The sequence below is a fragment of the Prionailurus bengalensis genome, chromosome D3, assembly GCF_016509475.1.
Source record: "Prionailurus bengalensis isolate Pbe53 chromosome D3, Fcat_Pben_1.1_paternal_pri, whole genome shotgun sequence".
NCBI lineage: Eukaryota > Metazoa > Chordata > Mammalia > Carnivora > Felidae > Prionailurus > Prionailurus bengalensis.
The window spans coordinates 1783961-1853425 of NC_057356.1; the positions used below are offsets into that span (position 1 = coordinate 1783961).

Genomic DNA, 69465 nt, shown 5'->3' on the forward strand with positions numbered 1-69465 from the left:
CTTTCTGGGGGACACAATTCAACCATAACACAGGGTTTATCAAAAATTGTATAAAATCAGAGTGACCTTTGGCAGAACGGCTCAGAACCGGGGCACCAGCTTCGGGTGGTGTGATGAGTGTTTCCTTCCTTGGATCCTGACCGCGTGTCTCAGAACTGCCCGCATGGAACATCCGCTCGCCTGCCTGGAGGCTGGGGAACCGGCAGCGCTGTGTGTCGTTTGATGTTACCGTCTGACTTACGTGATAAGTCAGATGTTAATCAAGCTTTCCACCATCAGCAGATATTGGGGTGTGTTTTAGCCTTTTTCCCAGTAAAACAATGCGCCAGTTAATGTCCTTAAACATACAGATGTGTAACCTGGGGCTTTTATAGCTACGACACTTTAGATTTCTCAACAGGAATTGGTAGGCCAAAGGGATGTGTGTCTCTATTTCTGTTTTTCCCTAGAAATTGGGAAAATAGTGCCACACTGTAGTTTTACTGTGTTGTTGCTTTTTAAGATTTTACTTGTAAGCGATCTCTACACCCCATGTGGGGCTCGAACTCACAACCCTGAGATCAAGAGTCGCACACTCCTCCAACCGAGCCCGCGTAGCCTCGTCCCTCTGCAGTTTTACTCAGCATTTCCTGATTATCGGGGATATGTGTATCTTTTCATCCCCTTGGGCTCCCACGTCAGCCCACAGGCCAGAGGGTGGCTCCTCGGGAATGATCGATCATAGCACTTCATGTATCTTTATTGGTCTCAAACAAAAGCCACGAGTCATGGTCTATGATGTTTTTAATCCTGTGTCCTTCCCGTTTACATCCAGGGATACGTAAGATAATTCTCTGAAAAATAAGCCACGCGTATGTATAGTGGGCAGAATAATGCCCTCCGGGGATGTCTGTGCTCCGGTCCCAGGAGCCCCTGACTGTGTAGCCTTCCCCAACAGGGACCATCATAAAGTTCTTTCCAGAGTAAATAAATATATTTACAGCCCCATCTTTAAAAAGGTAGTCTGTTCTAAGCTTAGCATTACGGTAAGTTAAACAAGGCAACTGCATTTCCAAATTCCTTGGAAAGCTTATCCTCATTCACATTTAGGATCAGGGCCCGGGGAATTCTTCCAGTTATGATCAGAACAAACACTACGGTCAACTGACAATCCTTCTTCAGGATTCTGACTTTGAATGGATTTTTTTTTTATGTTTTTATTTATTATTGAGAGAGAGAGAGAGACAGAGCATGAGCAGGGGAGGGGCAGAGAGAGGCAGGAGACACAGAATCCGAAGCAGGCTCCAGGCCTGCCTCCAGTCACTCAACCAACCGAGCCACCCAGGCGCCCCTTGAATGGATTTTTAATGGGCGCCTGGGTGGCTCAGTTAGCTAAGCATCCAACTTTGGCTCAGGTCATGATCTTGCAGTTCACGGGTTCAAGCCCTGTGTCAGGCTCTGTGCTGACAGCTGAGCCTGGAGACTGCTTTGGATTCTGTATCTTTCTCTCTCTCTGCCCCTCCCCCACTCACACTCTGTCTCTCTCTTTCCAAGAAATAAACATTAAAAAAGTAAAAAACAGGGGCGCCTGGGTGGCGCAGTCGGTTAAGTGTCCAACTTCAGCCAGGTCACGATCTCACGGTCCGTGAGTTCGAGCCCCGCGTCGGGCTCTGGGCTGATGGCTCAGAGCCTGGAGCCTGTTTCCGATTCTGTGTCTCCCTCACTCTCTGCCCCTTCCCCGTTCATGCTCTGTCTCTCTCTGTCCCAAAAATAAATAAACGTTGAAAAAAAAATTTAAAAAAGTAAAAAACAAAATAAAATTTCCCTTACTGTTTCTTTAAGTCCAATAAAAATAAGTTAATTTAGATTCACTGAATTTTAAAATAGGCAGGGACCTTGCTGGGTTCAAATCCAGACTCTGGCCCCAAGTTCAGTATCCTGTACCTTGCCGTAACTCGCCCACCACAGTAATGAAATCTACTTCGGAATGGGTACACGTACAAAAGCAAGTTTTATGGCATAACTTTTTCATTTACTTAACAAATATTTATTTAACACTTCATATGTGCTAGGCCCCCTTCTCAGTGTTGAGGATAATTAGGGAGTAGTGGACACAAATCCCTGCCTTCAATGGAATGAGTATTCCAGAGGAAAAGGACAAATAATAAACAGCAAACAAAATACATGTGTATATGATGTGGGTCATCAGAGGGCTGTAGGCACTATGAGGGGAAAAGGGCAGAATAAGGGGTTTGGAGTATGAAGGAGGGAGTGCAATTTTTTTTTTAATTTTAAATATTTATTTATTTTTGAGAGAGAGAGAGAGAGAGAGAGAGAGAGAGAGAGAGAGAGAGAGAGAGAATCCGAAGCAGGCTCCAGACTCTGAGCCGTCAGCACAGATCCGGATGCGGGGCTTAAACCCATGAGGCATGAGATCTTGACCAGAGCCAAAGTCAGATGCCTAACCAATAAGCCACCCGGGTGTCCAGGGAGTGCAATTTTTAACAGGGTGGGGCAGGACAGGCCTCACAGAAAAGGCGTCATTGGATCAAAATCTTTTTATTTTGGGGCGCCTGGGTGGTGCAGTCGGTTGAGCGTCTGACCTCAGCCAGGTCACGATCTCGCGGTCCGGGAGTTCGAGCCCCGCGTCGGGCTCTGGGCTGATGGCTCAGAGCCTGGAGCCTGTTTCTGATTCTGTGTCTCCCTCTCTCTCTGCCCCTCCCCCGTTCATGCTCTGTCTCTCTCTGTCTCAAAAATAAATAAAAACATTAAAAAAATTTTTTTAATAAAAAAATACAATAAGATAAAAAGATTAAAAAAAAATTTTTTTTTAACGTTTATTTATTTTTGAGACAGAGAGACACAGAGCATGAGCAGGGGAGGGGCAGAGAGAAAGGGAGACACAGAATCTGAAGCAGGCTCCAGGCTCTGAGCTGTCAGCACAGACCCTGATGCGGGGCTCAAACCCACAAACCGTGAGATCATGACTTGAGCCGAAGTCGGACGCTCAACCGACTGAGCCACCCAGGTGCCCCTCCCTGGATCAAAATCCTGAGGGAAGTAAGAGACCAAGCTACCTAGTTGTCTGGGGATAGAGTGTTGAGACAGGCACAGCCAGTGCAAAGGCCCTGAGGTAGAATGAGGCTGGGAGTGAGTGCAGGAAAGGGTCCTGGAAAATGAGACTCTGGAGGTACGAGGAATGGTTAGCCGGTGTGGGACCTTCCACCAAGGCGGTGCAGGTGGTGCGGTTTCGGGAGAAAGCCTGTCCAAGGTGTCAGTACCTAAAGCTCCACCCAGTTCCTCTCTGCAGCCGGGCTGAACTACTCACCAAAATGTTCACGATTTTTAAAAATACATAAAAGGAGGAGCGCCTGGGTGGCTCAACTGGGCCTCCGACTTCGGCTCAGGTCATGATCTCAGGGTTCATGGGTTCGAGCCCCGCGTCGGGCTCTGTGCTGACGGCTCCGAGCCTGGAGCCCGCTTCGGATTCTGTGTGTCTCTCTTTCCGTCTCTGCCCCTCCCCCGCTGGAGCTCTGTCAGCCTCTCAAAAATAAAGATTAAAAAAAATTAAAAAAACATAAATGAGTATGAAAGCACAAAAGCAGAAAAACATTAGCAAGAAGGGACGAATGGCACATCTGCTTGAACAGGCAAGACGAAGCCAGAGCACAACTCGGCCAACCCCGACCCCTGGCCCACCTCCACCCCAGATCCCTCGGCTTCCTCACTCAGGCCCCGCCCCCACCGTCCCTCCCCCACCCCTTCTAGCTCCCGCCCCACAGGCCCCGCCCCTCCACAGGGCCCGCCCCCTTCCCTTCCGGCTAGGTCTGTTCCCGCCCCACCAGGCCCCGCCCCCACAGGCCCCGCCCCCTCCCTCTTCCGGCGCGGTGTGTCCCCCGCCCCGCAGGCCCCGCCCTTCCCCCCAGGCCCCGCCTTCTCTCCGCCCGGCCTCGTCGGTTCCCCGCCCCACCAGGCCCCGCCCGGCCCCGCCCCTCCCCTCCGACCGCGGCATTCCCGCAGGAAGGCTCCCGCAGGCTGCGTGGGCCCGGGCGCGGCGCGGCCGGGCATGCGCAGAGCGCACGGGCGCGGTTGCCGTGGCAGCGCCGGCCCGAGGGGAGGGCGGCGGGAGGGCGCGGTGCGGAGCCGGCGACCGGCAGGCTGAGGCGGCGGCGCGTCCACCGAGAGCCCGCGGCGGCCGGAGGCGGCGCCGGGCAGGCCTGAGCGGCGGGGCGCGGCGCCCGGGCCCGTGGGGATGCGGGACCGGCTGCCGGACCTGGCGGCGGTGAGCGGCGGGCGGGCGGCAGATAGCGGTTCGGGCTGGGCGCGGCGGGGCGGGGCGGGGCGGGGCGGGGCGCGGGGGGCTCGGGGCGGCCCGAGGTGGGGGCGGAGGGGAGAGTAGCGGGCGGGGGGCGCCGGGGTGGGCAGGACTCGCGGGGAAGGATGGGGCTGTTCGGGATGGGCGGAGGTGAGGGGGAAGAGCAGGGCAGGGGGGCGCCCGGGGTCGCGGCGCTGGCCCACCCCGCCGCCGCCTCGTGGGTCGCTGTCTCCGCCGTGTCCACGACGCCCCCACGGCCGAGAGACACGAACGCTTGTTGCCGTCGCTGACAGGCAGGGAAGCGGAGCTTTTGAGAGTACAGTTTGCCCGGGGGTGGGGTGGGGGGGGCACGGGGCAGTGGCCGGGCCTTGAACCCCCTTTTCTGAGCCCCTCTCTGCTGCTTCCCCGGGCTGAAGTCGCCCCGTCACATCGCCCTGTCTGATCCTGATCCTTTGCACAGCACTTAGGACAACCAGAAACTACTCGGCTCTGGTCGGTCCGGCCCTAGGGTGTGGATGTCAGCTCCCGGAGAGCAGGGGCCTGTCGCCTTGCCCGCTGTCCGATCGCTGGGGTCTTGCTCGGGACCCCGCACGTGGTGGGGGAGATGCACACGGTGCCCCCTGCCTGTGGGCGCCTCACAGCCCCGGGTGCTTGCGCTGAGCCGTGCCTGTGTTTGCCTTCCTTTCCACCCAGCACACCTGGCCGGTGGAGTGTGTGGTGCCCGGGGAGGAACCCAGCAAATGACCCTTCACTTGAGGGAGGGAGGGGCGTCCCCTTAGGCATGGGACGGATCTTTGATGCGCGGTGCCGAGTGCGGGAGAGGACAGCACCATGAATGACATGGCTGCGGTGACAGTCGAGTGGATGTTTATAGAATGTGGCGGAGTTGAGACATTTTAGGCCAACAGGTAATTACTACTTTTTTTTCCTTTAAAAACAGGACTGTTAATTAGTGCCGAGTGTCCATGTTTTGTTCTCCAGGACACAGATAAAGCCTCTGCCCTCTGCAGCGGGGCAGCCTCAGAACAAGGTGCTGGGTCCTCTGTCCTAGGGCCTTCATTGCATGTAGTGAATTAGCTTCTTTGCTCCTAGAATGCAGCTGGTTCTATGGCATGCTTAGGAAAATGGAAGGAATCGTCACGGAAATGGTTATCTGTGTTCCGTGGATCACATGGCGAAGCCGGGTTCAAAAAGGCAATGAATTACCCTCCCTTGGAACCATCACCTTATGTTTTACTCTCCTTGCAAGAATGGTTCTTCGTAGTGATTTTTTTCTTCTTAACGGTCAAATGTCTTGACCTCCGCAGTTTGCAGATGAACATCTGTTAAACGTAGCAAGTTCCCGCTCTCTCGCCCTGCAGAATGCCTTTCTGTGCCAGGAGGAGCTCACGTATTTGCAAAGAATTGTTGAGTGTATCCGAACAGGAGAACTGTAACTGTTGGCGGAAGGTCTCCAAGTGTATGTAATACTGGGGCGTAGCTAAGAAAGGTCTGTCCGTAGAATATATATGTAGCTTTTCTGGGCCTGATTAGCAAAAAATAAATCAGGCGGTTATTTACCACTCTAGCCTTATGTATCCTGCAGGGCCTCCTCCTGCAGCACGTGACCTGTTGGGATCTAGAATTTCAGAGCTAGAAGTGGCCTTCTCTAGTCCAACACCGTCCCGCTCTAGATAAAGACACTGAGCAATTGTAGAACACATTACTGGAAGTTTCTACTTCTGGAGTTGTCTGATCTTGGGCAAATTATTTTTGAAACTCTCAAAACCTCAATTTTCTCATTCTTAAGATGGGGATGATAATCTCTCTCTTGCTTACTCAGAGACATGGTTGTGAAACATAAAATTCTCTCCCGTGTGTGACCCTGGCAGAAGGTGGGACAACTGCCATGTCATTGTGAGTGCTGTTCATATTTATTAGTTTTTTTTTTTAATGTTTTCAGATAGTTATAAAAAACAAACTACTATGTGGAGTAAAAAATATTAATTTGAAACTGAATTTGACACGCGTGTAACTTTTAATATTTAAAAAACTCCTCTGGAAATTGTCAGAAATAAAAGTTAAACTTTTTCTTTCCTTAAGGAAATGTGTTCTTTCCAAGTGGTTCTTGGAGTAGTTGAATGTTCATAACCATGTTTCTAACCAGCTGGTGTTCTTTTCCTAGGTGAGCTTTAATTGGGTAGTTAAAATATCTCGTCAACAGTGTCCAACCTGGCAAAATAGTTGTTATACCTCCAAAAAGTTTCCCTTCTTAGCTGTTGGTGCTTCTTCCCAAGAAGAAGATTACCACTGATAACCATTTGGAAAAGACCTAAAAAGGAGTGTGTCCAGTACAATTTGCCAAATACAGATGTAGCTCCTTCTAACTAGTGATTCTCTTTTTGAGCAGCCAGTTCATTTGGGTGCAGGAAGTTTAAGTGACTTACCCAAGATCTCCTAGACTCTAAATCCGGAAAGAGTTGCTGATTTACCAAAAGCAGAACCACCAATCCAACAGACACGCCCCTGCGAGGTCCTGAGGAGGAGGTGTGCTAGATGCATTAGAGGCACAAAAATGACTTGGGTGCCTGTGTGGAGCAAATAGCCAGGGGGAGGGGAGGGGAGGGGAGGGAGCAGGGTGAAACACATTTTAGGATGTAAGTAAATGAAAATGGAATTTCTGTTCTAGGGGACGGTAACTCCAAATGCGTTTTGATTGCCTTTTTAAAAAAAGTTTGTGTGTGGGGCGCCTGGGTGGCGCAGTCAGTTAAGCGTCCGACTTCAGCCAGGTCACGATCTCGCGGTCCGTGAGTTCGAGCCCCGCGTCAGGCTCTGGGCTGATGGCTCAGAGCCTGGATCCTGCTTCAGATTCTGTGTCTCCCTCTCTCTCTGCCCCTCCCCCGTTCATGCTCTGTCTCTCTCTGTCTCAAAAATAAATAAATGTTAAAAAAAAAATTAAAAAAAAAAAAAGTTTGTGTGTATGCAAATGGGTGTATTATAGTTAAGAATAGAGAAACTACGATTTCAACTGTGGGCATTGTTTAAAGGAAAATAAACACATGGCAGTTGTGTGCATTCATTAGTAGACCTGAGAGATGAGAAAATTAGTATTTTTAATCCCTGGATTCAGAGAGATGAATTGCAGGTGCAATTTTTACTTTATTTTTACTTTGAGAGCAAGTGCACATGTGAGTGGGAGAGGGGCAGAGAGAGAGAGAGAGAGAGAGAGAGGGTCTTAAGTAGGCTCCAGTGTGGAGCCCACTATGGGGCTTGATCCTGTGACCCTGGGATCATGACCTGAGCTGAGATCAGGAGTCAGGTGCCCAACCAACTGAGCCACCCAGGTGCTCCTTTCTTGTATTGTATTGTATTGTATTGTATTGTATTGTATTGTATTTTATTTTATTTTATTTTATTTTATTTTATTTTATTTTATTTTATTTTTTGGAGACAGAGGGAGAGAGAGGCAAATACAGGTTTTTAAAAGGCAGGAAAAACAACCTAGATATTTTAAAAGTCCTTTGTTTATTTATTTTTAATGTTTGTTTATTTTTGAGAGAGAGAGATTGACAAAGCATGAGCAGGAGAGGGGAGAGACAGGAGACACAGAATCCCAAGCAGGCCCCAGGCTCTGAGCTGTCAGCACGGAGCCCGACACGAGGCTCAAACTCACAAACTGCGAGATCATGACCTGAGCTGAAGTCAGATGCTCAACTGACGGAGCCCCCTGGGCGCCCCTAAAAGTTATTTTGTGACAGCTCAGACTGCACATGTCCAAAGCATTGTATAGTAAAGGTTCAAATTCCCATTTATAATATAAGGCATTTTTTCCCTAAATACTTCACTTAAAATGATAAGAATTTTATGGCATAATTTCCTAGATGCGTATGTTTATAGTTTAAACTTTTATGTTTTTTTCAGTCTCGCTGCCTTTTTTTCAAATGTTTATTTTGAGAGAGAGCAAGAGAGCACGCATGAGAGTGGGGGAGGGACAGAGTGAGGGGGAGAGAGTTCCAAGCAGGCTCCATGCCACCGGCATAGGGTCCCACGGGGGCTCGATTTCACGGTTCACGAGATCGTGACTTGAGCCAAGATCAAGAGTTGGATGCTCAACCGAGCCACCCAGCGTTCCCAATCCTGTCAGTTTTTTTTAAAAAAAAAGTTTATTTTTGAGAAAGAGAGAGGTCACGTGAACTGGGAGGGGCAGAGAGAGAGAGACAGAGAACCCCAAGCAGGCTCTGAGCTGTCAGCACAGAGCCTGACATGGGTTGGAACCCAGGAACCAGGAGATCATGACCTGAGCCAAAGTTGAACACTTAACCCACTGAGCCACACAGGTGCCCCCCAGATTAATACTTCTTGTTTGTAACTTCCAGTCTGTTGTGAATTTAGGGAAGAGAAAACCTAAGAGAGCCAGTTCCTGAAAAACTAGTACATAAAAATGGGTTTCCTCTTCAGTGTGCACATCCCACAGGCCGCCTTAGTCCCGTCATCAGGGGCCGCCTGTGGTTCCCATGGTGGCCTTTGCACCTGCTGCCCGCCCGGATCCCCCTTCTTGGCCTGCCTCACACCTTCATTTGGTCTCAGTGCAGGCATCACCCCTGGGAAGTCTTCCTGTCCTCTCCCCTCTTGTGTCCCCAGAGGTGGCCGTCTTCCGTCTCTGAGCACCGGTGGGTCCTGTTTCCTCACAGGCGTCACCCTTTCCGGGGCAGGGCTTGTGCACTCTGGTGCCTCAGTAGTTCCCTCCGGGCACCTGCCGGGTGTTGGGAAGATCCCAGGGTGAGGGATATGTAGGTGACCATGGAACCTGTGGTCCTGAGGCTCTTTCTGTTGCCGGGGACACAAATCCAGTAGCTACAGCAGAGAAGAGAAGGACAGCTATCTATTTTTTTAAATGTTTATTTTGAGAGAGAGACTGAGTGAGCAGGGGAGGGGCAGAGAGAGAGGGAGACTCAGACTCTGAAGCAGGCTCTGGGCTCCGAGCTGTCAGCACAGAGCCCGACGCGGGGCTCGAACCCACGACCCGTGAGATCATGACCTGAGCCGAAGTCGGACACGTAACAGACTGAGCCACTCGGGCGCCCGGAGAGAGGGACGGTTATTATAAAGAAGGGCGGTGCCTCAGAACCAGAGGGCAGAATGTGCCTCGGGACCCCCTGAGGAGCGGAGCCAGGGATCGGCAGGCAGCTCACGCCTGCACCCGGGTCACGCCTGCTTTGTCATGTGCCCCTGTGCTTCTGGTGTCCTCTCTGTCCTTCCCGTGTGTGCTCCCTCCGCCCTCCCCCTCGGGCTCCTGCCCCTTCTCTTCAGTTGCTCAGCTGACCCCACTGTCACAGCCTGGCGTGCGAGCCCTGAGCGGACAGACAGTGTCCTCGTGCCCCAGAAACTCAGGTGGAGGGTGGACAGGGGTCAGCCGAGGACACCCCTGCTCTGAAGGAAATCAAGCAGGGTGAGAGGCCCGTGGGTGGGCTCCTGAGGATGGGCGACCAGGGGAGGGTGTGTGAGCTGAGACTGGAATGAGCCGGAGCCACCAGCAGGGTCGCACGGGCGGGCGACCTCCCGGGTGGGGAAGGGGTGGTGCGAAGGGCGGATGGGGGGCTGGTTTGGTTGGCGGTGAGGCAGCGTCCCAGATAAGGGGAGACCCTTGAACATGGCACGCGAGGAAAAGGGTCAGATAGCAGAAGCATCTGCACGGTACAGTTCTGTCTATGTAAAGTCTAAGTACCTGTCAGAGGTATATGTATGATGTTAATAGTGGAGACAAGTATGTAGCAAAAAGGGAAAACCACGAAGCAATGTGATGTTCTACCACAGGGCATTGAAGTCTGACAGTATGAGTGTGAGAAAGGCCTGTTACGCTCAGCTCCAGAATAACAAACCGGCCAACAGACGGCTTTTACCCGTAATCACAGGTTCTTTTCTTTGACTCAAGGGATTTAAGTTTGAGAAAGAAGTTAATGTATTCTAGCAGCCAAGGGACAAGTGCTGTAGATATTTCAAGGAAATGTAATTTGTCTGCCCTCACTTTCGATCTGTGTGTGTGTGGAGAAAGAAGCCAGCGTTTCATCAGAGTTTGGATTCTCCCGATTTGTGATAACCCAGCTTCCGTCGAAGTCTCAACAGTGAGCGTTCCCGTGACAAGTTATTCACGGCTGTTAAACGGTCCCCAGACGTGGAAGCTCCTTGCTCTCTGCTCCTGACGATAGTTGTCACAGAGGGAGAATTTTATTTTTAATGTAACCCTGCATTTAAGGAGACTTCTTTTGAAATGTAACGGGAGCAGAAATGTTGGTATTTGAATGTTTGTCTTGCAATTTGACACTTTGGAAGTCGAGCCCGTCATATCGGAGAAGACTCCTACTGCCTCCGGTAGAGGCTTTGCCACAAATTGTAGCGACCGTCACACGGCGGCTCGTACGCGGTCCGTTCACCGCCCAACTGGAGGGATGAACATGGGCGCGTGCAGACGGGGCCGTGATGCCGCTTAAATGAAACAGCAGTGTTTCGGTTGTCACTTTCTTTGTTCTTTTTTACGAACGGAAACGCTAAGACGGCATAAGGGGGCCTGTTTCCTCTTACCGCGTGTTTTGAGAACTCCAGTTAGAAGTTAGAAATAGAAGTAAAGGGTTAAAAACGAGGCTAAAGGAAGAGGACGGAGAACGCGTTCCTGGTCCTCTGGCTCCCTCGAGGGCTGCAGGTGGAGACAGGGGTCCCCCGCCCACAGGGGTGGCCGGGAATGAAGAGCACGCAGGTGCGCGGGGTGCCTCGCGGTGGCCCGCGCACTGCCGCTTGGGGTGTGCTCAGCGCTCAGCGTGGACAGGCGGCAGTGAGATGCGCGTTCCTCGGGCGTCAGGCTGGAAGCCTCTCCCTGAGCGCCGAGGTGCATAGCGGTGTCTCTCCCCCGTGGGAGGTGAAAGTTCCCTCGAGTTTTCTGCAGAATGGAACACACGGCGGCATCTTCTGCGAGGGATTCGCCTGGGGATGACCAAGTACCTCGGGTGGGGAGGGGGGAGGCGCACAGGTGAAGCAAGACGGGCTGCGGGTGGATGGCCGCCAAACCGTGTGATGGGTACATCGAGGGCTCACGGTAAGTTTCCTTCTGCTTTTGTGTGTGTTTGCGGTTTTCCATAAGAAAAAGCAAAGCAGAATCCGGGCATCTGTGAGTCTAGAATTACTCTCAGAGCAGTGAGATGTGAGCAGCCCTGTGAGAGTGATGTGGGGGCAGGTAGAGGTGTTTCGCATCCCCCTGTACTCAGCGCCACGGGTGGAACAGCCAGCTGCAACTCCTAAATCAAGTTCATGACGGTCCTCGCAGGCCAGCTACTTAGGTGATGCTATTTCGCGCTGATGTTCCTGGCCTCGAGCCGGACAAGACAGCCGGTCCCTTTTGAGACCCCACAGCTGAGAAGGCAAGACAATGAGACAAATAGTCACCAGGGAGTAGAGAGACACAGGGCCAAGTCCAGAGGAGTGGGGGTATGGAATACACTTTCTCAAAGGCAAGGGGTGAGGCTGTCGCAGGGTGTCGGGAAGAGAGCCTGGTGGCCGGGCTTTGTCTGGCGTGGCGGCCGGGAGGGAAGCCCCCCTCCTCTGAGGGGTGGATGGTGAGATTTGTTTTTAACTTATTCATTTTCTTTTGAGAGCGGGGGAGGGGCAGAGGGAGAGAGAGAGAACCCCAAGCAGGCTCCACACTCAGTGCAGAGCCCGACATGGGCTGCATCCCACGAACCGTGAGATCGTGACCTGAGCTGAGACCCAGAGTCAGACGCTGAACCGAACGAGCCCCCCAGGCCCCCTGGATGGTGAATTTTTAAGAGCAAGGGTGTCTGGAATCAAATCGACGGGGCAGCCCCTCTGCCCTCAGTGCCTTGACCCCTTCCTGGTGGGACGGGCCCGTTGCCCGGGTGCCGCAAGCTGGAGGTAAAGGGTCAGCACGGTGGGATTGTCGGTGGCCAGCTCTGTGGAGCCAGACAGACCCGGATCCGCAGAGTGGCCCTGTGGCTTCTGAGGACTCGGGCCCGAGTCCCCGAGCCACGCGGTCTGTGCTCCGGTGTGTGACGTGACGTGCTGACGCGGGCCGTGGGTGCCTCCCGCAGCCCCCGGTGCACCTGCCCTCCATCCCGCTGGCAGCCTGCCTCTTCCTCGGGAGGGGAGGGGCCCGGAGGAGTGAGAGCTATCTGTGGCTCCCCGAACGTTCTTTGGGCGGCTTGCCGGCTGATGGCCGCTGGAAGTGCAGCTTTGCTCACAACCGAGACCGGCTGGGATTCTGAAGCCTTTGTGGGTTTACGCGCCCCTATGACACCGAGGCCCTCGGGTCACACGGGTCACAGGCTCAGGGCCTGCCGGTGAGCAGGCCGGAATAGTCCTGCTGACAGTAACGGGGAGTCGAGTTGCTCGCTGAGCGCGGTTGGTTAGAGCTGGCTGCTCCCAGCTCTGGGGGCCACAGAGGTAGGTGGAGGCGTGGCGGCCGTGCTCCCTGGGCACCCGGGGGCTCCCCCTTGCCCTCGCAGCTGCTGGTGGGGCTGCTCGTCCTCGGGCACACCCTCGTCACACGGCCGTCTCCCCCGGGTGGCTGTCGTTTTTCCTCACACGGACACGAGTCACGTGGGGTGAAGGGCCCACCCTGTTGCAGCATGACCTCGTGGCAACCAGTTACCCCACGCGGACCCCTGTTCCCAATATGGTTCACGTGCTGAGGCCCTGGGGCCGGGCCTTCAACGTCTGTGTTTCTGGGGACACAGTTCAGTCCGTAGTTCTTGTCCTGTTAACGCGGCACAAACACAACACTCTCAGCGTGGTCACCCCGGGCGTCTTTCTCAACAACTGGTGTCGTGTGAGAGCAGGGTGGTGGCTGTGTCCCACTCGGGACATGGCTGGGGGCCCCAGCTGGGAGTCAGGGTTGAGTGAGCCCACGCCTGTCTGCAGGGCGCCGCCCGCTGAGCGCCCCCCCCCCCCACCCCGTGCTGCTTCCCACAGCCCTGCTGTGGCTCGGGCTCCCACTGGCACCACGTGTCTTGCCTCCCTCCCTGGAAAATGGTTCTTCACGCACTGGAGTGTGTCAGAATGTAACAGCGTTCAGCGTTCTGGAGTGTTCTAGCATGTTCTAGAATGCCCCACTCTGACCTGAGTCAGAGACCCAGGCTTCTGGAGATTCTGATGCAACTCGAGTTTGAGAAGTGCCCTGGAATGTTCTTTGATGGGATTTAAACGTCCAGAACCTGACTGCTGGTACAGCACCGCTGTGGCTCCTCCCGGCAGTCCAGTCGGGACAGCCGCCTCTCTCCTCCGTGTCACTTCCCGGGTCTTCTGTGCTAAGGGTTTCCTCATTAAAAGTGATTATTATTCGTGGGCGCCACTGGGAGTGGCTCAGAGGAGCACGGGGGATGCCAGCGAAGACGAGTGCAAGGTGCTTGAAAGGTACGTGCTTTAGAAAAGTTAACCGGCAGTGTCCGTGTTCTTAATCTTCGTAGAAAATACGCAGTGTAAGGGCTTTGCTGCTCGGAGATAAAACTTGCTGTGTCATGTTGGCTTACGTGGGCCAACGAACGGGTCCGCGTTGCTGACTTCTGAGAAGTCCGGCCACTGTTTCCAGGAAGCAGCCGCGCCACCTCCGGGGCCCCCGCCCCTCCCCCTGCCGTGGTCTCTTCCGTGGACAAGCGACGTCGTCGTGGACGGTTGTCGCGGACAGTGCCGGCCTGTTACGGTTCATGCTCCTCTCTCTCAGTTCACCGTTTGTGCCCACGTGGACGTTTCTGAGATCTGAATTCTCCTTTTTATATCTTCCGTTTTAGTGCAGAAAGAATGATGATGGGGACACAAGTGTTGTCGTTGAAAAGGACCATTTCATGGATGATTTCTTCCATCAGGTAAGAGCCACTGAAGGAAGCCCAGCCAGACTGTCTCCAAACACAGTTAACATACCCGAGTGTTTGTCTTATTTGAAATGATACTAAAAGTAATATAACGAAGAGTTGCCGTGTGAATTACATTCAAGTTCTCTAGAATTTTTGGTGCCGTTAAAATACTTGGTGGCGTGGAGCCATTGTTCCGGGAAGTGCACTTGGGGAGGGGACGGGGCAGTGCTGGTTTGACCCCGGTCCCCTCCCAGGAGGAGCTTGGCGACCCAGGGCTGGGTGGCGCCTGGCCGGGGCTTCCTCTCCTGACGTGACGCTGATGTGATGGGTAGAGAGCGCCCCTCCCGGGACAGGCTCCTCCCAGACCCTGCCACCCTCAGGTTCTCACTCTGGGAGCAGTGGTCTCCATGCGAAGGGCCACCCGATCCTTTCCAGAGGGAGTCGTGGTGGCGGTGGTGCCCTCTGCCGATGGCGCCGGGTCAGGAGTGCCCAGCACGCACGCGACGACACTCCTCGTCCTTGTCCTCCACAGGGTCCCCACACGGTGACCTCAGGCATCAAAGAGCTCATACTGTGTCTTTTCTAAAACCACCGAACGAATCTTAAATTCCTCTGCTGGAAAGTCTTAGACACAAGCAGGTATATCACTGTGGGAAAGCCACTCTGTCACCCATCAGCCTGGCGTTTCCCTGAGGTGCCCACCCTGGAGCCGCGTCCCTTGGATCTGACCTTGTACCGCGTCCCCTGTCCCGGGCTGGCCGCAAGGCCTTCCCCCTCCCTCTTAGCACCCCAGGGCTGCTGTTGGGGTATCCCGTGCGTAAAGGCTTAAACCTAAGTGATAGTTGACCGAATTTTGCGTGAATTCAAATTTTTGAAACTGAGTCACAGAACAAATAATTTGACTTCGTTAAACATGAAGAAACGTGTGCGTTATCTTTTTTGAATGATGAAAACTTCATTTGCAGGGTTTATTTTGGTTACACTGAATCTAGTCTAATAGTTTCAGTGGACTCTTAAAATTGCTTATGTTTATTTTTGAGAGACAGAGACAGGGCGTGAGCAGGGGAGGGGCAGAGAGACAGGGAGACACAGAATCCGAAGCAGGCTCCAGGCTCTGAGCTGTCAGTACAGAGCCCGACGCGGGGCTCGAACTCACGGACCGCGAGATCATGACCTGAGCCGAAGTCGGATGGTCAACCGACTGAGCCACCCGGGCGCCCCAAGTTTCAATGGACTCTTAAATCCAGGGACAGTCTAAACTGGCCTATCAGTGTGCAGATTTGAAAAAAAAGGAATATGTTAATAAAAACATATTAAAAGTTATCAGTTTTCAGAATTCACTGAATATCTAGTATAAGCCTAGTCACTGGGTTTACGTATTTATTATGTTAGTTCCTAATTTTATCTAGTGGAAAAACATGAAATTAAGTTATTTGATACAGGGACTGACTTTAAGGCCCAAAGAAGTTAAGATACTGAATTTCCTTGTTTCACTTTGGAAATGAGACTGTTTTTAGTTGTCTGGAGCTTACCTACCCACTTTGTGAAATTATTTTTCTATTTTTACCCCCTTTATCTGGATGCTTAACTCTTCCAGAATTCCATTCTTTGTAAAAATGTATTTATTGTAAAGACCCACCTGGCATTAAATGATGTTGTCACCTCCGGTGGAAGAATTGTGTACAGCAGGTCATTGAATGCCACTCCCCATGTTTCTGGTCACTTCACGGGTCCGTGTCGGCTGTAGGTGCCCCAGAGGCGTGGGAACGGGACTCCCGCTGGGAGGCTTGGCAGCATTGGGGTTCAACCGAAGTTCAAGTTTTCACTGGTTAGAGAGTCGTCGTATTTACAGTTAAGTCTCGTGGAAGGATTTCTTAGACAACAGGTGATGTTGTTAATACAAACTGGTTTTTTGAAAATGGCCTTTGTATCTTAAATATCACATAGAATGCTGTAAAAGATAGACTTTTGCACGTGGCCAGTGTTTAGTAAAGGACTTTGGAGAGTGCTCTTCGGGTGGCCAGGAAAGGCCCCCCTGGCAAAGATGACTTGTAAGGGACAGAAAGAGACCCCGTGTGGTGTCAGTGGCAGCTGTCAGCACCACCCTGCCGGCCGGCACCTGCACCGTGTGGGAGTGACAGTCCCCGTCGCGTCGGGCCCGAGGCCACGCGGCACCAGGGGTGTGAACGCAGACTCTGCAGGTCTGCAGGCGGTGCCTTGGTCTTGGGTGATGGTTGTGCCCTGGTGCGTTGGCTTCGGCTGAGACGGAAGCCCGTGCACTGAGGCCAGAGTGTCCCTGCTGGTATTGAAATGGCAAACGTGTAAAGGAATCGGTTTTTTGTTGGTGTGTCATTTTCACACGGTCAGTGAACTTAAGCTGTGAGCGTGAGAAGTATGCATGGTCCTACAGGACTTACGTCAGTGCGGGTGGCCCCCGGCCCGACGGAGTAGCACTTCGCCCTTCGGGGAAGGCGGGATTCTGTGTTCTACGCCCCTCCGGCACGTGCATTTTCAAAGTGTGCTTCGGAGTTCGGACCGGGGTCCCGGGGGCCAAGACCCTTTCAAGGAGTCCAGGCGGTCAAGACCATGTTCATGGTGATCCTAAGATATTTGTCTTTTCCCCTCCTCCCCTCGCGAGTACGTGCGTGGAGTTAGTCTCCGACCGCCGCTCTCACAAATCGCCACCGCCCCAGCGGCTTGACCGACACGCTTGCGCTCTCTCCCGGTCCAGACGTCAGGAGTCTGAAGTGAGTGTGCAGCGCTCACACCCGTGTGCCGGCACGGCTGGCTCCTTGTGGACGTGCCACGGAAGCAGCCATTCCCTGGCCTTTCCGGCGACTGGCGCTGAAGGCACATGGCTCCGGCCTCCGCTTCTGTTTTCTCACCCCCGGCTTCTAAATCTAACCCTCTCGTCCCCTTTTTTTTTTTTTTTTTTTTTTTTTTTTAATTTTTTTTTTTTCAACGTTTATTTATTTTTGGGACAGAGAGAGACAGAGCATGAACGGGGGAGGGGCAGAGAGAGAGGGAGACACAGAATCGGAAACAGGCTCCAGGCTCTGAGCCATCAGCCCAGAGCCCGACGCGGGGCTCGAACTCACGGACGGCGAGATCATGACCTGGCTGAAGTCGGACGCTCAACCGACTGCGCCACCCAGGCGCCCCTCTCGTCCCCTTTTTGTAAGGACACTTGTGATTACTTCAGAGCAACTCAGGTAACCAGGGTAGTTTTCCCGTGTCAGGACTCAGCCCCATCTGCGAAGTCCTCTTGCCCTATACGGGAGCACTCACTGGACTAGGATGTGGACATCTACCACGACGTGGAAGGATTTTGTAATGACTGTTTTAGGAAGGATCAGTCAGCACTTAAGCTGTGTGCCCAGTCTGGTAATTCAGATACAGGGATCTGTTTGGATGAACCTTGCTGACGAGTACATTACAGTTTGAAACAAGTGTTCAATAGTGTAGATCATTGGGTAAAAACAATGACTATGAAGGCTTGGCCTCGTCTACAGTAAACACCTCCCCACGTGGGTATGACTGCTGGCATGCCCTTTTTTTTTTTGAAGATTTTTAATGTTTATTTTTGAGAGAGAGAGCGTGAGCAGGGGAGGGGCAGAGACAGAGGGAGAAACAGAATCCGAAGCAGGCTCCAGGCTCCAAGCCGTCAGCACAGAGCCCGATGCGGGGCTGAAACTCATGAACCGTGAGACCGTGACCTGAGCTGAAGTCGGTCTCTGAACTGCCTGAGCCCCCAGGCGCCCTGCCCTGTTCCCGGCTGACTGCACAGAGAGCTGCAGGCGGCCGTGTGCTTCCCGGTGACGTCATCTGCGGCAACACGTGGGTCTTGATGGCAAAGGTTTGTACAACCTGATGGGTTTTGTTACTGAGGGTTGATTGACACCGCCTTAGCCACGGCGGTATGGACCTTCACACGGTACGTGTTTCTTTGTCTTCAAAGTAAGTAATTCCCGGTGTGAGAATGGTAAAAGGCTGTTATTTCTTTATGTGGTGATTACTCATTCACTTCCCTCCTTTGTCCTTCCCTTTTCGGGAACGGCAGGTGGCAGCAGATTGGGATGTGCGCAATAATGATGACTTTCTGTCTGTCCTAGGTTGAGGAGATCAGGACCAGTATCGCTAAAATAGCTCAATATGTTGAAGAAGTAAAGAAAAACCACAGCATCATTCTTTCTGCACCAAACCCAGAAGGAAGTAAGTTACTGGCTTTGAAAAGAAGTGCGTCTGTCTGTGTGTCTGTCTCTGTGCCTCTTTCTTGCTGCCTTCGAAACGGGCCTGGGCCCTGGCGGCATCTGCCGGAGGTCAGGCCGGGAGCTCGTAAACACCCTGGAACCGAGCAGGCCACACCCTGTCCTGAGGCAGTGGTGGCTTCCTACGACCACCGCCATGTCGTCCAGAAGAATACGCGGGAGGGGCTTTGCCGAGCTGCGGGGCCGTATCAGTGATGGGACCTCAGATGCGGACTTTCTGCATCCCTAGTTAAACAAGAGTGACGGGATTTTGTGTTGAGATGAAAGTTAACAAGAGATTGATTAGGGGGCTCCTGGGTGGCTCAGTAGGTTGAGCGTCCGACTTCGGCTCAGGTCATGATCTCACGGTTTGTGGGTTCAAGCTCCACGTCGGGCTCTGTGCTGACAGCTTGGAGCCTGGAGCCTGCTTCGGATTCTGTTTCTCCCTCTCTCTCTGCCCCTCCCCTGCTCATGCTCTGTCTCTCTCTGTCTCAAAACTAAGTAAAACATTAAAAAAAAAAAAAAGAGATTGATTAGGAAAACAGCATTTGTTAGGGCAGGTTTACAGGTGGCTTGAAGAGGAAAGGCTTTTGCACGCCATATGCTGTCCTGGGTGTCTGCTGAGGACAGCATGTGAGAAGCGGTTTTCGATTAGCCCAAAGTCGGGGCCTTGGTAGTTGTAAGGGAATGTTGCCTCGACCTGGAGAGATGAGTTTTGGAAACTTCAGGGGTGAGATGGCTCTGGACAAGCCAGAGACTGCAGGTTGGAGTCCACCCGCCACGCAGGGATTTCAGAAATGGTGTCTTTACAGTAGGAACCCTTCAAGCCATGAAAACGGTCAGTCCCTCCACCATTTAGATCTTCCTCAGTTTCTCTGGGTCGTGGTCTGCAGGGCTTGCTGCAGACGCCTCGCGCATCCTGCACTGTATTTATTACCAGGTGCTTTGGGTATCGGTGTTCACGTAAGCAGCGTCTGCTGCAAATTTTATTTTCTGTTCGTTTCCACGTGTTGACCTGGTACCCATTGTCCTGCCTGATTACTTACTAATGCTGTTAATTTCCGTGTAGATTGCGTTGGACTGTCTCCGCACCCAGTCGTGTCCTCTGTGAATAATGACATGTTTTCCCCCCACCTTGTGCTTCCTATTGTTGACTTCTTTCAGTGACGTCCGGTGTGGGCTTGAGTGTAAGTGGCAAGGGGGCGCTCTTACTGTCAAGTAAAGAGGAGAGTTGAGAGCAACTTTTTGTTAGATTACTTGATGTAGCCTTACGTTGAAAAAATAAAAATCTTAAATTGAAAAAAAAAACCCATGTTTTTAAGATTTTGCATGTCTTATAAAACGATGCTCTGACCCTCTGTAGATGCCTTATCTTACGATTTAGAAGAATGTTTCCCAAAGTGTGTTGTGGGGCACGAATCTCATCGGCTGGCCTATGTCACTAAGTGCTTTGGGAGCCTCATTGTGCCATAATCCCTCTAGAGAAGTTACAGTGTACTCCGAGCAATAAAGGCCCTGAGCAGTCCTGCAATAAGGAAACCTGTGTCAACTTTGCTTAGTCTGTTTGCCCACAGCAATTTTTTGTGTAATTACTGTATTTTATTCTTTTGTTGAATGAATATAATTTATTGTAAAATTGACTTACATACAACACCCAGTGCTCATCCCAACAGGTGCTCTCCTCAGTGCCCATCACCCGCTTTCCCCTGTCCCCCATCCCCCCATCCACTCTCAGTTTGTTCTCAGCATCTAAGAGTCTCTTATGGTTTGCCTCCTTTCCTCTCTGTGTCTGTTTTTTTTCCCCTTCCCCTCCCCCATGGTCTTCTGTTCAGTTTCTCAAGATCCACATATGCGTGAAAACATATGGCATCTGTCTTTCTCTGGCTGACTTATTTCACTAAGCATAATACCCTCCAGTTCCATCCACGTCGCTACAAAAGGCCATGTTTCATTCTTACTGCCGTGTAGTATTCCGTTGTGTATATAAACCACAACTTCTTTATCCATTCATCAGTTGATGGACATTTAGGCTCTTTCTATAGTTTGGCTATTGCTGAAAGTGCTGCTATAAACATTGGGGTACAAGTGCCCCTCTGCATCAGTACTCCCGTATCCCTTGGGTAAATTCCTGGCAGTGCTATCGTGGGTCATAGGGTAGGTCTATTTTTAATTTTCTGAGGAACCTCCACACTGCTTTCCAGAGCGGCTGCACCAGTTTGCATTCCCACCAGCAGTGCAAGAGGTTTCCCGTTTCTCCACATCCTCACCAGCATCCGTTGTTTCCGGAGTTGTTCATTTTAGCCACTCTGACCGGCGTGAGGCCCACAGAAATTTTTATGTGACGCCTGTTAACCTCTTACTTAATTTTTGGGAGAACTGAATTTGGATAAATGTTTGCGTATTTTTTTCCTCTTGAGTGATTTACCTCTGAAAAACTTTTGCTGCCAAGAAGTAGCAGTTGAAGCTGCCGTTGCAGTAAACGCGGAACTCTCAGTGGTCCCAGTAGTCCCTTTTGGGCCCTAAGTAAAACGATTCCTTCTTTCTTTTCTACGTTTCGTGACAACGTGTGAACCGAGACGTGGGAAACCACGTGCAAGTGCTTTCGTGGTCGAACTTTGAACAGAGGAACGTAGTCAGCCTTCTCCTGCGCGACGGGGCCCTGCGGTGAGGAGCCCAGGGTGGGGCAGGTGGCAGGGGGCTGCCGGCCTCCCGGCCCTTTGTCCTGGGCGGGGTACCACGCCGTGGACGGGGGTGGGGGTCCCCGAGCCGCTGCGGCCCAGCCCCCCAGCCTCTGGGCCGAGCGGTGCCTGGGCACGGTGGCCACCAGGTGGCGCCAGACTGCAGACGGGCGCCCGGTTCCTGGGCCTGCAGCTGCTGGATGGAGGACGGGTGCCGTTCAACACGCTTTTCGGGTTTTTTAGCGAGAAAATCTTCAAGTCCGTGGGAAAGTTGCCAGGACAGTACAGAGAACACCCCCGATCCCTTCCCCTAGATTCGCCCGTCGTCCGCATCTCCTGGCGTGTGGCCATGCGTGTGCTTTCCGTGCCTGGATGAGCACACGCGGTGTTTGCTGACACGTGTGACACGTGTGGTGTGTGTGTTGTCGTCAGTTCTGCCGACTCGTGTCAGAGCCGTGCTCCTGTGTGTGTCTCCGCGGGATATGCTCTGTGCGCCGACACCGTAACCATCTAAGGCAGAAAAGTCGACGTTGATAACGCACCGGGATCCGACGTGCAGCCCCTGCTTCCCATCTCAGGGACTGTCCGGGGACACCCTTTATAGCCCCCTGTCCCCTCCTTCCAGGGCCCAGTCCAGACTCATGCACGGAGGACACGGGCACGGATGCCGTCGGAACTGCGAAGCGTCGAGGCGCGTTGGGCCTTCGTCCCCGCGGACAGGCTCTGCGCTCCCGTCCGCCCTGCCTGAGCTCACAGCCCCCCTCCCTGGTGTCCCTGATCGGTGTGCGTGGTGGACCTATCACACCGCTTTCCCGTCGGTCTCCTACGCCCTAGTAGCTAACAGCTCTCTCTGGGCTCTTATCCGTAAAATAAAACGTGGCCGGGCTTTGCCTTCTTTCCAGTTTGATCGCTTTTTGTCTCTAAGTGCTTTTAGTCTGTTTGCCAGAATTCTTTTTTTTTTTTTTTTTTTAAATTTTTTTTTCAACGTTTTTTATTTATTTTTGGGACAGAGAGAGACAGAGCGTGAACGGGGGAGGGGCAGAGAGAGAGGGAGACACAGAATCGGAAACAGGCTCCAGGCTCTGAGCCATCAGCCCAGAGCCCGATGCGGGGCTCGAACTCATGGACCGTGAGATCATGACCTGGCTGAAGTCGGACGCTTAACCGACTGCGCCACCCAGGCGCCCCATATTTGCCAGAATTCTTGATGTGACATTGGGGCGGACGTTCTTGCTTCTTTGGTACCTTTTCTCTCTTTTCGTGCTTTCTCTTGGGTTGGTTTTTAAGAATTTTATCCCCTCCACCGTGAGCCTGTTTATATGAACTATGTCCTGTCGCTTTGTGGTCGTCCCCTAGATGACAGTGTGTATTCTTTTTTTTTTTTTTTTTTTTTTTTTTACCGTTTATTTATTTTGAGAGTCAGAGAGCATGTCTGAGTGGGGTAGGGGCAGAGAGAGAGACAGAGAGAGTCAGAGACTCCAATCAGGCTCCAAACTGTCAGCACAGAGCCCGATGCGGGGCTCAGTCTCAGGGACCCTGAGATCACGACCTGAGCCGAAATTAGGTCGGACGCTTAACCGACTGAGCCACCCGGGTGCCCCCATAGTGTATATTCTTGATTTAAGATCTAATGTAAATCTGTACTTTTGTTTTTTCCGGTAACACACGGGCTTTAGGAAACTTTAACCCCATCTTTCCTTAGATGCACATATTGACGTGTGTATATAATAGATACAAGCAATGTAACTGTTTGTATCTGACCTTGTTTTGTACAACTAACCTACGGTTTGGATCCAGCCACACCGCTGCTCCTTCTTTTTTTTAAAAAAAAATTTTTTTTTTCAATGTTTGTTTATTTTTGGGACAGAGAGAGACAGAGCATGAACGGGGGAGGGGCAGAGAGAGAGGGAGACACAGAATCGGAAACAGGCTCCAGGCTCCGAGCCGTCAGCCCAGAGCCTGACGCGGGGCTCGAACTCACGGACCGCGAGATCGTGACCTGGCTGAAGTTGGACGCTTAACCGACTGCGCCACCCAGGCGCCCCAACGCTGCTCCTTCTTTATCCCTGGGCCTCACACCTTCCATCTGACACTGTTTCTTTCTAACAAACACTGTTGGGGCGCCTGGGTGGCTCAGTGTGTTACGCATCTGACTTTTGATTTTGGCTCAGGTCGTGATCCCAGGGTTTTGGGACCAAGTCCCGCTTCGGGCTCTGCACTGAGTGTGCAGCCTGCTTGAGATTCCCTCTCCCCTCTCCCAACTCCCACCCACCCCCGCTCCTCTTCCCTGCTTGTGCACTCCCTCTCTCCCTCTCTCCCTCTCTCCCTCTCTCCCTCTCTCTCTCTCAAATTAAAAAAACAAAAATCAAAACACTATCCCTGCTTTTAGTCGGGAATATGCATTTGTCTGAAATTTTCCGTCTGTAATCTTGTTCTTGGAGGATGTTTTCACTGAGTGTAGGAGTCTGTTGGGAAGTAATTTTCTTTGACCATCTTGAAGATCTTGAAGTTATCTTTGCAGTGCCTTTTTGTTTGTTTTTTGTTTTTGTGTTGTTTAAAGTCACCTGTCGACTTGTAGCTTTTAAGATACTTGGGTTTCGGTCTTTGCTTTAGCAATTTTGTGCTGACGTTTCTGGATGTGGTTTCCTTTCTGTCTGCCTGCTTTCCCCAAGGCCTCTTGGATCTTTCAGCCCACGCCTCTGGCCACTTCAGCCACTTTCTCTCCACGAACCGTCTCTGCCCGATTTGCTGTCCTCTCTCTTTGGGAGACTTGAAGTCTGTGTAGTTAAACCTTTGCACTGTACTCGCAGCGTCTCCTGCCCTCCGTGCTCTATTCCCCAGAGACACCGTCTCCGCCTTTTGCTTGGAAGTTGTGTTTCTGAGTCATCTGCGGACCTCTCTTCGCCCGTCGAGTTGTTTCTGGGTGACAGAAGTTTTGGTCCCGCAACGTCGCCTGCTTCCTTTGTGCGCCGTCCGGTTTTCTGACAAAGTTCTTTAATTTTTTTTTTCAACGTTTATTTATTTTTGGGACAGAGAGAGACAGAGCATGAGCGGGGGAGGGGCAGAGAGAGAGGGAGACACAGAATCCCAAGCAGGTGCCAGGCTCCGAGCCATCCGCCCAGAGCCCGACGCGGGGCTCGAACTCACGGACCGCGAGATCGTGACCTGGCTGAAGTCGGACGCTTAACCGACTGTGCCACCCAGGCGCCCCTCTTCTTATTTTTTAAAGTTCATTTAGTGGGGCACCTGGGTGGCTCAGTCAGTTAGATGTCTGACTTGGGCTTGGGTCATGATCTCGCGGTTCATCGGTTCGAGTCCCGCGTTGGGCTCTGCTGACAGCTAGGAGCCTGGAGACTGCTTTGGATTCTGTGTCTCCTTCTCTCTCTTCCCCTCCCCTGCTGGTGCTCTGTCTCTCTCTCTCTCTCTCTTTCAAAATTAAACATTAAAAAAATTACCACCCTTCATCTTTAAAAACAAAACAAAAACAAGTCTATTTACTTATCGCAAGAGAGACAGGGACAAAGCAAGTGGGGGAGGGGCAAAGAGAGAGGGAGAGACAGAATCCCAAGCAGGCTCCATGCTGTCAGCACAGAGCCCAAGGCGGGGCTCGAACCCACAAGGAAGCCGTGAGATCATGACCTGAGCTGAAACCAAGATCGGACGCTCAACTGACTGAGCCACCCAGGCGCCTCAGTATTTTCTTTTTTAAAAGATGATTTGTAAACGTTGCTGACAGATGGCAGGGGCTGGGGGAGCAGCTGGCTCCCTCCCTGGGTGTCCTTCTCCTGGGTCTTCTTCCCTGCCCGTGTGTAGCTTTATGGTGTCTTTAAGCAGATTAAATGCACGTTTCGTCCAGCTTTCCGGACAGTTCCCAGCAGGAGTGTTGAGAGCACCACGTCATTTCTCAGTGGTTTGAAATGGCACCTTTGCCAAGGACAGCCTCGCGGCCCACTGCTGTGGCTGGCAATGCCCCTTTCTCGTCTCTCACTTACGCCTGGGCCCCCGCCTGCCTGTGAGGAGAGAGCCCGGGGTCTCCCCCTCCAGGAACAGCCCAGGGGCTTTCTTATCCAGCGAGGGGAGTGCTCCCGGGGAGTGCCAGCAGGGCTCTGCCTGCACTGATCCACCGCAGCTCCGTCCTCCCCCCCCCCCACCCCCCCAGCTCATAGCTGTGCCCCGTCCTCAGCGGGGCCACACCCCTGCATACATCCGGCCCCGTGTGCATTTTCCTGTAGACTTGGGCCCTCGCTCTGCCAGCCTGGACACAGTGTGGCCACCAGCACTCCCCTGAGGGGCTCGCCTTGCTTGGGTAGAGGAGAGCACAAGAGAAATCAGACGCACGGGAGGATTTTTTTTTCCGGGATTTGGTTAATTTCTGCTTTTCTTTCTTAGGTCTAGGTGTTATCGACGGATCCAGTGACCTATTCCACCAAATTAATGGCTGCAAACCAGCCAAGTATAGGTGCACATCACAGTCACCTGGGGGCTTGTCAGGTCCCATTGCTGGTGGCAGAGTGGCACCCAGAGGTCTGGGGCGGGGCCCAGGAATGCGCATTTCTACCAAGCTCCCCCTGCCACTGAGGTCCCTTGGTCTTGGTGAACCACTGGCAAGATCGATACTTTTCCTTAAGAAATAAAAACACTTGAGTATTTGCCAAGGATGTTGTTCCATTTGTAAGTTTATTGGGCATTATTGCTGTTGGATATTATAGCTCAGATACCTTTTTTTTTTTTTTTTTAAGAAACAAAGGAAGACCTTGAGGATCTGAACAAAGAAATCAAGAAAACTGCCAGTAAAATCCGAGCCAAGTTGAAGTGTGAGTTTAAGGCTTTGGCTGCGTTTGATCCTTCATGGCAGCACGTGGCTCGTCTTTATTTCCTTTATCACTTTCTGTTCTTCCACATTTCTAAACGTCTACACGATGGGCACTTTAAATTATTTGTGTGTATTTGGAACAGCAAGTCTGTAAATTATTCATGAGTCGAGAATTTTTTTTTTATTTTTATTTATTTTTATTTTTTTTTCAACGTTTATTTATTTTTGGGACAGAGAGAGACAGAGCATGAACGGGGGAGGGGCAGAGAGAGAGGGAGACACAGAATCGGAAACAGGCTCCAGGCTCTGAGCCGTCAGCCCAGAGCCCGACGCGGGGCTCGAACTCACGGACCGCGAGATCGTGACCTGGCTGAAGTCGGACACTTAACCGACTGCGCCACCCAGGTGCCCCGAGTCGAGAATTCTTTAACTGCCGGCTGGGAGGACCGAGGACCAGGGGCTCAAGCTAATGGTTGTTAATTGGCATATTGAGGACCGAAGCACGAATATTCAACAAGGTCAAGCATTTGCTGATAAAGGGTTGACCTCTTACAGAGGCGTGTCTGTAGGACACGCTTGTGGCCAAATTGCAGACACGTGAGAAGGCAAACAGTCCTTCCCACGAATCACGGGTTCTTCTTCAATCCTTTACGTTTAGGTTCTGTTGAACGCTAAGTGCGCGGGGGTTTAGCCTCTGTGGAGCTGGAGGTTCAGCTCTAACAGGTGGTTTTTGGGAGGGGTCTGCTGGAAAGACACATTGTATTTAATTGTTACAAAAGAGCGTTCACATCCAGGAAATCTCTGCAGATGGGAAAGAACTGTTTTGGGGACATTTCAGACAGGTGGGAGCCGGGGGGTGACCGCCAGCTGCCACCATTCACACCCTTCATCTGTGCGCCATGCAGGGGCTCAGGGGCTCCTACCTGCCAGGTGGCTCAAAGCCCGTCCAGACGGTGGTTTCATCAGTGTGGATTCCAGGGTACTCGAAAACAGAAGGATTTTGGCCCAAAAGTACAACCACAGTGACGTGATTATATCTAGGTCAGATCATTGTGGTTATTGGTCACGAAATACCCCATGGGAATGCACGCGTCCCCAGTGATCTTTGAATTTCTTTTCACAGTGTGTTTGAATTGGGTTCCCAATAAGGACCCTACCCTGTGATTGGTGACGTGTCACTTCAAGTTTTTAAATTTTTTTTTTACATTTATTCATTTTTGAGAGACAGAGAGAGAGACAGAGACAAACAAGGGAGGGACAGAGAGAGAGGGAGACACAGAATCCGAAGCAGGCTCCAGGCTCTGAGCTGTCAGCACACAGCCCGACATGGGACCCAAACCCACGAGCCACGAGATCATGACCTGAGCTGAAGTCGGACGCTCAACCGACTGAGCCACCCAGGCGCCCCAAGTTTTTAAAACTCAAATTCTCTTTGCATCTTCCCCTGGAAGTTTTCTTTTGGTTGGAGAAACCAGGGCATTCGTGCATCAGAATTTGCTACGCTTCAGGGCTTTAAAGCCGATGTCACCCAAGTTCCTCTCTCTTTCCTGTCGGTTGATAGTTGACTTCTCCAAACCCAGTGAGAGTCGGGCGTTTTGTTTTGTCTTTTGTTTTTCTTTGAAATGTTAAGATATAACACCCGGTTTTGTTTTGTGAAATTATCAACAATGGATGATTGTTGCCAAGATGCATACATTTATGAGGAATCGAAAAGATAAGAAAGAAAAGTAGTTTGAGGTTTGGCTTGAGAAACATCCATTGTTTAGTTTAAAAGGTGACTCTTTTCCTGTTCATTCCCAGCTATCGAGCAGAGTTTTGATCAGGATGAGAGTGGGGACCGCACCTCAGTGGATCTCCGGATACGACGAACTCAGGTTTGGTCGTCGGCCTAGTGAGCACAGGCCTCTTGTCTGTCTCCCTTTCAGATTCAGAATAGTTTGTCTTTACGTCACATGAATCCGTACAGCATCTCTGTGTAAAAGGTCGTGGTATCTTTGGGTGACCTCCTTATCATGAAGAAAAGATTCCACGCTGCGGGCCCGCGTTGTCCGAATTCCCCGAACCCTGTGGGCTTGGGGGTGAGGGGTCTGTGGTGCCTACACTGGGGTCCAGGCTGCTCGCTTCTGCCTGACTGTGTGGGTGCCAGGCCACGTCCGCTCAGCGGGAGGTGTCCCGTCTGTGAGCCGGGGGCTGTTGTGAGAGTCAAGCCGGGTGACGCGCGTGACGTCCCGGGATGGACTCCGTCTAGAGCTGGCTGCCACCCGTTCGGGTCCAGTTGAAGGGCAGGTGTGACCGTTGTGGTTTCTGTGCCTCACTTGCTACAGAAGAAGTGAACGTTGTGTATTAATTTCGTGTTTCCGTGTTAATAGCATTCAGTACTGTCTCGGAAGTTTGTGGAGGTCATGACGGACTACAACGAGGCCCAGACTCTGTTTCGGGAGCGGAGCAAAGGACGCATACAGCGCCAGCTGGAGATCAGTGAGTGAACGAAAATGCTGTTTTGATACAAAAGGTCCTTTTCTTAAGGTCTGACGTGAAAGTTCTGTGGCTCCAAAACAGTAGTTCATCTCTGTCTTTGCCAATATTGCAAAGCCTAAAGCTTTTCCAGAGCTTCCTGTTCATTGAGTCACCGAAACGTTTTCTTTACGTCCCTCAGAAAATCCTTGGTGAGTGGACTTTAAATTACTTTCTGGTTTTAAAAATGTTTATTTATTTTATTTTTGAGAGAGAGCGTGCGTGCACATGCGAGCAAGGGAGAGGGAGGGGCCGGAGAGGGAGGAAGAGGATCCCAAGCAGACTCCACGCTGTGAGCACAGAGCCCGACGCGGGGCTCGAACTCACGAACCGTGAGATCATGCATGACTTGAGCCGTAATCGAGAGTCGGACGCTTAAAAACGGAGCCCCCCGGGCGGCCTCGCACTGCGTTCTAACTGGCATTGCTCCTAGGGTATTAATCAGACTTGGGAAACGTCCAGCCATCAATTGCTCAGGTGTCTCTCCATTGCCCCCAGCCCCCCTGCCCCACCTTGGGAGACGATTCTCTGTGGGCCTCACACTGACTGCCCTTTGCTCCAGACGGTCTTTCAAGGACGTCTGTGCGGCCGTCCCCCTTGGACGATGGAGCTTGGCTGCCGCCGGGCAGAAGGCAGTTTGCTGACCGCAGGAAGGTCAGTCCGGTGTGCTCGCTGTCCGCTCCCTGTTGGAGAAGACCGGGGCTCCTCGGCCGCGACACGGCCTCACGACGGGTGCAGTGTCCCCCGGGGTCGGGGAGCCCAGAACAGCTGTGAACTTGAACCTCATTAAATGGCATCTCCCCAGCCTTCTTGGGATCCAGTTAACGTGCCACACGAGCGATTTCCAGAGTGGGCAGGTCCGTGGTTGTCACGTCCACACAGTCCAGTTTGGAACATCTTCGTTCCCTGGAAGAAACTGCCCCTGTCATCAGTCCTCCCCGTGCCTCTTCCCCGGAGCCCTCGAGCGCCACCAGCCTCCACAGATCTGCCCATTCTGCACGCTTCGTGTAAACGGAACCATACAATATACGGGCTTTTGGGACTGGCCTCCCTCACCTAACCTAGATTTTTCAGGGCTCGGCCATACTGACGCGGCTGGCATGTCCCCTCTTTCCCGGATGACTTGTGTTGTGCTGTGTGCGTGGGCCCCGTGTGTCTGTGGCTCAGGTGGTGGCCGTGTGAATAATGCTGCCGTGAATGCTGTAATCATGACGTTTCCTCATTTAACTTTTTTTATGTGTGACACAAATTGTAAAACGTGACGATTGTCAACTGAGTTTTTCCAAAAACCTGTGACTGTATTTCATAGAGAATACGAATACGTTCAACTCAAGGAAACATACATAACAACCAAAACATAGCAAGTATTAAAGCGTCTGATTCTAATGTTCAGTCTTTATTTACGATCTTCTAATAAATGCTGATAACATACGTTGGTTGGTATTCTCTTTCCATGAGCCAGAATTAGACTTTTACGAAAGCCAGCGTGCCAAAAAATTATGTGTCAACGCCCTTTTTAGAGTTCTCATTCCTACTAAAATTAGATTTTTGTATTCATTCCAATTATAAGGTTTTTTATGAGAGTTTTCCAGTTTTTCCTGCTTGTTAGTCTTATGTTAATTTCTCTCATCATTAACACTCACCCAAGAAAGCATATTTGAAAGATTAGAACAATGTTGCTTGAAAATGTTAACTGGGGCACTTGGGTGGCTCAGTCGGTTAAGCGTCCCCACTCTTAATTTTGGCTCAGGTCATGATCTCACAGTTTGTGGGATCAAGCCCCGCGTCCAACTCTATGCTAGCAGCTTGGAGCCTGCTTGGGATTTTTTCTCTCTCTCTCTATCTCTGCCCCTCCCCCCTCAAATAAATAAACTTAAAAAAAGGTTAACTCAGGTCTAGTTGCTAACTTCTGGTTGAAGAAGTCATTTTGAATTTTTTTTTAATGTTTATCTTTGAGAGAGAGAGAGACAGAGCATGAGCAGGGGAGGGGCAGAGAGAGAGGGAGACACAGAATCGGAAGCAGGCTCCAGGCTCCCAGCTGTCAGCACAGAGCCCGATGTGGGGCTCGAACTCACCAGCCGTGAGATCATGACCTGAGCCGAAGTCGAGTGCCTAACCGACTGAGCCACCCAGGCGCCCCCGAACGGTCACTGTAAGTGTCGGCTCGTTCTGAGTGGGGCCTGTGTTCGTCTCACAGCTGGGAGAACCACGACCGACGAGGAGCTGGAAGAAATGCTGGAAAGCGGGAGCCCTTCGGTCTTCACCGCAGACGTGAGTGCCTGGGGGGCTGCGGCCGCATTCCCGTGCCTGTGCTTTCTCTCCCGAGTGCCCTGAGTTCATCGGTATTTCTCTCTTGCCTTTGTTTCCCCAAGATTATATCAGATTCACAGATCACTAGACAAGCTCTCAATGAAATTGAGTCTCGTCACAAGGACATCATGAAGCTGGAGACCAGCATCCGGGAGCTACACGAGATGTTCACGGACATGGCCATGTTCGTTGAGACCCAGGTAACGCACACGTTTTCCCTTGTCTGGGACGGACGCCTGGTGTTGGTGAAGTGTCGGGTGCAGGTACCCGAGAAAGCCATCGTTCCGGATCCGCTCTTCACATTTGGAAACTGAGTGCAGTATTCTCGTGAGACAGATGCTGGAAACATCTGTCTGAGGCCGTGGCTCACTCACTCGCATTATGTGTGTCCACACGACAGCCTACCTACCAGGTGGCCACGGGCGGCAGACTTTCGTCAGGGAGATTTTTAGTGAGATGTGCAGGTATCGTGCTGGAGTCTTGAGTGAAGAGGGAGCTATACAATCTTACGTGTGTTTATACACATCTGTATAGATACGGTCGTGTGTAACACACGCATGCATGTGTACGTGCATGAACTCGGCTCCATAGGACAGTGTGCACAGAAGGAAAGAAATGTACCAACTCAGACAATAACAGTGCACCTGTGGGGATTTTAGGTTTCTTCTCTAAAACACGTGTACTTTCACGTTTTTACAAGGAACGTGTATTAGAACAATAATTGGGAGAGAGGTTTTAGAAGCCTTTAGAGGAGTAGGCCCCGAGGGGCCTACTCCCTGCCACAGAGCGCTCTCTGCGTGGTGTTCTTTGTCCCGTGCTCAGGCCGGGAGGGCGGGCCACCCCGGGGCTGTGAAGGTTCCCCCGCGAGACGATGGAAGCAGTGTAGGCAGTTCTTAAACCTGAAATCTGGTGTAAACCACGGGCCGACGTGTTCCCGTTAGGTGTGTGGATACGTTTGTTCTGGCTCCCGTGAGTCTCCGTCAGGCCTTCCGTGGCACTCGCACTAGCGAGTGAGGCCTGCACGCGGCCGCTTGCGGATTCAGGGGTCAGGTTCAGCTGACGCCTGTGCCCCGGGAGCGTCCACGTCGGACCTCTCAGCTAGATCTGTCCTCACTCGCCGGCAGGCTGGTTTCGGGTGCGCTCTGGCAGGAGCGGCCCGGGAGAAGCTTAAGCCCTGGCCGGCTTGTTTTCTGGGTCGTACGAGGACGACAGGAAACCCACCCGCGTGCGGGACTCGCTCTCCACGTGGGTCACCGACCTCGCGAAGACCACTGTTTTGGAAGACGTTTATCATCAAGGACGTGAAAACCTCAGATACCGTGCGATTGCTGGGGGAAACGAGCAGCCACGGGCAGGCCCCCCCTCTCTGGTCGGGGGGGAGCCCTCGCCGAGGCCACACAAGCAGTGTGTCGTTTCTGCCAGCTGCTTCTCCGGAAGCGTTCCGAGGGGAGCGGCTAGGCCGTAAGGGCACCGCGTTGCTTTTGTAATCGTGGAAGATTTTAGCGTGCTGCAGGCGTTAATTATCATGGCTCCACGCCAAGTATGTCGCGTGAAGCTCCAGTAGAAAAATGGCCATATTCTCAGCTCTGTTTCGTTGTTTGCTTTTAGAAGGCGGTTAGGGACGCGTTATACTGACTCGCCTAATTCAAACTCTGTGTAGTCAAAACGCTAGTAAGCTTGAGCTGGTGAGCACGTGACTTAATTATGCGTCATTCTCCTAACGCTGCGCCGTCACTGCCGCAGATTGTGTCTGCTGTGGACAGAGAGCCAGGTACGGTCTCCCCTCCCCGCCACCTCCCTGCGCCCGCCTCGCGCCACGGTTCCCTTCACTTGGCGAACTTAGTGTCAACCAGACCGATGTTTTAAAGAAATCGCCACAAGTTCCTATGCACTAGAAAGGACGTCATTGTCCCTTGTGTGTGTGTGGTGACAGTAAGAGATTGGTCTCGCCTCGAGTTAGCTGCCTCTCCTTGGCTGCGCCCGCCGTCACAAGGGGCGCACGTGGAAAAGCATGTCTCAGAATGTGCTCCGTTGTGGCCCGTCCCTCTCACCCCTGTTCACGCTTTTTAGAGCGTAAGTTACATTTTGATCATCACGTCGGCACATTTGTAACGTTCTCATGTTCTCGTAAACGTGAAAAACATTCGGTGTCCGTCATGTGCACGTTGCGTTCACGTGAAGATGTCGTTGGTGCTGTGGCGGCCTTGGGGGTACGCGCTCAAGTCGCGGGAGAATGTCCTCTAAGCTTGCAACTTTTTGTTCCTAGGGCGAAATGATCAACAACATAGAAAAAAACGTTATGAACGCCACAGACTATGTAGAACACGCTAAAGAAGAAACGAAAAAGGCGATTAAATATCACAGCAAAGCTAGAAGGGTGAGTTTGGTTTTTAAGACTTAAAGCGCATTTTTCTCTTCATTTCTCTTTATTGATGTAGCCCGACTTAATAGCTGTTCCAAGAAATAAATGCTTGCTTAAATTCTTTTTTCATTTTACAACTGAAGCGCTTCTTTTGCTAAGAGGTTTTAGAGTTTGTTTCGGTGAACGTGCCGTGACTGTGTTCCGAGCAACGAAACCCACAGCCTGGCCGCCTCCCATTCTCGAGTCCTCTGTGTCGTGGGCCATCAGCTGGCGGGTAACGCAGAGCTAACGGGACTGGAGGTTCTCAAAGCCGTCGGCGCATTTTGTGCAGCGAACACTCGATTCTTTCCTTGGGTTGCTGGCTACGCGTCTGGTCCGGAGGCAGAGAGTTCCCGAGACCGGGCCTAAGGCACCTGTAGCGGCCCCGCTCGGCTCTGGGAGTCGGACTGTGTGAATCCTGAGTGTGCTGTGCGTGGGCAGAGCTCTTGTGAGGACACAACAGAGAGACGAAGTTAAGTCCTGACTCCAGGACAAGACAACTCTCCCCGCATTTCCTGGGTTTCCTCCACCCCCCACCCCCCCAAGTGCAGAAGGTGGACACAAAGCCCCCCGCCGTGCTGCCCCGTCCTGCGGGCCGGCCGTGCGGGCTCACCTGCCTTCCTGGGAGCCTGCTTGCCCGCTGCCCGTCGCCCACAAAGGCCCTACCAAGAGGCGGTTCCGGGGTGCCGGGGAGAGAGGAAGGGCGACAGTTTGTGCGAGGAGTCAGCGTGCGGGCTGAACGCGGACGCGGGACGGGAGGCACGCGTGGGCTCGGCTCAGCCGGCCAAGCCCGGGCCCTGCTTCTCCTGGGGTGCCTCTGCACGTGGTCATTCCCTCTGAGACGGGAGGCAGGGCCGCCGACGTCCCCGTGTTCCCGCTTTTCCAAACGCTCCCAGAGGACGTGAGGTGATGAGGCGCACGCGGCAAGTTCTCAGCCTCCTTCCGGGCGCGGGGGACTCGGTGACAGAGTCGTTGGCAGAGGGCGGTTCTCTTCGCTTCTCCGTGACCCAACCAGCGGGCCGGCCAGCGAGAACTTGAGTGAAGAGATGACCGCTGTGAACAGCCGGTGCCGTGACCCGTCTCCACCCTGACTGCTGGCGAGGCCTCACCGTCCTTGGCGAGTGTCAGCCGCTCAGAAACGAACTTAACCCCTCTGTCCGTGAACACCTGACCTGTGAACCCACACTGCCTGTTTGAACTTGTCACCCTGCTCTCAGACGCCCCGCGGCCGCGGCCACTCACACGGTGACCGTCCCCTTCCCTGGGCGGGCGATCTATCTTCTGGGGCCTGGCGGGAGCCGTGGAGGAGTCCACCGCCACCTCGAGCAAACGGGACCAAGGAGGGCGGGGGCTGATCACATGGGCTGCTGCCTTCTTAGCTTCCTTCCTGAGCTGGGCCCGTGGCTGTGCGTGTGGGAGGTGAGAGAACAGCACGCGTGCGTCTCAGCCCCTCAGAACTTACCCGCACGCCATGACCCTGCGGCTCGCTCACTGCTGGTCCTAAGGCTTCTAGAACCGTCTCCAAACAGTCTGACCTTATTCAAGGAAAAACCACCCTTTTTAAGAACTAAAAGCTGCTAAATGATTAATTAGCTGTCCTGTAACTTGCATGTTAAGAGATTCCCGTGGATCGTTTTATTTTCACTGAATGAGGTCTTCTAATGTGGCGATATGAAATTACCACGATGTAATCAGCTTGCTTTTCTTTGACAGAAAAAGTGGATAATTGTGGCTGTGTCAGTGGCTGTGGTTGCCGTAATTGCTCTAATTATTGGCTTATCGGTTGGCAAATGATGGTGTGGACAACGTCAGTGTGCGTGCCCCCCTGCCAGCGAGGCAGTAAGTAACTAATCAACTAATGTACTTATTAACTTTGCCAATTAGCTAACAGTGATGCTTGCCCAGTCCTCATTGACCTAAAAGTAATACCAGCCGCCAGCGGAGCGGAGCCCGGTCCCGCCGCTGCACGCACGGAGGGTGAACGGGCGGGTGGGGGGCATCTTTATATGGGGCCTTCTCCTCCTGCGGCCCGATGCAGCTTCCGGGGCGCTCGCACCGCCTGGCATGGCAGGCGCGCCCCCGGCCCGCTGGTCACCCTGCATGTAGCGGCCACAGTATGGTGGTGCCTTCTCCGTTGGCCAGCACTTCGCGGGTTAACGCACCTTTGACGTTTTCGCTTTTGCAACCGTTGCTTTGTGAGACCTCCCCACTTGTGGTGTGACTGGCTTGGAGGGAAGGGAACCGGAGTTTTCTGGAAAAGCCCGGGGGTGAAAATCCTCCCATCTCCCTGGGTTCCACGAGCTGGCGTCCCGTCCGTTTTCCGGTACCTCCTGACTCTCGTGCGAGCCTGTGCTGTCAGCCTGCCGGTCAGTTTACAACGTTCTGGGGAGAGAAGGTCTCCGTCGTTGACGAAAGCGACTTTATTTTGTTCACTGTGTGACTGTCCCCTTTCTCCAGACTCCGGTACATTTGTGTTTTCCCCTGGTTTTCTCCCCATGTGGGAGCGCCCTCCTCGCGTGACCGAGGAATGCTGTCCCACGCGTGTCCCTTGAGAAGGGTGTCTTGCCGTGGCCATTCGACTGTCGTTTTGCAGTGCCAGGTGCCAGGACGGTGACAGGCAGTCCTTGAGGAATTCCTTGTCTCCTGCCGAAAGCGACTGCGACACCAGGCCGGCCCTTTATTTCTGCAAAGGGAGGTAGCACGGGAGACAGGGACCCCGTGTGCGGCCAGGTCCCGCCACTGCTTTTCGGCCTGGGACAGCCCGTTTGTGTGGCTTTCCTGGTGCTGGGAAAAATGATGTGTATGATTTTCTTTGTCAGGGTAATAGCACTTAAGAGCTATTTTTGTATAATTTTAAAAATACGTGGTTTCTTAATTTTTCCTAGTGGTCATAACATGTAGGTTACACTAAAGATTAAAATTCGTTCTTAGGTTGGACCCAGCGATGTTGTTAGGTAATGCCGTTAAATGAACACAGGTTTTAAAGTTTATTTATTTATCTCGAGAGAGATAGAGTGTGAGCCGGGGAGGTGCAGAGAGAGAGGCGGGGAGAGAGAGAATCTCAAGCAGGCTTCATGCTGTCAGCACAGAGCCTGACGCAGGGCTCATGTCTGCGAAACCGTGGGATCATGACCTGAGCCGAAATCAAGAGTCAGTCGTTCAGCCGACTGAGCCTCCCCGGGCGCCCCTTTTCAGGGTGACCCCGCAGGGGGCAGTGGGCGTCTGGGCCGTGGGCCCGGATGGCTGGTTTTTACCCTAGTGTCTTTAAATACGAACGCAAAACGATCCTCGGTAAAATGTGCCAAAGCTTACACCAACAGTTATTTCTTTTATACACGAGTGGTTGCTGTCCGTGATTACACGTTAGAAAACGTAATTTATTCTTTCAGCAGGTGGTGCAGGGGGGCCTCCCGGTGGGCCAGGCCCTGCGCCGGAGGCACTTGGTGGGTAACCGAATGCCCACCGCCCAGCGGCGTGGGCGGGGCGTTCCGTTCCCGCCCGAGGAGGCAGGCAGAGCCCGCACCCTGCCGCGTTTGTGTCTACGAGGCGGAGGTGGTGGCGCTGCGACCTGCACTCGGACAGGACTGCGCCCCAGGACGCCCCACCCGCCGAGGAGAGGGGCACGCGTGTGGGTGCAGCTGGCAGCAGGGCGCTGGACAGAATGGTTGTTAAAGCTGGACATCTGGGTGCAGGAGCTCGGCCGGCGTGGGCTTCAGGGGAGCGGCACCGGGGGCCGGCGGGGAGGGCGTGCACCCGCGAGGGGGGCCCAGACGCCCTCAGGGCCAGCACCCCGGGCCCCGGAAGTCAGAGCTCGCGTCCAGGGTGGCACTTCCCCGGGAGACCCGGGTGCGGTGAGCAGGCTCCGGAGCTCAGGGGTGGCCGCTGCTGGGAAGCCCGAGGAAGAGGCCGTCTCAGATCAAGGTGCCGAGCGCGGTCTGTGGGAGCGCATGGCGGGCCGCGGTCCTCACGCCGGGCGCGTGTGCGGGTCTGACGGAGAGGGGGTGTCCCGACGGCAGCTCCCCGGTCCCTGGGTGACCGAGCGGAAGTTTCCCGAGGGGCCTGCCACGCAGACCGTCAGAGCGCGCGGTGGTTGATGGAGGTGCTGGTGCGCCAGCCTGGAGCCGTGCGCTCAGGCAGGGTCGCCCAGACGGCCCGCCTGTCATCTCTGTGCCTTCCTTCCCTTCTCCCGCGGACGGTCCCCCGGAGGAGACCGGCTCTCAAGCCGAAGGTAGCGTAGCTTCTAGGTGTGCAGGACACGTGTTCGTGACAGAGGAACCACAGAAGTGCCGTGCCGCCCGCTTTGGGCCACAGGCGCAGCGGAGGGCTGAGTGAGCTTGCTGCCTTCGTGCGTCCGCGCACCGGGCCTCAGCGCAAAGACGCGTGTAAGCGACACCGTCTTCGGCAAACGGGAAGTAGACTCGTTTAAAGTTCTAAAAAGACGTGCGGCGCGTCCGAGGAATGGCGGCTCGCAATGTTCGTGTGATCGGTAGGAAGTGTCCGCTGAGGACCCCACGTGGTGCCAGGTAGACGCTGCCTTCCCCCCAGGGGCCCACAGTTGTTGTCCAGCAACACCTGCTGTGATTTATTAAGTTCCGTTAACTCGGTATGGGCACCCGGTGCTTTGCCTCTGGAACTTGGCTTCCCCGCCCCTCCCTGTCCTGTGACCTGGGGCCTGGGCATTTTAAACTCAAATTCCAGGAGAATTCTGTGAAGAAATGACATTAGCGATTTCTTTCCTTTGATACCTGGCAAATTATGCGAATTAATTAATGTTTTTCTCTTTATCTTGCAGAAAATGATGTGCATTATCATTTGTGTAATCGTTTTGCTTGTGATCCTTGGAATTGTCCTAGCAACAACCTTGTCGTAGCGACCGTATCCCGAGAGCCACCGTCCTTGGAGTCAGACCACAGGCGCAGCGAGCGGCGAGCCCGCGCCCTCCCGTCCCGTGACTGAGCCCCAGACACCGTGACGTGTGGTGCTGGGCGCCGGTCTCGTTGCTGAGGGCCAGGGGGAGGCGCCACAGGATGCCCCGTCTAGTGAAAGTCCGTGAGCGGGATGGGTGTGACGAGCTAACCCAGACGTCCTTGGACTCTGAAGAGCACATCACCGAAAACTAACAATGTGAAACTTGTTTCAGTGGCCTTAAAATAAGGAATGATTGAAAATTTCATTTTTTTTTTTTGTATTTCAGTGTTAAAAGTACATGTGAAGTTTAATTAGGAATATTTTATGTCATGAAGCTATGAGATGTCAGGTCTGAGCCTTCCTCCCTCCCCGCCCCCCAGCTAACACGCTAACTAAGAGTCGTTTTTGTACTCCGTTTCATTCGTGTTTTGTTCGTAACAAAAATTTGTATCGTCACAGAACTGTTTTGTAAGATATCGATAATTTTAAATGTTTATAAATTGTTTAATATATTAACATCTTAATTTACTCCGTTTTTATATATCGAATATTGCCTTTTGAAGTAAATAGGAAGTGTCATGATATGACTAGAGCCTTCTTTGCACAGTTGTTTACCAAGTTTGCCGTTGGCATAGCACACATCGGCGGCAAAGCCCCCGAAAAGCCTTTCAAGTGCCTTCTGTTAATGCTGATTCACAAGGTTAAAAAATGCACCTGACGGCCTCCGGGAAAGTCTCCATTATTGCACTGGGCCCACTCCTACCTGTTCCGCTGCCCGAGATAATAAACTAGTTACTGCCCGTGAGAGACCACCGCCTCTTCTCTGTTCGTTAGAAATAAGGTTTGTGTGTCCCTGTCTACGTCAGTAAGGTCTGAACTTAAGACGGTGAGGAGACCGAGATTGAGTACTTTCTAAACTCAAGGAACTTACTCCCAGACATTAATTCCTCTAAATGTAAACTGCTGTACAGGTTACTTGTAAATGCTCCTGGTTAAGTGCTTACTGTTCTGCTGAGCTGCAAAAGTAGATTCCCAAAGTTCATAGGAATCCATGATAATTAAACATCTGTATCGCGCGGTGATGTTTCTTAGTGTAATACGGTTCATTTTTTGACGTGTATCACGCGTGGGCTCTTACTAGGGAGCGGACCTCTGGGAGACGGCGGCTGGTCGGGACTGTGGGTGAACGTGTGAAGGATGTTCCAAATGTCGCCAAGCTCTCATTACTTGTGTATGCGATCGACCGTGTAAGCGCGTGCCTGCATCCTGACGTTGGCTTGAAAACTGACAGAGCCACGCTTGCTTCCACACAGCAGGCGTGAATGAGTCGAGCGGTCCGGAAACTGTGCTCTTTACGTAATACGATTATGACTTCCACTCGTTCCTGATTTATGCACGCAACGGCTTAGCTTAGACTCGGATCGGAATGGACGCACTTCATTTGCGTGCTGATCACCGCTGAGTGCTCAGAGTTAGGAGAGGAGCGCTCTGGCTGCAACGCGTGTTTTTAGAAAGTCTTTACATGGCCCGTCACCGGGGTCCGCTCGCTATGTGTGCACAAGTCGGAGACGCGCCTTGAAGGACATTTAAACATTTCGCGATCATGTGCCTGCATTAGCACAGCTTTTGTGCACTCGTTTGTGTCATCGCGTCCGCGTGCAGAGCAGCGCTCTCTGCTGGCGGCGGCCTGTGTGCGGCTGGGCGCGTTCTCCAGCTCTGGCTCGTTAGGCTCGCCTCCGGCAACGGTTCCGACTGTCCTTGTTCAGGTCATTCTTCCGAGATTTACCAGACTTGTGCTTCTGTAGTTGGAGTCCAGGAAAAGCCTTTTGATTTCTGTTTAGGAGAACATCGAAGTCAGTCATCGGGTAGCGCTGCTGTACGCATGGACCCCAAGCACCCGTTTGAGATCAGATTACAAAAGCTATACTTACGGGTTCCCTTGTTACTTTTATCATTCCTTCAAATATTTTATGTTTACATAAAGAAAAAACTGCCAGAGAAACAAAACCAAACTGACTTTCTGTCTCGTCATTTCTGGAAAGATTTTGGGGGGAGATATTTTATTGCATATCCATTAATAAATTGTTCTACTAAGAAAATCACTCTTCCCTGTGGCCGTTATCGTGTATAATAATGTGACTTAACGATGCTGGGCGTCTTCGTTGCGATGACAAGGCTCGGTGCCTGGTGTCTTATGCAGGAGCCCATCCGGGTCCTTGCTGTTGATGGCAAACGCTGATTCAGGGAACTTGGGTTACATTTCAGAGTCAGTGGCTTCGGTGGTTATGTCCACCAGACAGAATCTCCTTGAGTAACGGGGGAGGGAGGGTCCTCCTGCCCCCGTGCTCTGAGCTGTTTATCCTTTGTTATCTCTTCATCCCCTTTCAGAATTTTTCTTCAGTGGGATTTCCTTAATCCGTAACTCTTAAATTCTAACCATGTTGCAAAGTGATGTCAAAAACCACAGTTCCAAAAAGGGAAGAAAACTCAGTCCTGGAGAGAGAGCAGGTCACAGAACTAGGTTCCCCTACGTTACCTCCCTCTTCTGAGGCCCCTTCCACAGTGAGTGTCCTTCCAAACTGCAATCTCGATGTACACATTCAGTAACGTAGCCTCTTCGTTTATACTTTTTATATATAGTTTAGGTGACAAAGCAAAATGAATTGTGTTAGTTTGAGCCCTCGGGAGCTCCCCAGACAGGCAGGGGGAGCAGGGAGAGGCGGCCAAGCAGGCAGAGCGCCCCAGAGGTGCAGGTGGTAGGTTCGACACGCGGGGGCGCTCCTATCCAGGCTTGTCTTGGACAGACAGAGCAGATTTTGGCCGGGCCGCCAGCATCCTGGGGTTCCCGGAGACGGAGACGCCTCAGCCCAGGGTGGGGGGTGGGGCACTGCAGTGTCCACACGGTCTCAGTGCCACATGCCCCTCTCAGGGCCTCGGCCTGGAAATGAGCTCCCACCAAGGGAACGGAGAGCAGAGGGGGCCTGAGGTCAGCTGGGGTCACATCCTCTCCCCTGACCTCTCCCAACAGATTCTATTAACTCCGGCACATCTACAGTCACACCCTCTCACGACCTTAAAACAGGATACACCTGGGGTGCAATTCACACCAGCAGGGTGGCACAGCCGGTGATCGTGGCCGTCAGGTGCCAGCCATGCTGCAGGCTGGTGCATAGGGGACCGAAGGCCGGTGCAGGGGGGCCGGGGCGCCCCAGGCCGGTGCGGGGGGGGGGGGGGAGGGGGAGAAAGGGGCGCAGGCCGGTGCTGGTGTGGGGGAGGGGGGTGCCGCAGGCCGGTGCAAGGGGAGGCCCCAGCTGGTGCAGGGGGGGCCCCCCCGCAGTCCTCTGATGCCTCCCGCAGCGGTTCGCAGGGCACGTGGAGCAGGTGAGTTGAGTGGAGGCACAGCGCCCGGCACCTGGCCAGCCCCGCTGCTCCCGTGTGTTCGCGCCGGCCGGTGGGCACGGGGCGGGGCGCGGAGGGCACGGCAGGCTCAGGCCTGGACTCCCCCACGGGGGAAGTTCCAGGAAAGGCCGCCTGGAGCGCTCTAGAGGCCTGACCCGGGCGTGACCTCGGTCCCGGGACACGGGAGGGGGCGGGGCGCCGGGAACCTCCCAGGCCGCCCACCGCGGGGCCGGCTCGGGCGGGGGCGGGGACGGAGCCGGCGGCCGGAGTCACAGACAAGCAGACACACGCGCGCCCGCAGGCCCGCCTCCGCCCGCCGCTCGCTCCCCGCTCGGCGCCTGGGGCTCCCGACCCCGGTGGCAGGAAGGTGGCCTCGGGGGCGGGGCTGGGGGCCGGACCCCGAGTTCGCGGTGCGGTTGGAGGGTGGCGGTCCGCGCCGCCCGCCAGGCAGGCGCTGGGGGGGTTGCCGTCTCGGGGCTCGGAGCCCCCAGCAGGGCCTGCCCGCAGGCGTGGGGGTGGCTTTGGTGGGGCGGCGACCCAGCCGGCAGCTCCAGCCCGTGCCTGCACCCCAGTCCTGTGCCTGCGCGGGGCAGCTGGGGCCCAGACCCGGAGCCGACGCCCGCGGCTCGCCCGCAGGCCTGGGGCTCCGCGGGCTGCAGCCGGAGCGGACCGCCTGCCTCGGAGCTTTTACAGGTGTCCTTCCCCCCCCCCCCCCGCCCCCCGCACCCCCGCGAGCTCCCGGGTTACAGCTGTGTAGCTGTGATTTGCAGTGAACCTACAAGCTTGTGTAACCCCGCACCCTGCGGGGGCAGGACGTTTCACACGCACGCGCCCTACGAAGCGTGCAGAAACGCTCTCCCTGTCTTTTCTGGACACTTCGTGCCCACGCGGTCAGTCCAGCCTCCCGCTGCCCAGGTGCCCCCATTCTGTACCATGAATCCCTGGTTTGTTCCTTTCTGTTGTTTTTTAGTGTCAACCAGGCTTCATTCATCCGCTGGCCCCTTCACGGACATTCGAGCGGACCCCAGGTCCAAGCCAAGATGGGCAGTGCGGCCACGGCGTCGCCCGGACACGACTGTGGACACTCGGCGTCATTCCTCTTGGGGACATGCCTGCGTCACACGTAAGTGTCCCTTTAAGAAACTGCGAAGCTGTTGTCCACCCGCGGTACTGTAGCAGGTTTCTGGAAGAGTCGCCACTGAGGCTTTTCTTTCTCGGAAGCGACTTTACTCCTGTCGGCACCGCCCAGTTGGGTTCGTACCCAAGGAACTGAGCCCCGATGCCACGCTGTGTAGCTTCTTATATATTGTGTATTTCTTTGCCTCCCGTATATGGTAACGCACCAACACGCAGTCTGATTAAGCGGCCTCATGTTTCAAGGTCGTGAAGGATGTTGTCACCTTTGTGCATAACCAGGTCGCCTTGAGGTTTCTTTTTTCCTTTCCTCAGGGAGGGGACCCTACCATATTCCCCCCTTTGATTCTCAGACCCCTCTATTTGGGCTCAAAGAGCATCGTCTTGGTTTAGAGGTTTATATAGGCCGTCCCCCCACATGCCTGGAGCCCGCCCTTTGACGGCTGCACTGACACTGTCCCAGGCCTCTCGTAGATGAGAGAAGTTACGCAAAGGGTGGGGATCTGGCTCAAGGTGATCTGGGGTCCCCCACCAGTTGAGTTATAAAATCTTTGGCCTAGGCATGTTAAGTTTTTAACAGACGACGATGAACTTTTTCCCCATTAGGCAGGACGGTTTTTCACAATACTTGAGCTTTCGAGAGGCCAAACTCCGGGTGTGGGACTGGGGTATTTTGTTTTACTATGAGGGTTGTGGGGATCAATGGCCGTCGTTTCCTCACGTTGGTACCCACGAAGTATCCTAGCTGAGTGCTAACGAAAACCTCCCCCTCCCCCATCTCTGGCCGGCCAGGGCAGCCGCGGCCAATCCTGTGGCAAAGAGTAGGGCAGCAATCACAGTAATGCCGAGAAGGCGTGACCGCGCCTCACAGCAAGGAAACACGGAGAAGATGAGGACAGTCTTTTGTTTCACGGGACCGTGGGTTCCTCAAGCTTCTGCCGTGCGTAGACCAGTCCGCTTCCCGAGTGACTGGGGCAGGGCTGCGGTCTCCCAGAGCCTCTGGAGTGGCAGAACCTTCCGTGTGGTCGGCTTGCACGGCGTGGATGGATCAGGAAGGCACTCCCAGTTTCGAGAGGCCGGCTTCACGCTGCCGTAGCGAACCCAGGGACCCGCTTCGGCTACTTTGCTGCGTAGGGGTGGACAAAATGACAGTGAACGGGCCCCTCCGGAGGGGTTGTGGGGGTTGGACATTTCCCTCCTTCACCCACACGGCATCTCCTGGTTAAAGGGGTGAGCATCCGTGGTCAGACTCACAGGTAATCGCTCCCTGACCCGGTGGTGTAAGGTGGTTAGGGTAGAGGCAAGGGCCCGCATCTGTTGTCTTACGGTGAGATGGTCTGTCTCATTTAGAACCCGCCCCCATGCCCTTGATAATGGGGGGAGGGTGCCTAAAGGATTTCATAAGGGGAGAACCCCGCCTGCTCCCTCAGCCTCCCACCTGCGGCTGCAGTCTGCCTCCCTGAAGGTCCCTCATCTCTCCCTGCCTCATGTTCACCCTTTCCTTGTTTATTCCTCCCCTGGAGCAGGGCCTGTGTCTGCTGTTAGGGAACAGGAACGATGACCGCTCTGGCTTCTTCAAGCTGATAAGGGACAGTGTTGGGGGACAGCAGTTAGAGTCAACCCACGGGTCGGTCGAGTGACCCACAGCATGGTTCCACAGGAAGGCTGGCGGGCAGGAGGCGGCATAAACATCAGCAGACGCACACAGAAAAACACAAAGATTCTGCTGAGCAACGACATGGCATCTTAAGATCATGTCTACAGTGTTCAAACCTGTCAGACAATCTAGGAGGGACCCTGACTTTGTCAACAACACATGTCAGGGGAATCTCTCATAACCCACGTGACGGTGGCTCTGTTTCCAAGAGTTTGGCCCTAACGTAATTTAAAAACAAAAATTTTTTTGAAGCATTTAATGCTTGTGAGGTGTTATTTAGAGTTTTGCTGAGTGCAGGCAGACAGTCTGCTTCATTTTGAGGTGTGAAACTTTTCCAAGGGCCAGGAGCTCTACTGGAGAAAGAGTCAAAGTAGCCACGCGCCGTTATTAATCTGTAAATGTTTAGGTAAGCCGAGCCTGGGTATTATTCTAGACAGCAGAACTTTTATTGCTTTTTGTGCCTTTTCTGTCTTGTAGAGGAAGTAAAAGAGTCCATACCAACTGGTGTTGGGATTCCTTTGACCTTGGCATATGAATGAAACCTAGTTGTTAGTTTTTCCTGGATAGCCTCCAGGTCCTTGATTGCCCGGGGGGAGCAAGTTTGTGGTTGGACGTTTCTAAGACCTACTTCACGGGCTGATACTTCTTGCACAACTGTCCCCCACGAATTTTTTTCCAGTAAACATCCTTTGGGCCATTTGCTAAGTTTTGTCCCCAAATGAAAGGCCTGAGGCTGCGTTTTCACCATCTTTTAGCTCTGTGAGCTTGGTGACAGCAGTTGCCCTGCTCTGTTTGTAACCATTCCAAGGGCTGGAGACCGTGTCTAGGAGCGAGGCCCCAGTTTATGTTTTGTGGGGCAGAGTAGGTGGGATTGAGTCTCCTTTAACGGTCGACATGGCCGCACACTGTTTTCCTGAACCCCGCTATCTACAGCCTACAGCATCTAGGAATTTCCAAAAACGCACGTAATTGTGATTTAGCCCTGGATTTAGTCGCACCCTAGTCTCTAATCAAGTTATACTGTCCCTTTCTAGCAAGGGAGTAAGGTTCTCTGGCATCATCAGGAAAGAATGAGAAAAAAGGGTTCCCGTAGACATTCCAGGGGCTGAGAGAAAGCTTTAGTTACAGGTTTTCCGGAGACTGATCGTCATGCCACGTTCGGGTAGTGGCCCGGAGTGGAAAGGAGGACAGAAAAGGTGGCTCCGGTCTCAAGAAGGAAATCAACTAATTTTCCTTCTATATTTGAAGTTATCCGAGGCTCTGGGTTTCTGATGGACCGTTGGTTTAGGGGAGCCACCGTGAAAAGCCCCAGGCCTGGGTCAGTCCCTCCCAGGGACACGAGATAAGTTCTCTCATTTAGAGGTCCCCGAGGGCATTCGGGTCTCCAGTGATCGTCTCCATTTAAGGGGCACGGCTTGTGGGGTTCTCATTTCACTGCTCCGAACGCCACATAAATGGCACCTGGTGCCAGGACCTCGGGAAGTCCAGTCTGGCATAGTACGTAAGGTCACGACTAAGGCCTCAGTTTTTTTTTAAGCCTCCTTTTTTTTTTTTCTTTTCTTTTTTAAAAAATTCTTCTCTTGATTTGGTTGTAATACACCCAGCTGGCAGCTCACAAGAGCACCTCCAGGGACCCTTCAAGGCCAACAGCCAATTTTTGCATTTTCTTTGAATATCTAGGGCTGAGTGAATGACAGATTTGTCCTTTAAAATCGTCTCAGCCTCAGGGGTGTCAGGGGAGATAGCCGAATGTTTAGTGAGAGCCCCCCTCACCTCTCCAGGAAGGCAATCGGGCTCTCGTATTCTGTTTGTAAAATAGTGGCTAATTTAGCATAATTTGAGGGCTAAATCTTAGATTTCCTTAATTTTTTTTTTTTTTTCCCAAAACATCTGTCTCATTGAGAGTCTGATTTAACAAAAGCATTATATCTTTCCAGGTCAGCTCAAAAACATATGTAATATTCTGAAAAGCCTTCATATAGTTGTCTGATCAGAAAATTTACCTACATCTCCTTTTATCTGTACTAAACCCTGTAATGTCAAGGTTTTCCTTCTGGCCTTCTAGCTTCTTGTAAGGGAAACATGCCTGTTACATTACGGGGAGGGTCTGGATAAGGTGGGTAGCAGGGAGCAGAATTGTATATATATATATATATATATATATAGAGAGAGAGAGAGAGAGAGAGAGAGAGAGAAAGAGAGAAAGAGAGAGAGATTGAGGACCCGAGGAGGAGGTTGAGGTGGGAGGCTTCCCTCCCTCCTTCTCTAGGTCTGTTTTGGATACAGGTAAAGGGCCCTTAATTGCGTCCCCTCCAGATTGCCGGACTTCAGAAAGGGTCGCCATTAAATTAGGCTCCACCTCACATTGCTTACATATATCTCGATTTTTCCTTAAGGCCCCGAAACAATGAACATAGGGGAATTCTCCCCATTTCCCTTCACGTTTGCAAAACCCGGTCCAGTTGTAGGATAGTATTGTCATTGATATTTCCCTCTGAAGGCCAAGTTCCCTCTTCCAGTTTGTATTGGGGCCAAGCCTTGGGGCAAAAGCAAATGAATCATAATGCATTCCAAAGGATCAGTGGCCTTGGTTGGACAATTACCCATCTATAGGAAAAAGGAAGAAAGTTGTCCCTTGTCTCCGTTTCCCATAGCCGGCCAGGAGAAACCTCATCTCCTGGCCCGCGTTTGGGCCGGCTGAGGGACTGGCTCCCAGAGGCCCTGTCAGTCTCTCGAGGGGCTGGGAGTAGTCACTCTTACCCAGGCTTGACTCTACCTCCGAGAGCTGGCCCGGCCTTTCCTGGTTTTTCTTACCCCTCCGTTTCCCACCTGTAGCACCTTGGGGGTATGGGGCGTGACCAAGCAAGATTTTCCCGGTAGTCGTAGGAGGTACTGATTTGATTTTGGCCCAACGGTAACTTACTGCTCATTGGCCGTCGAGGGAGGGGGTTAAAGGGCCAGAGTCAAGGTCTATTTTCCTGCCTTTCTCAACAATGCCCACATAAATATGTGTCAGCCGTGTGGATATCCATTTTCGGCATGCAGTGGGCCAAGTTTAATAAAATGGCTCCCCTGTATCTTAGTGAAAGCCCTTCATGTATCAGTCCCTCCCTCCTACGGCAGAGGCATCCAGTGCTCTGAGACTGCGCGGGAACAACACGAATGTGGAGGATTTGGAGGCCGGCACCGAGGGCACTGCCGCCATTTTCCCAGCCTTTGGATCAAAGGACGAGGACTTGTCATCTTAACCCCGTGTACTTTTAATTTTTTTTTTTTCAACGTTTATTTATTTTTGGGACAGAGAGAGACAGAGCATGAACGGGCGAGGGGCAGAGAGAGAGGGAGACACAGAATCGGAAGCAGGCTCCAGGCTCCGAGCCATCAGCCCAGAGCCTGACGCGGGGCCCGAACTCACGGACCACGAGATCGTGACCTGGCTGAAGTCGGACGCTTAACCGACTGCGCCACCCAGGCGCCCCAACCCCGTGTACTTTTAAAATCCATTTATGTTAACCTTAGCCCGTCCTGACCACACATAAAATTTCTTTTTAAAGATTTTCCTTCACGAAACTTCCACACATTTTCCTTGCATTTAGATTTTGTCCCAAGCCATCCCTCTCCAAGTAACCAGTCTCATTTAGGACTAAATTACTTTTTTTTACCTTTAACAAAAATGTATTTCCTTTTCTTGTATCTTTCTTTCCTATCTCCTACTTTCCTACACGCAGCGTTGCTTTACTTGTTTTTATCAGTTTTAACTACATTTAGCAGAATTTTAACTCTTCGAAACCTTAGTCTCCGGTGAAAACTAACTGGTAACCAGTTGTGAACTCTGTGTTACATCAGAATTTTTTTTTTTTTTTAGACGGGAAACTTATGAATCCATTCAGCACAACGCACGTATTTCCAACAGATACAAAGATCCTTAGTTTTTTGCAACAAATCAGAAGCACAAACCTACATCTAGTAATTAGTACTTTAGCGTCTTCTCTCATTAGATATCCAGTGAATTCAATCTCAATTTATCATGCAAGCAAGACGTTTTAGGTTACCAAGGACTTTGAAAGCTATCTTAACAATTACCCATGAAAACTTTGAGGCAGACGAAATCAGCCATCACTTTAAGCCATCCTTTTGCTGACAAATTGGGGCGGAGATAACATGAGCTTATTTGACCCTCAGCAAATCTAGGTAGAATAAAAGTTGTTTTTTTTTTTTTTTTTTTTTTTTTTTTTTTAATATCGGTAAACTTTGCCTATCTCAAACCAACAAACTCAAGTTAGCTTAAACACTGAATACGTTTTACTTGGGTCCACTGAGACAATTTGTTCCCCGTTGTCTACTTTTCACCTGGGGCACCGGTGGGGAAATCTGAAGTGGGTGTGGTCTCACACGCGACCTCTGGGGGGAGGAGGGGCCGCCGGTGGCCTGGGCATCGAGGAACCAGTTCTGCAGGCCGCCCCCAAGTGGTGCAGAAACAGGAGGAAGGGAAGGAAAGGGAGAAGAGGGGAGGTGCCAGCAGAAGGCAGAGAAAGAGAGTTCCCAGTGGACCTACTAGGACAACTCCGGGAGGTGATCAGGCTCCCCTTCTGCCCCAGGTTCTTACCAGTCTTATGGGCAGTGCTCCCCGAGCTGGTTCCCGGGCTTCACAGGTTCCATTGGCGCACACGGGGTCCTCACCCCGGTGCCGGGAGGGCCAGTCTCCTGCGGATCAAGGGGTCCGCTGGCTCCAGGTGAGGCCACCTCTCCCGGCGCCTAGAGGTTCTCATCCTTGGCGGCAAAGGAGGTGGAAACGCACCGTCCCTGAATCCCGGACGCGGGCCCCTAAGTAATGTAGCAGGATTCTCGCACAGACAGTCGTGACACCCAGGCTTTTCTTTCAGGAAGGAACTTTATTCCAGTCGGCACCGCCCAGTTGGGTTCGTACCCAAAGAACTGAGCCCCGAACGCCACGTGGCGTAGTTTTTTACATATTTTCCACTTCTGTGTCTCCCGTATACGGTAACCCACAAACACGCGGTCCGATCAAGTGGTCTCGTGTTACAAGGTCGTGAGGGATGTTGTCACGTATGTGCATAACCGGATTGGCTGGAGGTTTTCTTTCTTTCCTTTGGGAGGAGACCCGACCGCTGTACCACTTCCCACTCCTGCATGCGTCCAGACTCCGCGTCCTCACCGCGCTGGGTCAGGTCTCTGGAGAGGGTGTGTGTGCTGCCTCAGTGTGGTTTTTGTTGGCATTTCCACACTGTTTCTCGCAGCCAGGCACCTTTCCATGTGCTTATGAAGTCATTCCTAGGTCTGTTTGGGTGAAATACCCGTTCAAACCTCTTGCACGTTTTTAAAACTGGGCTGTCTCATTTTTGAATCGTGGGAGTTCTTTGTGTAATCTGGTGAAATTGTTGTTTTTTTTTTTTTATACAACTTGTGTCTTTCAAGGGCATTAAGAGAAGAAAAGAGAAAAATGTGCTTAGAGCACCTTTGATATTAGCACTTGGATTTACCATTTCTGGTGCTCTGTATTTCTTCCTACAGATGATAATCACTCCAAAGTCACTCTCAGCTCAAAGGACTTCCTTTAGTATTTTTTTTTATGTTTTATTTATTTTTGAGAGAGAGAGAGACCGAGCATGAGTGGGGGAGGGATCCGAAGCAGGCTCTAGGCTTCGAGCCGTCAGCACAGAGCCCGACGCAGGGCTCGAACCCACAAACTGTGAGATCATGACCTGAGCTGATGTCGGACGCTTAACCGACTGAGCCACCCAGGCGCTCCAGGACACAGAGTTTCTGTCCACTGTTTTGTTTTTTTTTTTTGCCCCCTGAGCAAGGACCTATCAACGTGAAGGGAATAAACCTTTACAAAACATTTAAAGAAAAAGGAAGAGAGTTCTATTCAAGCCCCAGTTAGGACAGCTGTCCAGGATACACAATCTTCATGAAGAAGAACGTGCTCTGGGGAACATTTGGTGCCAGGTTATGTGTGTATATAGGACATAAGGTTACAAATCATCGTGATGAAAGGCATTCCAGAGAGTTGCAGACTATCTTATGTGTTTAGAATGTGCTAGGCTGCGTCTTATGGGAACTTACCGAGCTTTTGTCTTTATGCTTGAGCTTTTTTTTTTTTTTTTCTTTTTTTTTTAAGGTTATTTGCTCATGAAGCAGATGTTCAATGTGTGCCTGGGGCAGAAACAGAGCCCCTGCTTTGAAGTTAATGAGTCCGTCTGACCTTGGTAGATGTTAAAGGATAGCTTCACTGGGAGTCCAGGGGCAGGGCCCATGAACACAAAGTTGAAAGTTTCCTTGAAAATTTCCTTTGGGTGGGAATGCAAACTGGTGCAGCCTCTCTGGAAAACAGTGTGGAGATTCCTCAAAAAATAGATGTACCCTACGACCCAGCAATAGCACTGCTAGGAATGTACCCAAGGGATACAGGAATGCTGATGCATGGGGGGCACTTGTACCCCAATGTTTATGACAGCACTTTCAACAGTAGCCAAATTCTGGAAAGAGCCTAAATGTCCATCAACTGATGAATGCATTAAAAAATTGTGGTTTATATACACAATGGAATACTACGTGGCAATGGGAAAGAATGAAATATGACCTTTTGTAGCAACGTGGATGGAACTGGAGAGTGTGATGCTGAGTGAAATAAGTCACACAGAGAAAGACGGATACCATATGTTTTCACTCTTATGTGGATCCTGAGAAACTTAACAGAAGACCATGGGGGAGGGGAAGGAAAAAAAAAGGTTAGAGAGGGAGGGAAGCAAACCATAAGTCACTCTTAAAAAACTGAGAACAAACTGAGGGTTGATGGGGAGTGGGAGGGAGGGGAGGGAGGCTGATGGGCATTGAGGAGGGCACCCGCTGGGATGAGCACTGGGTGTTGTATGGAAACCAACTTGACAATAAATTTCATATTAAAAAAAAATTTCCGTTGGGGCCACCTGGCTGGCTCAGTCATTGGAGGTGCAAGTCTTGGTCTCGGGGTTGTGAGTTCCAGCCCCACGATGGGCATAGAGATTACTTAAACTCTCAGAAAAGAAAAGAAAAGAAAAGAAAAGGTCTTTATTTTATCAGCACCCACCTTAATGTTGCTTCACGCATCTTACAGTGTGTTGTTTAAAACCAGACCGGGCACCTGGGCGGCTCAGTCGATGAGGCGTCCTCCTCTGGATTTCAGCTCAGGTCATGATCTCATGGTTTTTGTGGGATCGACCCTGTGTGGGGCTCCACACTGGCAGCACAGAGCCTGCTTGGGACTCTCTCTCTCTCTCCCTCTCTCTCTCTCTCTCTCTCTCTCTCTCTCACTCTCTCTCTCTCTCTCTCTCTCTCTCACTCTCTCTCTCTCTCACTCTCTCTCTCTCTCTCTCTCTCTCTCTCCCCCTCCTTCCCCTCCCTGGCTTGTGCTATCTCTCTTTCAAAATAAATAAGTAAACTTAAAAAAAAAAGCTCAGAGATTTTAGACACTGTGTTTGTTCTCTCTGCATTTTGTATCCCTTCCAGGGCATCTGGTAACTGCATTTTGACCCCACCCTGAGGTCCATGGGGCTTGGCCTCTTTGCTGCTGACTTGTGTCGCTAAATCTGTGACATGTGCCCCCGGGGTGTGCCGCTGATGATCCCCTCCTCCCCCCCCCCCCCCCCCCCCCCCCCCCGGCAGTTCTGTTTCTTTACTTCTTGTTTTCATGTCAAGCCTGCCTTCCTAAGGGCTGTTCCTTTGTCCGAATGGGCTCCGGGTCAGCCAGTGATGACACAGAGGTGGCTCAGCAGCCCGGAGCCAGGACCACCGTGGGCAGTGACTGCCAAGCTCAGGCTGTTCTCAGGTCGCCTCAGCCCTTCCTTTCTCCGCCCCGCGCACCCCCCCAGGTAGTCCTGTGGTGGCCAGGTGTACATGCCTGCAGGGCTCTGCCCACCCTCTCCTCTGCCCTCCTGTGGCCCCAGAGGTGACCCCCTCAGGCCACCTCACAGGGCCTCCCGCCCTGTGATTTCTGGCCTGGTTCGGCCACTGGGAAACACAGGGAGGAGGAGACGGTGGGGTGTGGCTTCCCCGTCCCCACCTTTGTTCAGGACCCCGTCTCTGTTAGCAGCCAGTGCAGACCAACACAGTAGACGTTTACTGTTCCCTGCTCTGGAGGTCGGAGGTCGGGAACAGGGTGACAGCGGACAGGGAGGGCCCCCTCCTGGTGGCCCACTTGGTCCCGTGGCCTCACGTGGCACGGAGGCCCCACCCTCGGGATGTGGTCACCTCCCGAAGGCTCCCCTGTGAACACCTAGGCGCCCCTTGCCTTTCATCACACACTTACACACACACACTTACACACTCACACACACACTTACATGCTTACACACACTTACATGAACACACACACACACGCACGACCTTGTTGATACCCTGACACCTTGCACATCCCAAACTGTGATATCCAGGAGAAGGCCCCAGACCAGGCCTTTGCCACTCACTCACTGGGTGATTATGGGTGTGGCCAAACCTCAGGGTCCGGTTTCCTTATCTGAAAATGTGGGGATTGGAAAGGTTGACCTCCTACCCGCCCCCCCCCACCCCCCCCGCTCAGTTAGTTCCTGGGGTCTCCTGCATGTAATGCTCTGGAAGGGCCCTCGGGAGCCTCCTCGTGGAGGGGGTCTATCACTGACACAGCTAGAACTACTAAAAAAAACAGTTGAAATGACTTAAAGAAGGAAAGTTTAGGATTCCACAGAGTAAGAGATTTAGAGACAGGACAGTTCCGGATGGACTTAATTCCCTGAGTCTGTATCTCAGGCTGGCTCTCCTCATGGTCACAAGATGACTGCTAGGGATCCAGGCACCGACTGATACAAAGTGTCCACGGGAACAGATAAGATTTTCCCCCTCGTCCCTCCTCCGCAGCCTTGCCCCGCAGACTTCCCCTAACGTCTCCGTGGCAGAATTCGACACATACCCACCAGCCACGTCGGTTAGCAGGGGAAATGGAGTGGCCGTGGTTGGCTTTGATCAAGCACGACGGAGCGGGGGCCACTGCCAGCCCCCGTACAAGGTCACGTTCTGAGGAGCGAGGCGGCTTCTGCGTTGGCGACCACACGCGTGCAGGGAATAGGCCCTCACCGTGTGGCTTCCTCGATGACTTTTCCTAGTTAAAATTTGATTTCTTTAATTTGTTGAGATATTCTTGGTGAGTTTGGTTTTGTCAGAGTCACTGTTTAGATTTCTTAAGTTATCTCGAATATTTGCGAACTGGTCGGCTTTCACGTAGCCAGATTCCTGTTTCTGGCCATGTGGGGTCGGCCGCTGCAGCCGGGAAGTGTCTGCCCCCCGGACGAGGCTCGGGCCTTGTGGCTTGCTGCGGTCCGCCCACTCCGTGTCATCTGTCGCGGTGCCCGCCTCACCCGGGGGCGTGTCCTGCCCGGCCCCCGCGGGTGGTGCACTTTGCCGATGCTGGAACGGGCCGTGGTTTCGGGGGGCAGCGTGGTCAGTGGGCCGTGTGGCCACCACTCTTTGCTTCCCACTGTGCCGCCATGGGTAGGGGCTGCTTTACCAGTTCCCAGTGGAAGTGCCCTTGACCGTGGCCTGGTAATCCAGGCCCCCAGTCCCGGGCCCGTGACGACCCCAGTGATGTCCCGCCTCCCACAGGAAAGAGCGTCTTTTTTACCCTCTAGAGCTGAAGGGTGATTCAGTGTCATCATCAGCGTCTCAGACTTTAGAGCCAGGCTTTGTGGGTTTGAATCCAGACTCTGCCACTCACTTGCTGTGTGGTGTTGAGCAAGTTACCTAACTACTCTGTGCCTCAGCTTTCTTACCTCTTAAATGGCTTCGCTAGGAGGACGAAATGAGCCATAAGGGTGCCGTGCTTAGGTGTGTGCCCGACACGTAATGAGTGTGTGTGCTATTATTATGATGTGCCTTTACTCTGTTTTTTTCTTTTAACTTTCTCATCGGGGAACAGGAGTTTGGTTTTACCTTTGTATTTCTTTTTTTTTTTTTTAACATTTATTTATTTTTGAGACAGAGAGAGACAGAGCATGAACGGGGGAGGGCCAGAGAGAGAGGGAGACACAGAATCGGAAGCAGGCTCCAGGCTCTGAGCTGTCAGCACAGAGCCTGATGCGGGGCTCGAACTCACGGACCGTGAGATCGTGACCTGAGCGAAGTCGGACGCTCAACCGACTGAGCCACCCAGGCGCCCCTTACCTTTGTATTTCAACAAAAGGTCTATTAAAGTCATTTCCCCCAGACTGGGAAAAAGACATCCCTCCCGGGATGAATTCCTACAAGGATTTCTCCCAAACTAGAAAAGATCACCGAAGGTGTGAACAGAAGAGTTGATCCCTGGTTCTGGGGACCCTATGGCCAGGGGCGGGTGTCCTGTCACCACAGCAGCACTGGGACACGACCCGCCTGCAGTGGCAGGCTGGGGCTGCGGTAGGGGCAATGCCTTCCTGGGGCAGGGGGCCCCGCAGAGGGCAGGGGCAGCGGCCCTCCCTCCGTCTGCAGGGGACTGTCCAGGAGCCACACCCAGGACCTGGGAGATGAGTCCTGAAGGCAGAGGGGAGGTCCCAGGCACGAGCCTCTTCCCGGGCTCCTCCCGCAGCCTGTCCCAGTGGGTTGGTGGACGCTCCGTGGCCACTTCTGGTGGCGTCTCTGCTGGAGGAGGTTTTGGTGGTTTCCATCTGTAGGTGAGATCGAGGGCTTGGTCGCTTCCGTGGTCTGTGGTGGCCTGGCCGTTCAGTGGGAGGATACGGCCACGGGTCTTCCTGTGTCTCCACCAAGAGGAGTTGTCACGGCCCTGGACTGGGGCCTCCGGGAGCCTGCCATCTGATTGCCGCGATGTCCCGGGGTGGGGGGGCGTGGAACTGGGGACTCAGGGTGGGCAGCAGGATCCAGACTCCACATGGACAGATTTGGGTGCCCTCCTTCCCCTGCCCTGGCTTCCGTGGATTCTTAGGAGCCGCTTTCCAGAGAGAAAATTCTGGGACACCTGCGATTCTGAGCGGCTGTGGTGGGCATCCGAACCGTCATCTTTGGGAAGAAGGGAGGGTGGGCTGTGAGCAGGCTGCAGGGGGAGGGGTGGGCAGACAAGGGAGGTGGGAACCCCCCGCCCCCCAGCTCATGCCTGCTCCCTGTGCAGAGGGAGTTTTCTGACTTTCCATCTGAGCGGGAACCACAGACTCAGATCCTTCATCCGAAAACTTATGTGGTTTGTTTCACGTGCTTTTGAGCTTGTGGGCTTCTGACGTGGGAGACAGCCAGTGGTATTCTTCCCCCACAAAGAAACGGACATGCTCCCCACTCAAACATGAGGCTCTTTGGCCCAACAGGTGTGTGCAGGACGCCGGCCTGTCGGACGGTATGGCGTGTGTCCGGGTAAAGTCCCTGTGCTCACAGGGCCTGTCATCTAGCGGAGGCAGACGGACAATAACCAGTGATGAAGTAGAAAATGTAGCACGCTGGGTGTGGCGGAAGCCGCAGAAGGGGGTGAGGGGGGCTGGGTGGGGACACCGTGCATTTGAATGTAGGACATTCTGGAAGGTCAGACTGAAAGGTGATACCCCAGCGACGGCATGAAACAGGAGCATCTGATCTGTTTGGATTCTGTGGGCAGGGGTTCCAGGCTGAGCAAGCAGCATGTGCAAAGGCCCTGAGGCTGGTGGCCGTCTTTGGTGTTGCAGGCCTGGCAGGTGGTGGATCAGAGACAATAGTGTGTGTGCATGTTGGGGGCGAGTAGATGGGGAGCCTGTCACTCAGCGCCCCGCGGGCCTTCGCAGGAACCTTAGCTCTCTGACAAAAATGGGAGCCTTGACGGACACGTGCAGATGGTTGGTCTGGCTTTCTGGTGCTGGAGGCATTGCCGGACTCTGGTGTTGAGACCTGTCTAAAGGGCCAGTCAGGAGGTGATGGCAGTGCCTTTTACAGACTTCAGCAGAAGGACTGCTAGATCCATATGCCGTGTAAGGAGATCCTTGGACACGCAGACATGCTGGCCACGGGCCCGGGGGCGGCTCTGAGGGCTCTGGCTCAGGGCGCTTGCCGAGACCCTCCCTGCCGTGGGAGGCCGGTGCCCAGGCTGGGCGGCTTGCGTATAGGACACGCGTCTTTGCCCTCGCACCTGCCGTCTCCTGCTGGGGAAGGTGTCCTGCGGGAGCCCACTGTGCCGTGGACCTCTGCAGTCTGGCCCTGGGGAACACACGTGGCTGCACAGAATGGGACGGTCCCCGGTCCTGGGGTTAGCAGCTGGGCCGCTCCGTGAACAGGCCGACTCTCCCCACGTATAGGGGAGCGAGAGCCTGGTTCCCACGCTGCACCTGCAGGAAGGTCCGGGGAGAGGTGGACAGAAAGAAGGAAACGGAGGGAGGGGCCCGCCCACCGAGGAACTGAGGTAGATGAGGCACAGGGAAGGGACAGGAGGGGCATTGTTGGGGCCATGGGCTGTGTGGGCCTTAGTGAGAGCAAGGTTTCCAGATGCTCAGGATCTGGGATGTTAGGAAGGACCATGAAGCAATCGCCACAACTTCTCTGTAAATCTGGTTGCTCCAAAATAAAAAGTCAACTAAAAGAGCGGCACCTGGGAGGCTCAGTCAGTTGAGCATCCGACTTCGCTCAGGTCATGATGTTGCCATCTGTGAGTTTGAGCCCCACGTCGGGCTCTGTGCTGACAGCTCGGAGCCTGGAGCTGCTTCGGATTCTGTGTCTCCCTCTCTCTCTCCCCTTCTCTCTCTCTCTCTTTCTCAAAAATAAATAAACATTAAAAAAAATTTTTTAAAGTAGACTGAAAGCATTGCCACGGATTATGAGTCAGATACCCCGAAGGTGTTCTAAGAGGCCAACCTGGAGGTGGTGACAAAGCGTGCCCCCACGCGGCCAGCTCTGAGGGGCCGGTTAGTGGCATTTCTTCCTTCTATGACTTCCCACATTCTACCCTGTGTTTGCCTTCAGAGGAAAGTTTGAGTGGCTCCTACCGAATTAGGACCAAACCACCGGTGACACAGCCAGGGTCACTGGCCTCGGTCACCTTTCTGGGGACATCTCTCCACCTCTTGTGATGCCTGGGAGGCCCCGAGAAGCGGTCTGAACCTCTCGGCAGTCACATAATTTTCCCGTTGCCTGCAGGGTGGGCTCGCGGGTGGGCGGTGGCCCAGTCGGGGAGGGGAGGGGTGGGGGTCGGCGAGGGGCGGGCCAGATGTGCAGGTAGGGCCTGGTGAAGGGTATCGGGGGGACGTGCGGGGCCCTGGTTAGGTCTGGGGGAAGGCAGCCTAGACCAGGGAGGCAGGAAGGGCCGAGAAGGATGGACGCGTCGTCTGGCAATTCGGGAGCGGGGGGAGCAGCCTCGGTTGCGAGTCCACTTTTACCCCCAGAAAAGCAGAGAAAGGAGGGGCCTCATCTCCAGGGGGAGAGGGTTTGGCAGCCAAACATGTTCTTAGCATTGTGGTAAAACGCACGTGACGTAAAACTTAGCATTTTGGTTATTTCTCAGCGCACACTTCAGGGGCGTTAGGCGCTCATGTTGTTCTGTCGCTGTTCCCCAGCATCCCCAGGATGTCCCAGGCTCCCACGGGGACGCTCTGTCCCCCTGCATGTTAGCCTCAGACCCCCACCGGCTGCACCTGCACGGGGGCGGGGCACCTGGGACACGGGCCCCCGCCCCCGCCCCTGCACAGTTGGGACACGCCCCCCTCCCCCCCACCCCCTGCACCTGCACGGGACACCCCCAGCATCGAGTGCGGTACCCGCCACGGGACCCGTTCAGGGCTGTGCTCGTGGACAGCTCGGATGGATGGACGCAGGGCAGATGGAAGGAAACACCGCTAAGCCTTCTCGCCAGTTTGTCTAGTTTTCGGCCCGTTTCCTCCCTCTGGGCCTCTGCCGGCTGGTGGGGAGGCCTCGAGGCAGAGCCCAGCGTTCCCCGGCCCGCGCAGGTGCCCGGGACCCCCGGCGGCTGTGGCTGCGCATCGGACGCGGGACGCGTCCACCACCACGCGGGGGCCGCCGGCAGCGCGGGGACCCCCAGGAAAGGGCAGGCGCGGCCTCTGTTCACCTTTCTGTCCCGGGCCTCCCCCCGCCCCCACCCGGAGGGAGCAGGTTCTCGTGGGTGGCAGTGGCGGGACAGGGAGTGAAACCACCTGCAGGTCCCCCGCGCTCCTGGGGCACAGCGCCACCTGGCGGTCCCCGCTTGTGTCTGCAGTCGCTGGGACCGGCTGTTCCTGGGGCAGCGCAGCAGGTGTGGGGTTCAGCTGCCCCCTGGAGGCGCCCTGCCAGGCAGGAGGGCCCCCTGGACGGATGGGGCGGGACGCTGATGCCCACAGCCTGCGCCCTGGAGGTGCAGACGGACGTTGAGCCGTCACAAGCTGAGCGTCGTGCAGGATGCGGCCTCAGGATGCTTGTCCCGCGACGTCCCTGTTTTGCTGGGGGTGGGGGTGAGCAGGGAGGTGCGGGGACCTCTCAGAGCGGGACAGACCATCCGCCCACTCGTGACTCCCGGGGGTGAGGTTGGTATCAGCGCCACTGAGACCACGTGGATGAGAGGGGTTGGGGTGGCAGCAGGTGGAAAGTTTGGGGGCGAGTTCTAGAAGGGAGACTGTATCCTGAGTGGTCAGAAACAACACAGGGGAAGCATCGTACAGAAAGCAAACCGCTGCCCCACGTGGAGGTGCCCCCCTGACAGGCTGCTCTCTGCACAGACTGCAGGGGTCAGGGCCTGGGGGTTTCTGGGCAGGTGGGGGCGGGGGCGGGGGCGGAGCATGACAAGCAGGACCAGTCCCTGCCCACCCTCTGCCCAGTCCCTCTCCTCGGGTGGGACCAGCCGTTTACGTCACCGTGGTGCTCTGCGGGCGGCAGGACCAGGGAGGACAGTGAGCCCAGAGGAGCCCCTCACGCAGACGTCGCCTTCCCCACGTCCAGGCTTGTCTGGGATGGCTGGCGGGGTCAGGCAGGTGACGCACCCGGCCGGCGAGAGGCCCGCAGGAGGTGCCGCGTGGGCTCAGCTCCCGTGTCTGTCCTGCCAGAAGCAAGGCGGCCCTCCTGGAGCCCTGGAAACGGGGCCGCGTGCCGGGGATGGCGGGGCTCCGCGAGTCCCCACGCCCGGCGCCGAGCTCAGGCCCCATTTCATAAGGGAGAGGCTGCCGGTCCCAACTCCAGTCCACACGACCAGGCACGGTCCACACCCAGCCTTCCTCCCTGGGGCCCAGCTCTGTCGCAGGGTTCGGACGTCCGGCGCCCCCCCGGAGCCCCCCATGTTCTCCTCGGTCTCCTCTTAGCGTCCTCCCTGGGCGCCCCCATCCGCACAGACACTCCGCAGAGAGCACTTCTTTCCCGACAGCACCAGCAAGTTCTGGGGTGACTCCCATCAGAAGACTTGGTGACGGGGAGGCGGGGCGGGCTTGGCCAGCCTGGGTCGTGTGCGCGGCCTGCAGCCGGGCAGTGGGGTCAGCACCCCCTGCGTTCACGGATGAAGCGCGGCCGAAGCTGGCTCTCAAAGGGAGGAGAAGGAGGTGGGTACTGGGTGCAAGTTTGTGCACCCCAAATTCGTGTGTTGAGACCCGGCCCCAAGTGTGATGGTCGTCAGGTGGGGCCTGGGGCAAGGGATGAGGTCGTGAGGGCGGGGCCTCCTGGCAGGGCTTAGTGCCCTTGTCAAAGAGACCCCAGAGAGCACAGGGAGCAGAGGGCCGCCCCTGAGTCAGGAGGGACCCACCTCTGGTCCTCGCAGCCTCCGGAGCCATGAGAGGTCATTGTCTGCTGTCCACGAGCCGCGCAGTCTGTGGGACGCGGTCCCAGCAGCCCGAGCGGATTAGGACGAGATACACACCCCGCATGTCCACTTTGCTATCTGTGGCGACCCCTCCCTCGAGGATTCGCTGCCATGTGACAAGTAACCCGTGATCCAGGGCTGACCGGTTCCCACCGCGCTCTCTCAGGAACGGCTGCAGTGGGGTCCGCGAGGAGGCCCCTTCCCTGCCGTCTGGCGGTTCCTGGTGGCCGTGGCTGGGACCCGGTCGGGACAGCTGCGCGTGGCCTTTCTGTGTGGCCTGGGCTTCTGTGCGGGTCCCAGAGTGAGCGTCCTGGGGGGGGGGGCAGGCAGCCGCTGCTTCCCCTCTGTGACCTAGGCTTGGAGATCACACGGTGTCACTTCTGCGTGGTCGTCGGCCAGCCCGGGTTCGAGTGGCCAGAGCAGAGACCCCACCCCTGGATGGGAGCAGGGGCCACGTCCTTGTGAGGAGACCCTGTGGGGCAGGGGGGCAGGGCCGGGCTTCCCGGGAAACAAGATCTGCCTTGTGTGCTCTCTGGTGGCCTGGTGGCCGGGAGCCCCCACAGCAACCTGCTGCCCCCAACAGCGTCTTCACGGCCCACGTTGGAGAACACTTGCTGGGGGGGTAAGTGGTGCCCCCTACCCGTGGAAATATATGTCCACGTACTGAGCTGCGGGACCCGTGAGTGTGACCTTATTTGGGAATAGGGTCTTTGCACATGTGTTCATGTCACAGTGAGGTCCTGACCCAGGGGCTGGAGGCCTTCTAGGAAGAGGGGGTTTGCAGAGAAAGTCACAGGTGGAGAGGGGCCCTGCGAGGGCAGGGGCGGAGGGGACTCACCTCGAGCCAAGGAGCCCAGGGTCCCCCAGGGGCGGGGGGGGCAGGGGAGGGTCCCCTACAGCCAGTGGGAGGTGCCTCCCACGTCCGGACTTTGCACTTTCAGCCTCCTGAACTATGGGAGACCATATCCTCCCTTCCCTCCTCCTTCCCTCTTCCTTTCCTCCCTTCCCTCCTGCCTCCTTCCCCTCCCCTCCCCTTCCTCCTCCCTCCCCTCCTCCCTCTCCTCCCCTCCTCCCTCTCTCCCTCCTCCCTCCCTCCCCTCCTCCCTCTCCCCTTCCTTCTTCCCTCCCCTCCTCCCTCCCTCCCCTCCTCCCTCTCCCCTTCCTTCCTCCCTCCCCTCCTCCCTCCCTCCTCCATCCCTCCCCTCCTCCCTCCCTCCTCCCTCCCTCCCCTTCTCCCTCCCTCCCCTCCTCCCTCCCTCCCTTCCCTCCTCCTTCCCTCCTCCCTCTCCCCTTCCTTCCTCCCTCCCCTCCTCCCTCCCTCCCCTCCTCCCTCTCCCCTTCCTTCCTCCCTCCCCTCCTCCCTCCCTCCCCTCCTCCCTCTCCCCTTCCTTCATCCCTCCCCTCCTCCCTCCCTCCTTTCCCTCCTCCCTCCCTCCCTTCCCTCCTCCCTTCCCTCCTTCCTCCCTCCCCTCCTCCCTCCCTCCTTTCCCTACTCCCTCCCTCCCTTCCCTCCTCCCTTCCTTCCTCCCTCCCTTCCCTCCTCCCTCCCTCCCCTCCTCCCTCCCCTCCTCCCTCCCTCCCTTCCCTCCTCCCTTCCTTCCTCCTTTCCCTCCTCCCTCCCTCCCTTCCCTGCTCCCTTCTCCCCCCTCCTCCCTCCCTCCCTTCCTATAAGCAGCTCTGCAAAATACATTTTCACACGTGTCTTTGTTTTTTTTTCTCCTCTTTTCTTCGAGACCCGAGACCCGGTGAAGGTGTTTGACGTGCTGTGAAAATGCTGCCGAGAAAGTTGTAAACTCACGTATTGTCTCCTGAGCAGCTCTGGTCCCGTTGGTGCCTGTTTGTACTTCTGCCTTTCTTCTTCTTTCTTGCTTATTCGTGTCCTTTGCCTTTGTCTCGGGTGGTTTCGCTGTCGCTTTCTTCTCCTTGAACGCCAGGGATCGCTCGTCGGTGCCGCCATTTGGTGCTGTTGTCTTTGGCTCCTGGCACCAGAGATAACGGCCTGACGCAGCTCTCTGTGACCGCGCCGAGTGCCTTTCGAGTGGCTTCACTCCTGACGTCCGCGAGAGACACGTGCATCGTCGTCCCCTGTGGTGCAGGCGGGCAGGCTTGGGGACGGCGGGCCCCGGCCCCTTGCCGTGTGCTCCTGGGTCTGGGGGTGGCCGAGCCGGGACCCCGGCCCCACGCCCTCGGCCTCCACACCTGCGTTCTCCACCACACACCCCTGCCCTGCCGAGCGGCTGCTCAGTCGCGTCCCCGTGCACGTACATGTGACGTGTGTGTGTTCACGTCCCGCGGCCTGAAGCAGCCTCCCCGGGCGGCCGGGAAGCATGACACCTTTGCCGGAGCGGGGAAAGCCGGGGTACGGTTTGCGGCCTGATCGGTGGTTCTGAGATCCCAATGGTTGATCTGTACTTTTAAACACTCCGGGAATCGCACAGAGAGGGAAGGACGTTCCCGGGGAGGAGAATGTGGTGCCCGAGGGATGAGAAGTGAGCACGGACGAGCACCGTACCCGGGGCCACCCGACTGGACCTTCCGCGTTCTGCCCAGGACAGGGAACGAATCAGGAAGAGCGGGACCAGCCTGTGCAGACTGTGGCCCGGGAATCTCTGACACCCACTCGGGGTGGGGGGTCGAGAGAAGGGAGGGATTTAGCGCTCCGCGGTCCAGGCGGGGCGGTCTGTCCCACGTTCCTCTTGGCCCTGCTTTCCTTTATGTCGACGGTCCTCAGCGTGGGGTTCCTGGGACACGGCCTTAACTTCCACGTGGCGATTATGTTTCCTCCCATTTTTGCTTCAAATACGTGGTCCTCTGGGGCTGTCTCGCCTCCCAATTTTGATAGATGTGAGTGTGGGAAACGTTTCATCTCATTCTGACCTGACGATGAGTAAAACCATCAGCTGGCAGATGGTCAGTGCCCAACCTCAGCGATGGGGAGGCAGCAGGGACTGGAGTGGGTTCTGGGGGGGGGGGATGGCAAACGCAAGCCCCCTCAGAAGCTCCAGCTCCCTCTGCCAGCCAGCAATGTGGGATCGGTCCCAGCACCTCCGAGTTTCCAGAAGCTGGACATCGGGATCTTAATGTCACCCCTCCTTGTGTGTAAATGTTGCAACTGCGTTAATTTTTTAAAGAAAAACTGTCTTATATGGATCAAATGTGGAGCAGACTAGGGTTAACCTCTTAAAAAAATTTTTTTTAAATAACATTTAAAAAATGTTAAATTTTTTAACATTTAAAACATAAAAACATAAAAAAATAAAAACAAAAAAATAAAAAACATAAAAAACATAAAAAAATTTAAAAACATTAAATAACATTTAAAGAAATGTTTATTTTTGAGAGAGAGAGACAGAGTGGGGAGGGGCAGAGAAAGAAGGAGACACAGGATCCGAAGCAGACTCCAGGCTCCGAGCTGTCAGCACAGAGCCCGACGTGGGGCTCGATCTCACAGACCGTGAAATCATGACCGTAGCCGAAGTCGGACACTTAACTGACTGAGCCACCCAGGCGCCCCTACTAGGGGTAACCTCTCAGATAGTGCCCTTAGCCCCCAGGGTGGGGAGAGTCCAGCAAAGGGATGAGTCCGTGCTAGGCAGGAGCGCGGGCCGTGTTGGCGGGGACACTGGACGTGGGAACTTGAAATGGAGTGGCCACTTTGGAGTGCGCTTTAGCTGTTTATCTGACCCAGCATTTACTCCTAGATATTTACCCAACACAGACTTGTATACAAACCTTTGTAGTAGCATTCATAAGAGCCCCAGACTGGAAACAACCCAAATGTCCACGGACAGGGGGAGGCATACGAAGACGTGGCCCCTCCACACAATGAAACACTTCCAGCAGCGAGGGGAACAGAGCGCCGGGACCCCAGCAGCACGGGAGCCTCGGAAGCTCAGCCCAGTGAAGGCAGCCGGGCACCAGAGGCCACTTGTCACAGATTTCCTGCACGTGAGGTTTCTGGTTTCAGTTTCTCCATATTTACTTATTTAATTTAAATTTTAGTTAATATACGCTGCAGCATTGGCTTCCGGAGTAGAACTCAGCGATTCGTCACTTACACATGCCTCTTCGTCAGGGAAATACGAACCCAAACCCCGATGGGACACGACCTCGCACCTGTCAGAGGCCAACAGCAACAACACAGGAAACAGGTGCTGGCGAGGATGCGGAGAGAGGGGACCCTCGTGCACTGCCGGTGGGAATGCAAACTGGTGCAGCTGCCTCTGGAGAACAGTGTGGAGGTTCCTCCAAAAGTTACAAATAGAACTACCCTACGACCCGGCAATCGCACCGGGAGGTGTTTATCCAAAGGATACAAAGCTGCTGATTCGAAGGGGCGCGTGCCCCACGTGTTTACAGCAGCACTATGGACAAGAGCCAAAGTCTGGAAAGAGCCCAAATGTCCTAAAACAGGCAAGGTGTTTGCCTGAGGCTGGGGGTGGGGACTGGCCGCAGGTGGGATGGGGCCTTACAGCGGGTGAATTGTATGGTGTGCACATTACACCTCGACAGAAGTGCAGTTCAAGAAGCCACGTCGCCCCCCCACGCAGGACCTGGGAGTATGCATCGTCCTGGGGACACCTTCCGGAGTGTTCCCGGAGTTTGCTCGCGGCCTGCAGAGCACCGGATGGGCAGCAGAGGGCGCCCCACCACAGCCCCTGGGTCCAGGCTTTCCGCCCAGCTGTGAAATGTGGCTTCTTTTTGTCCTTGGCAACTGTTTTCTTAAAAACCTGGGGTTAATAGAATCTGTGTCAATCAAATCCCGTGTTCTCGCTGACCCGTGCGACCCTTTAAGAGCTGTTTATCACCGCTTCTGAAGGCGGCTGATCCAGCAGTACATGAATAATTCGCAAACAATGGTTACCTGGAGGACGGCCCCTCGTACAGGATCCCTGCTGCCAACGCTTTTGTCGAACGGAGGCCATTCAGGCCCCGCGAGGGTCCCCGGACAGCGGGGACTCTGGTCGATACGTGGAATGAAAGGCTGGGTCTGTGCTTCAATAAGCCGGGCCTCCTGAGAAGGTGGCTTCGGGGAGTTTCCCACAATGCTCGGTGGTGCCCAGTGATCCCGCTGGAGATGGGGAGAGCGGGGCAGGGCGGAAAGGAACGCACAGGTGACCGTCGCGGGCACAGACGCGTCAGTGGTCGGCTTGTCCAGACCACTCCCTGTGGGAGCCTGAGCCACTCTAGAATTCCCAACGTTACAAATACAAAAACAAACCACCTGTGCCACGTCCATTTACTCAACGCCCCATAGCCGTCTTGTTAATGATCCTCCCTCCGTAAGCCCGGGGCCACCGGGTGGCAAAGATCGTGAGCTCCCTTCTTTGGTGGCGCCGGCGGGATGGGGCCGGGTGCCGGTGGTCATCTCCCCGTGGGGACCGAGGAGAAGCCGATCCAGGGCCGCTGCGGCATAGACGGCACGAGTTCCAAGCTGGCGGGAGAGGCCCAGGTGAGCCTGGACAGAGGGAGAACCAGGTTCTAGAAGACCACGTGATCCAGCTGCACTGAAGACGGTGGCTGGCGGTCAGATTCAAGGTGGCCTTGCCAAGGAGACAGAACGCGGTTGTGAGGGGAGCGGTGTGGCTGGAGCACCCACCCCCTCCCTCGCCCCCAGGGTCGTCTTGCTGGAGGAAGCGGATTCATAAAGGGCAAGGCGGCCTGATGCCCGCGTTCAGAATCAGAGCAAAGAAATGAAACAGTGTATCAAAGCGGCTCGGGTCTACCCTCTTCATGGCAACTTTCAAACATGTAAAACACGTGAAAGGATTGTACGCGAACAGAGATGTGCCCGCCGTTCAGATTCTACACTGAGCACGTCGCTATGTTTGCTTTGGCATAAATTTACCTACCTAGCCATCCCACCGTCCATCTGTGAATTCATCTTATTATTATTTAAAAAAAAGCTGGGGCGCCTGGGTGGCTCAGTCGGTTAAGCGTCCGACTTCGGCTCAGGTCATGATCTCACAGTCCATGAGTTTGAGCCCCGCGTCGGGCTCGAGGCCTAGAGCCTGCCTCGGGTTCTGTGTCTCCCTCTCTCTGCCCCTCCCCTGCTCATGCTCTGTCTGTCTCTGTCTCAAAAATAAATAAAAACATTAAAAAGAATTAAAAAATAAGCTTTATTTATTTTGAGAGAGAGAGAGCAGGGGAGGGGCAAGGAGAGAGAGGGAGAGAGAATCCCAGGCAGGCTCCGTGCTATCAGCAAAGAGCCAGACATGGGGCTCGAACTCATGAACCATGAGATCAGGCCCTGAGCCAAAACCAAGAGTCAGACGCTTAACCGACCGAGTCACCCACGTGCCCCGATTATTATTTTTGATCAAAAACATCTTTTCGGATTCTAAAATGCCACACAATTGAAAGGTACTGGCTCGTGTCAGCATCCTAAAATCTTTTCCGGTCCACTGGGTCCAGTTTCGATCCAGTGTCCCTAACGGTAAATGTCCCGGGACCCAGTGTTGCTCGCAAGTACGTGACGCTGTTTCAGGATTGCTGCTGTGGGCCAGGGTAACGGAAGGAGCCCAGCTGAGCCGCGTGCTGAGAGAGCGCACGCCTCACTCCTGGCCGAGGGCCGCTGGGCAGGGCGGACATCCACCCGGTGCCACATACGCGGCCCTGCTCTCGGGCTTTCCGCGCACGGACCCGTCTCAGGCTCACACAAACCTGTGAGGCTGTCCTCCCGTTTTACAGATGAGGGGACTGAGGCACAGATCGTTTCGGCGGCTTGCCCAAGTCTGCACGCCTGCCCGTGGCTGGTGTGTACAAGGCCCCCAACAGATGAACGCAAAGCAGCACCGTTTCTGACCAGACTGGCTGCAGTTTTTGAAAAACAATGGTGCCAAACGTTGGCGAGGATGTTGGGGAAGAGGCGTCGCTCGTGGATGCAAACAGATGCGCCCTGCGAAGAGTTTGGCAAAGTAAGTCAAGAGCCGTAGAAACGCCCGTGTCAGTTGACCCAGGGGTTTGTTCCTAGGGACGCGTTGTGGTGAAATCAGGAAGGATATACAGCCGTGTTTACGTCCAGGAGTGTCCACCGCAGGCTCGGCGATGTTCCGGGACGGCTCTATGAGGACCGTGTTCAAACGCCAGGACTGGAAAGGGAAGCTTACGTAGCGAGTGAGTGTTAAGTAGGACAAACCTGGTTACAGAACAGAATCCAGGAGAAAGAAAGTAACAAGGATCTTCCTCTAATGTTACAGGTTGTAGAAAATAAGAGAATACATTTAAGAGAACACACGTAATAAAATAATAATACACGGGACACATTGGAACGGTAGGTGCCAAAACCAGGAACAGTAATTATTTCAAAATGGGGCTGTCTGGGGGCAGGAGGTCACAGTACCGTTTATCTTTGGGCTTGTTCGTGTTTTCTGCAGCAGGTGCACATTCATGCGCCACGTCAGGAATCGGATGCCGTCCCTCCCTCCCAGAATTGAGGTAAGAGAGAGGCAAGCAGCCCAGGCTTCGTTTGGTTTTTTTGAGAGTTAAGGAAGCTTCGGCAAGACGGGAGGGGAACCGGCAGGTGGCACCAGAGGGTCGTGAGGGTCTCCAGCTGTGACAGTGGCCGGTGGGATGGTGTGCAGAGCCCGGTGGTGAGGACCAGTCCCAGGTCCCGGTGATGCGGGCAGAGCCGGGGGTGGGGCCGACGCGGGGAAATGCGGCTGGCAAGGGCCAACTCCTACCCTCACGCGCACCTGCGCATGCCTCAGGTTTTATAAACCCTCACCTTTAAAAATCAGACAATCTTGGGGCGCCGGGGGTGGGGGCTCAGTCAGTTAAGCGTCTGACTCTTGATTTCAGCTCAGGTCATGATCTCGAGGTTGGTGGGTTCGAGCCCCGTGTCGGGCTCTGTGCTGACCGCGGAGCCTGCTTGGGATTCTCTCTCTCTCTCCCTGTCTTGCTCTCTCTCTCTGCCTCCCCCCCCCCCAAGTAAATAAATAAACCTAAAAAAATCAGATAATCTGAGGCAGGTGTGAAACAGCGGAAAAGGGAACTCAGGGTGGGGCAGAGCAGTGGTTCGTGGACATAAACAGTGGTGAGTGTTGCTCACGATTTTTTATTTCCAAGGGGAAGGGAGACGGACCCGGGAGAACCACAAGCGGACCTTGTTGGTCTGAGCCTTCACCCGGAGAGGACATCCAAGGAGCGGTAATAGTAACAGTCACAGCGGTCGGCAGGTGCGGTCAGAGCTGGAAGCAGGACCCCGAGACCTATGGGTCCGGCCTCTGGGAAGAAATGGGACAGATTTCTTCTCCATTAATGAGCGTAGATACATCTGGTTCAGCTAGATTCTAGAAGCGTTCGCTGAATACCTTTGCAATGACGGCGATGATGCACCATCACTTGCGGAAGGCCGGCCGTGCTGTGAGCTTCCCACGCGAGTGCGTCCCGTTCCCGGCGGGCAGGCACGGTGTCGTCACCCCTGCACACAGACGAGGAACGGAATCCTGTCGAGGCGGAAGGGGGTTCCCCAAAGCTAGAATTTATTGCCCGTGGAATCAGTGAGGATAGGTCAGCTCTTGCCACTGTAATAAGCACGTTGAAAACCTCGCCGGTTAACTCCATGATTATTCCTCCCTCGTGCTGTGGGCCTGTCAGCCTGGAGGAGGGGCCCGGCTGGAGGAGCGCCAGCTCAGTCATGTTCCGTGGGGAACCACGTGTGGACCCGGAACCGACATGCACACACACACACACACACACACACGGGACAGATCTGCACGGAGCGCTGGCCCGAGCACAGCACGTGTTCTGCCGAGTCATGGAGGGTGTTTAGCTGGTGCTTCTCCTCTTGTGAGAAAGGCAGGTGTATACTGTGCGGAGCTTGCACAACAGTGCTGTGTTAGGTCCTGTGAGTATTTCCGTTTTGTGCGAGAAGATGCCCCCCTTTTAAAACTATTTATGTATTTTGAGAGAGAGACAGAGTGCGAGCGGGGGAGGGGCAGAGACAGAGAGAGAGAGACACAGAATCCGAAGCAGGTTCCAGGCTCCGAGCTGTCAGCACAGAGCCCGACACGGGGCTCGAACTCATGGACCGTGAGATCATCACCTGAGCCGAAGTCGGCTGCTTAACCGACTGAGCCACCCAGGCGTCCTGCCAAACTTTATTTTGTATCTAAGTATACGACATAAATATATCATTTCTTAGATATGTATTTAACAAGAAAATGTAAATTTTGGATCCCCCCAAATTCAAGACAACATTTTGAGAAAAATAAGTGAACACAGTCTCAAATTGCACTGAGAGGTCAGTGGGCAGAACCTCGAAGTGGGTGTTTTGGAAAGGCTGCCCCGTGTCAGCGAAAGGGCCGAGCATCTCCGACATCCCGGAGGCACGTCCTTCAAAGCAGCCGTTACAAGAATTACACGACTTGTCCGACGGGAGTGATGTTTGATGAGGTTTTGCTAACGTGACAGCTTGGTACGTCCCGGCAGGATTTCTGTTGTTTCTGAGTGACGTGGTGGGAACCCAGTTGGGGCGTCCGGGTTGACGTGTAACCTGTAATACCTTTTCCCGTGAAAAATGATAGGAAATAGG

At 54.0% G+C, this 69465-nt stretch overlaps 1 protein-coding gene and 1 long non-coding RNA gene across 6 annotated transcripts; both read left to right on the plus strand.

Moving 5' to 3' along the window:
- Positions 1-4011: 4011 nt before the first annotated feature.
- Positions 4012-40100, plus strand: STX2 (syntaxin 2). 5 transcript variants are annotated; one of them, XM_043557287.1, is made up of 11 exons: positions 4147-4261; positions 14065-14139; positions 18240-18339; positions 25792-25866; positions 27666-27739; positions 28235-28343; positions 30577-30650; positions 30752-30889; positions 32433-32460; positions 32956-33066; positions 37883-40100. In XM_043557287.1, exons 1-10 carry the CDS (start codon positions 4232-4234, stop codon positions 33018-33020), a joined length of 768 nt encoding a protein of 255 aa, XP_043413222.1. In that variant the 5' UTR covers positions 4147-4231; the 3' UTR covers positions 33021-33066; positions 37883-40100. The 5 variants fall into 5 exon arrangements, with proteins under 5 accessions (XP_043413219.1, XP_043413220.1, XP_043413222.1 ...); XM_043557283.1 differs by lacking the exon at positions 32433-32460 and adding an exon at positions 34804-34929 and having other exon boundaries at positions 4153-4261; XM_043557286.1 differs by lacking the exons at positions 4147-4261; positions 32433-32460 and adding exons at positions 13434-13690; positions 34804-34929.
- A 1544-nt stretch (positions 40101-41644) lies between these two features.
- On the plus strand, positions 41645-44444 carry LOC122470113. Its single transcript, XR_006293833.1, has 2 exons — positions 41645-42090; positions 42368-44444. It is a non-coding gene; the product is annotated as an uncharacterized LOC122470113 (long non-coding RNA).
- Positions 44445-69465: the final 25021 nt, after the last annotated feature.

What these genes read in the sequence shown, in the direction of transcription:
- STX2 (XM_043557283.1), top strand. Translation starts at nt 4,232, where the DNA reads ATGCGGGACCGGCTGCCGGACCTGGCGGCG. An exon ending in GGCTGCCGGACCTGGCGGCG is followed by an intron (nt 4,262 to 14,064) that starts GTGAGCGGCGGG and finishes CTTCCGTTTTAG; the next exon opens with TGCAGAAAGAATGATGATGG. An exon ending in TGCACCAAACCCAGAAGGAA is followed by an intron (nt 18,340 to 25,791) that starts GTAAGTTACTGG and finishes TTTTTTTTTAAG; the next exon opens with AAACAAAGGAAGACCTTGAG.